Source organism: Schistocerca nitens, chromosome 6 (assembly GCF_023898315.1).
Source record: "Schistocerca nitens isolate TAMUIC-IGC-003100 chromosome 6, iqSchNite1.1, whole genome shotgun sequence".
In the NCBI taxonomy this organism is placed as follows: domain Eukaryota; kingdom Metazoa; phylum Arthropoda; class Insecta; order Orthoptera; family Acrididae; genus Schistocerca; species Schistocerca nitens.
Window position 1 is genome coordinate 73954062 of NC_064619.1, and position 72089 is coordinate 74026150.

Consider the following 72089-nt stretch of genomic DNA (forward strand, 5'->3'; position numbering starts at 1 on the left):
TCAGTGAAAGGGATATAATATACGTCGCACCATTCTCCATGGCAGAGGGCTGTGGAACGCAATTGGTAATGGAGGTAAGTCGAATTTTTGACAGATAGTAGCCCAGGAAACACCGCTGGTGTTGATGATGAATTAGAAATTAAATAATTAATTTTCTATTTTCAGATATATGTTGGATTGGCAGCGTAGTATTTGAATCATGAAACCGTGATGTTGGTCCTGATGCCTGGATTAAGGTGTCAGGTACAGCGTGTAATGTACCCTCTAGCGGAATGGAAAGCTGATGAAACAGAAGAGAATAGCCATACTGAAGGGGGTCACATTTGAAATCAGGTATTTCATAAAAATACGTTAATGGACATCTGGTTGTAGATACTAATATTTCCCTTTTTTCATTTTTCAGATGCATACCGAGTGGACACGAAAAGACTTGTGAAACGAAGAAAAGGCTACTTGTGGTGATTTGATGTTTAAAAGAGCAGCTATATATCCGCAAGTGACAGCTGCAAACTACAAGAGAATGAAAAGTGGAGATCCATCACATCTGAAGGCAAGTCGTACTTTATCTCAAATAGCGTCAATTAGAAAAGCCTGCAGTCGCTTATTTTACAAAAACTAATGCTATTCATCTTTTTTCTTTTAGGTGGTTACAGATTAGACTGCTGATGGTTTGCGTAAGTGAGAACAAGGCCCATCTACTATCTTGTGAGTAAAGACGTATTTAAATAACTTACAGTGGTACCCAGCTTTTTACGAAGAAGACTAATGAGTGAAAATATATTGGACTCGTACGTAAGTCATACTTGAAGTGAAGTGGCGGTCATGTAGTAAAAACAGTGATGCTCATTTTGTATCACCTAATCATTCGCATGCTTGTGTTTCACATGGGAATAAAAAAAGGTCCATGACAGGTGTAAAGTTGAAAATGAAAACTAACTGAGTAATATCGATCAAAAACTCAGTGAAAGGGATATAATATACGTCGCACCATTCTCCATGGCAGAGAGCTGTGGAACGCAATTGGTGTTGGAGGTAAGTCGAATTTTTGACAGATAGTTGCCCAGGAAACACCGCTGGTGTTGATGATGAATTAGAAATTAAATAATTAATTTTCTATTTCCAGATATATGTTGGATTGCCAGCGTAGTATTTGAATCATGAAACCGTGATGTTGGTCCTGATGTCTGGATTAAGGTGTCAGGTACAGCGTGTAATGTACCCTCTAGCGGAATGGAAAGCTGATCAAACAGAAGAGAATAGCCATACTGAAGTGGGTCACATTTGAAATCAGGTATTTCATAGTAATACGTGAATGGACATCTGATTGTAGATACTAATATTTCCCTTTTTTCATTTTTCAGATGCATACCTAGTGGACACGAAAAGACTTGTGAAACGAGGAAAAGGCTACTTGTGGTGGTTTGATGTTTAAAAGAGCAGCTATATGTCCGCAAGTGAGAGCTGCATACTACAAGAAAATGAAAAGTGGAGATCCATCACACCTGAGGGCAAGTCGTACTTTATCTCAATACAGCGTCTGTTAGAAATGCCTGCAGTTGCATATTTTACAAAAACTAATGCTATTCATCTTTTTTCTTTTAGGTGGTTACAGATTAGACTGCTGATGGTTTGCGAAAGTGAGAACAAGTCCCATCTACTATCTTGTGGTTAAAGACGTATTTAAATAACTTACAGTGGTACCCAGCTGTTTACGAAGAAGACTAATGAGTGAAAATATATTGGACTCGTACGTAAGTCATACTTGAAGTGAAGTGGCGGTCATGTAGTAAAAACAGTGATGCTCATTTTGTAACACCTAATCTTTCGCATGCTTGTGTTTCACTTGGGAATAAAATAATGTCCATGACAGGTGTAAAGTTGAAAATGAAAACTAACTGAGTAATATCGATCAATAACTCTGTGACTGGGATGTAATATACGCCGCACCATTCTCCATTGCAGAGAGCTGTGGAATGCAGTTGGTGTTGGAGGTAAGTCGAATGTTTGACAGATAGTAGCCCAGGAAACACCGCTGGTGTTGATGATGAATTAGAAACTAATTAATTAATTTTCTATTTACAGATATATGTTGGATTGGCAGCGTAGTATTTGAGTCATGAAACCGTGATGTTGGTCCTGATGGCTGGATTAAGGTGTCAGGTACAGCGTGTAATGTACCCTCTAGCGGATTGGAAAGCTGATCAGACAGAAGAGAATAGCCATACTCAGGGGCGTCACATTTGAAATCAGGTATTTCATAGAAATACGTTGATGGACATCGGGTTGTAGATACTAATATTTCCCAATTTTCATTTTTCAGGTGCATACTGAGTGGACACCAAAAGACTTGAGAAACGAAGAAAAGGCTACTTGTGGTGGTTTGATTTTTAAAAGAGCAGCTATATATCCGCAAGTGACAGCTGCATACTACAAGAGAATGAGAAGTGGAGATCCATCACATCTGAAGGCAAGTCATACTTTATCTCAATACAGCGTCTATTAGAAATGCCTGCAGTCGCTTACTTTACAAAAACTAATACTATTCATCTTTTTTCTTTTAGGTGGTTACAGATTAGAATGCTGATGGTTTGCGAAAGTGAGAACACGGCCCCTCTACTATCTTGTGATTAAAGACGAATTTAAATAACTTACTGTGGTACCTAGCTTTTTACGAAGAAGACTAATGAGTGAAAATATATTGGACTCGTACGTAAGTCATACTTGAAGTGAAGTGGCGGTCATGTAGTAAAAACAGTGATGCTCATTTCGTAACACCTAATCTTTCACATGCTTGTGTTTCACATGGGAATAAAATAAGGTCCATGACAGGTGTAAAGTTGAAAATGAAAACTAACTGAGTAATATCGATCAAAAACTCATGAAAGGGATATAACTTACGTCGCACCATACTCCATGGCAGAGAGCTGTGGAACACAATTGGTGTTGGAGGTAAGTCGAATTTTTGACAGATAGTAGCCCAGGAAGCACCGCTGGTGTTGATGATGAATTAGGAACTAAATAATTAATTTTCTATTTACAGATATATGTTGGATTGGCAGCGTAGTATTTGAATCATGAAACCGTGATGTTGGTCCTGATGTCTGGATTAAGGTGTCAGGTATAGCATGTAATGTACCCTCTAGCGGAATGGAAAGCAGATCAAACAGAAGAGAATAGCCATACTCAGGGGGGTCACATTTGAAATCAGGTATTTCATAGAAATACGTGAATGGACATCTGATTATAGATACTAATATTTCCCTTTTTTCATTTTTCAGATGCATACCGAGTGGACACCAAAAGATTTGTGAAACGAAGAAAAGGCTACTTGTGGTGGTTTGATGTTTAAAAGAGCAGCTATATATCCGCAAGTGACAGCTGCGTACTACAAGAGAATGAAAAGTGGAGATCCATCACATCTGAAGGCAAGTCGTACTTTATCTCAATACAGCGTCTATTAGAAATGCCTGCAGTCGCTTACTTTACAAAAACTAATACTATTCATCTTTTTTCTTTTAGGTGGTTACAGATTAGACTGCTGATGGTTTGCGATAGTGAGAACCAGGCCCATCTACTATCTTTTGATTAAAGACGTATTTAAATAACTTACAGTTGTACCCAGCTTTTTACGAAGAAGACTAATGAGTGAAAATATATTGGACTCGTACGTAAGTCATACTTGAAGTGAAGTGGCGGTCATGTAGTAAAAACAGTGATGCTCATTTTGTAACACCTAATCTTTCGCATGCTTGTGTTTCCCTTGGGAATAAAATAAGGTCCTTGACAGGTGTAAAGTTGAAAATGAAAGCTAACTGAGGACTGCCGATCAAAAACTCAGTGAAAAGATATAATATACGTCGCACCATTCTGCATGGCAGAGAGCTGTGGAACGCAATTGGTGTTGGAGGTAAGTCGAATGTTTGACAGATAGTAGCCCAGGAAACACCGCTGGTGTTGATGATGGATTAGAAACAAAATAATTAATTTTCTATTTCCAGATATATGTTGGATTGGCAGCGTAGTATTTGAATCATGAAACCGTGATGTTGGTCCTGATGTCTGGATTAAGGTGTCAGGTACAGCATGTAATGTACCCTCTAGCGGAATGGAAAGCAGATCAAACAGAAGAGAATAGCCATACTCAAGGGGGTCACATTTGAAATCAGGTATTTCATAAAAATACGTTAATGGACATCTGGTTGTAGATACTAATATTTCCCTTTTTTCATTTTTCAGATGCATACCGAGTGGACACCAAAAGACTTGTGAAACGAAGAAAAGGCTACTTGTGGTGGTTTGATGTTTAAAAGAGCTGCTATATATCCGCAAGTGACAACTGCATACTACAAGAGAATGAAAAGTGGAGATCCATCACATCTGAAGGCAAGTCGTACTTTATCTCAAAACAGCGTCAATTAGAAAAGCCTGTAGTCGCTTATTTTACAAAAGCTAATGCTATTCATCTTTTTTCTTTTAGGTGGTTACAGATTAGACTGCTGATGGTTTGCGTAAGTGAGAACAAGGCCCATCTACTATCTTGTGAGTAAAGACGTATTTAAATAACTTACAGTGGTACCCAGCTTTTTACGAAGAAGACTAATGAGTGAAAATAAATTGGACTCGTACGTAAGTCATACTTGAAGTGAAGTGGCGGTCATGTAGTAAAAACAGTGATGCTCATTTTGTATCACCTAATCATTCGCATGCTTGTGTTTCACATGGGAATAAAAAAAGGTCCATGACAGGTGTAAAGTTGAAAATGAAAACTAACTGAGTAATATCGATCAAAAACTCAGTGAAAGGGATATAATATACGTCGCACCATTCTCCATGTCAGAGAGCTGTGGAACGCAATTGGTGTTGGAGGTAAGTCGAATTTTTGACAGATAGTTGCCCAGGAAACACCGCTGGTGTTGATGATGAATTAGAAATTAAATAATTAATTTTCTATTTCCAGATATATGTTGGATTGCCAGCGTAGTATTTGAATCATGAAACCGTGATGTTGGTCCTGATGCCTGGATTAAGGTGTCAGGTACAGCGTGTAATGTACCCTCTAGCGGAATGGAAAGCAGATCAAACAGAAGAGAATAGCCATACTGAAGGGGGTCACATTTGAAATCAGGTATTTCATAAAAATACGTTAACGGACATCTGGTTGTAGATACTAATATTTCCCTTTTTTCATTTTTCAGATGCATTCCGAGTGGACACCAAAAGACTTGTGAAACGAAGAAAAGGCTACTTGTGGTGGTTTGATGTTTAAAAGAGCAGCTATATATCCGCAAGTGACAGCTGAATACTACAGGAGAATGAAAAGTGGAGATCCATCACATCTGAAGGCAAGTCGTACTTTATCTCAATACAGCGTCAATTAGAAAAGCCTGTAGTCGCTTATTTTACAAAAGCTAATGCTATTCATCTTTTTTCTTTTAGGTGGTTACAGATTAGACTGCTGATGGTTTGCGAAAGTGAGAACAAGGCCCATCTACTATCTTGTGATTAAAGACGTATTTAAATAACTTACAGTGGTACCCAGCTTTTTACGAAGAAGACTAATGAGTGAAAATATATTGGACTCGTAAGTAAGTCGTACTTGAAGTGAAGTGGCGGTCATGTAGTAAAAACAGAGATGCTCATTTTGTAACACCTAATATTTCGCATGCTTGTGTTTCACATGGGAATAAAATAATGTCCATGACAGGTGTAAAGTTGAAAATGAAAACTAACTGAGGACTATCGATCAAAAACTCAGTGAAAAGGATATGATATACGTCGCTTCATTCTCCATGGCAGAGAGCTGTGGAACGCAATTGGTGTTGGAGGTAAGTCGAATGTTTGACAGATAGTAGCCCAGGAAACACCGCTGGTGTTGATGATGAATTAGAAACTAAATAATTAAATTTCTATTTCCAGATATATGTTGGATTGGCAGCGTAGTATTTGAATCATGAAACCGTGATGTTGGTCCTGATGTCTGGATTAAGGTGTCAGGTACAGCGTGTAATGTACCATCTAGCGGAATGGAAAGCAGATAAAACAGAAGAGAATAGCCATACTGAAGGGGGGTCATATTTGAAATCAGATATTTCATAGTAATACGTGAATGGACATCTGATTGTAGATACTAGTATTTCCCTTTTTTCATTTTTCAGATGCATACCGAGTGGACACGAAAAGACTTGTGAAACGAAGAAAAGGCTACTTGTGGTGGTTTGATGTTTATAAGAGCAGCTATATGTCCGCAAGTGAGAGCTGCATACTACAAGAAAATGAAAAGTGGAGATCCATCACATCTGAGGGCAAGTCGTACTTTATCTCAATACAGCGTCTATTAGAAATGGCTGCAGTCGCTTATTTTACAAAAACTAATGCTATTCATCTTTTTTCTTTTAGGTGGTTACAGATTAGACTGCTGATGGTTTGCGAAAGTGAGAACAAGGCCCATCTACTATCTTGTGATTAAAGACGTATTTAAATAACTTACAGTGGTACCCAGCTGTTTACGAAGAAGACTAATGAGTGAAAATATATTGGACTCGTACGTAAGTCATACTTGAAGTGAAGTGGCGGTCATGTAGTAAAAACAGTGATGCTCATTTTGTAACACCTAATCTTTCGCATGCTTGTGTTTCCCTTGGGAATAAAATAAGGTCCTTGACAGGTGTAAAGTTGAAAATGAAAGCTAACTGAGGACTATCGATCAAAAACTCAGTGAAAAGATATAATATACGTCGCACCATTCTGCTTGGCAGAGAGCTGTGGAACGCAATTGGTGTTGGAGGTAAGTCGAATGTTTGACAGATAGTAGCCCAGGAAACACCGCTGGTGTTGATGATGGATTAGAAACAAAATAATTAATTTTCTATTTCCAGATATATGTTGGATTGGCAGCGTAGTATTTGAATCATGAAACCGTGATGTTGGTCCTGATGTCTGGATTAAGGTGTCAGGTACAGCATGTAATGTACCCTCTAGCGGAATGGAAAGCAGATCAAACAGAAGAGAATAGCCATACTCAAGGGGGTCACATTTGAAATCAGGTATTTCATAAAAATACGTTAATGGACATCTGGTTGTAGATACTAATATTTCCCTTTTTTCATTTTTCAGATGCATACCGAGTGGACACCAAAAGACTTGTGAAACGAAGAAAAGGCTACTTGTGGTGGTTTGATGTTTAAAAGAGCAGCTATATATCCGCAAGTGACAGCTGCATACTACAAGAGAATGAAAAGTGGAGATCCATCACATGTGAAGGCAGGTCGTACTTTATCTCAAAACAGCGTCAATTAGAAAAGCCTGCAGTCGCTTATTTTACAAAAACTAATGCTATTCATCTTTTTTCTTTTAGGTGGTTACAGATTAGACTGCTGATGGTTTGCGAAAGTGAGAACAAGGCCCCTCTACTATCTTGTGATTAAAGACGTATTTAAATAACTTACAGTGGTACCCAGCTTCTTACGAAGAAGCCTAATGAGCGAAAATATATTGGACTCGTACGTAAGTCATACTTGAAGTGAAGTGGCGATCATGTAGTAAAAACAGTGATGCTCATTTTGTAATACCTAATCTTTCGCATGCTTGTGTTTCACATGGGAATAAAATAAGGTCCATGACAGGTGTAAAGTTGAAAATGAAAACTAACTGAGGACTATCGATCAAAAACTCAGTGAAAAGGATATGATATACGTCGCACCATTCTCCATGGCAGAGAGCTGTGGAACGCAATTGGTGTTGGAGGTAAGTCGAATGTTTGACAGATAGTAGCCCAGGAAACACCGCTGGTGTTGATGATGAATTAGAAACTAAATAATTAATTTTCTATTTACAGATATATGTTGGATTGGCAGCGTAGTATTTGAATCATGAAACCGTGATGTTGGTCCTGATGTCTGGATTAAGGTGTCAGGTACAGCGTGTAATGTACCCTCTAGCGGAATGGAAAGCAGATCAAACAGAAGAGAATAGCCATACTGAATGGGGGTCATATTTGAAATCAGGTATTTCATAGTAATACGTGAATGGACATCTGATTGTAGATACTAATATTTCCCTTTTTTCATTTTTCAGATGCATACCGAGTGGACACGAAAAGACTTGTGAAACGAAGAAAAGGCTACTTGTGGTGGTTTGATGTTTAAAAGAGCAGCTATATATCCGCAAGTGACAGCTGCATACTACAAGAGAATGAAAAGTGGAGATCCATCACATCTGAAGGCAGGTCGTACTTTATCTCAAAACAGCGTCAATTAGAAAAGCCTGCAGTCGCTTATTTTACAAAAACTAATGCTATTCATCTTTTTTCTTTTAGGTGGTTACAGATTAGACTGCTGATGGTTTGCGAAAGTGAGAACAAGGCCCATCTACTATCTTGTGATTAATGACGTATTTAAATAACTTACAGTGGTACCCAGCTTCTTACGAAGAAGCCTAATGAGCGAAAATATATTGGACTCGTACGTAAGTCATACTTGAAGTGAAGTGGCGGTCATGTAGTAAAAACAGTGATGCTCATTTTGTAACACCTAATCTTTCGCATGCTTGTGTTTCACATGGGAATAAAATAAGGTCCATGACAGGTGTAAAGTTGAAAATGAAAACTAACTGAATAATATCGATCAAAAACTCAGTGAAAGGGATATAATATACGTCGCACCATTCTCCATGGCAGAGAGCTGTGGAACGCAATTGGTGTTGGAGGTAAGTCGAATTTTTGACAGATAGTAGCCCAGGAAACACCGCTGGTGTTGATGATGAATTAGAAATTAAATAATTAATTTTCTATTTTCAGATATATGTTGGATTGGCAGCGTAGTATTTGAATCATGAAACCGTGATGTTGGTCCTGATGTCTGGATTAAGGTGTCAGGTACAGCGTGTAATGTACCCTCTAGCGGAATGGAAAGCTGATCAAACAGAAGAGAATAGCCATACTCAGGGGGGTCACATTTGAAATCAGGTATTTCATAAAAATACGTTAATGGACATCTGGTTGTAGATTCTAATATTTCCCTTTTTTCATTTTTCAGATGCATACCGAATGGACACCAAAAGACTTGTGAAACGAAGAAAAGGCTACTTGTGGTGGTTTGATGTTTAAAAGAGCAGCTATATATCCGCAAGTGACAGCTGCAAACTACAAGAGAATGAAAAGTCGAGATCCATCACATCTGAAGGCAAGTCGTACTTTATCTCAATACAGCGTCTGTTAGAAATGGCTGCAGTCGCTTATTTTACAAAAACTAATTTTATTCATCTTTTTTTTTTAGGTGGTTACAGATTAGACTGCTGATGGTTTGCGAAAGTGAGAACAAGGCCCATCTACTATCTTGTGATTAAAGACGTATTTAAATAACTTACAGTGGTACCCAGCTTTTTACGAAGAAGACTAATGAGTGAAAATATATTGGACTCGTACGTAAGTCATACTTGAAGTGAAGTGGCGGTCATGTAGTAAAAACAGTGATGCTCATTTTGTAACACCTAATCTTTCGCATGCTTGTGTTTCCCTTGGGAATAAAATAAGGTCCTTGACAGGTGTAAAGTTGAAAATGAAAGCTAACTGAGGACTATCGATCAAAAACTCAGTGAAAAGATATAATATACGTCGCACCATTCTGCTTGGCAGAGAGCTGTGGAACGCAATTGGTGTTGGAGGTAAGTCGAATGTTTGACAGATAGTAGCCCAGGAAACACCGCTGGTGTTGATGATGGATTAGAAACAAAATAATTAATTTTCTATTTCCAGATATATGTTGGATTGGCAGCGTAGTATTTGAATCATGAAACCGTGATGTTGGTCCTGATGTCTGGATTAAGGTGTCAGGTACAGCATGTAATGTACCCTCTAGCGGAATGGAAAGCAGATCAAACAGAAGAGAATAGCCATACTCAAGGGGGTCACATTTGAAATCAGGTATTTCATAAAAATACGTTAATGGACATCTGGTTGTAGATACTAATATTTCCCTTTTTTCATTTTTCAGATGCATACCGAGTGGACACGAAAAGACTTGTGAAACGAAGAAAAGGCTACTTGTGGTGGTTTGATGTTTAAAAGAGCAGCTATATATCCGCAAGTGACAGCTGCATACTACAAGAGAATGAAAAGTGGAGATCCATCACATCTGAAGGCAGGTCGTACTTTATCTCAAAACAGCGTCAATTAGAAAAGCCTGCAGTCGCTTATTTTACAAAAACTAATGCTATTCATCTTTTTTCTTTTAGGTGGTTACAGATTAGACTGCTGATGGTTTGCGAAAGTGAGAACAAGGCCCATCTACTATCTTGTGATTAAAGACGTATTTAAATAACTTACAGTGGTACCCAGCTTCTTACGAAGAAGCCTAATGAGCGAAAATATATTGGACTCGTACGTAAGTCATACTTGAAGTGAAGTGGCGGTCATGTAGTAAAAACAGTGATGCTCACTTTTGTAACACCTAATCTTTCGCATGCTTGTGTTTCACATGGGAATAAAATAAGGTCCATGACAGGTGTAAAGTTGAAAATGAAAACTAACTGAATAATATCGATCAAAAACTCAGTGAAAGGGATATAATATACGTCGCACCATTCTCCATGGCAGAGAGCTGTGGAACGCAATTGGTGTTGGAGGTAAGTCGAATTTTTGACAGATAGTAGCCCAGGAAACACCGCTGGTGTTGATGATGAATTAGAAATTAAATAATTAATTTTCTATTTTCAGATATATGTTGGATTGGCAGCGTAGTATTTGAATCATGAAACCGTGATGTTGGTCCTGATGTCTGGATTAAGGTGTCAGGTACAGCGTGTAATGTACCCTCTAGCGGAATGGAAAGCTGATCAAACAGAAGAGAATAGCCATACTCAGGGGGGTCACATTTGAAATCAGGTATTTCATAAAAATACGTTAATGGACATCTGGTTGTAGATTCTAATATTTCCCTTTTTTCATTTTTCAGATGCATACCGAATGGACACCAAAAGACTTGTGAAACGAAGAAAAGGCTACTTGTGGTGGTTTGATGTTTAAAAGAGCAGCTATATATCCGCAAGTGACAGCTGCAAACTACAAGAGAATGAAAAGTCGAGATCCATCACATCTGAAGGCAAGTCGTACTTTATCTCAATACAGCGTCTGTTAGAAATGGCTGCAGTCGCTTATTTTACAAAAACTAATTTTATTCATCTTTTTTCTTTTACGTGGTTACAGATTAGACTGCTGATGGTTTGCGAAAGTGAGAACAAGGCCCATCTACTATCTTGTGATTAAAGACGTATTTAAATAACTTACAGTGGTACCCAGCTTTTTACGAAGAAGACTAATGAGTGAAAATATATTGGACTCGTACGTAAGTCATACTTGAAGTGAAGTGGCGGTCATGTAGTAAAAACAGTGATGCTCATTTTGTAACACCTAATCTTTCGCATGCTTGTGTTTCCCTTGGGAATAAAATAAGGTCCTTGACAGGTGTAAAGTTGAAAATGAAAGCTAACTGAGGACTATCGATCAAAAACTCAGTGAAAAGATATAATATACGTCGCACCATTCTGCTTGGCAGAGAGCTGTGGAACGCAATTGGTGTTGGAGGTAAGTCGAATGTTTGACAGATAGTAGCCCAGGAAACACCGCTGGTGTTGATGATGGATTAGAAACAAAATAATTAATTTTCTATTTCCAGATATATGTTGGATTGGCAGCGTAGTATTTGAATCATGAAACCGTGATGTTGGTCCTGATGTCTGGATTAAGGTGTCAGGTACAGCATGTAATGTACCCTCTAGCGGAATGGAAAGCAGATCAAACAGAAGAGAATAGCCATACTCAAGGGGGTCACATTTGAAATCAGGTATTTCATAAAAATACGTGAATGGACATCTGGTTGTAGATACTAATATTTCCCTTTTTTCATTTTTCAGATGCATACCGAGTGGACACGAAAAGACTTGTGAAACGAAGAAAAGGCTACTTGTGGTGGTTTGATGTTTAAAAGAGCAGCTATATATCCGCAAGTGACAGCTGCATACTACAAGAGAATGAAAAGTGGAGATCCATCACATCTGAAGGCAGGTCGTACTTTATCTCAAAACAGCGTCAGTTAGAAAAGCCTGCAGTCGCTTATTTTACAAAAACTAATGCTATTCATCTTTTTTCTTTTAGGTGGTTACAGATTAGACTGCTGATGGTTTGCGAAAGTGAGAACAAGGCCCATCTACTATCTTGTGATTAAAGACGTATTTAAATAACTTACAGTGGTACCCAGCTTCTTACGAAGAAGCCTAATGAGCGAAAATATATTGGACTCGTACGTAAGTCATACTTGAAGTGAAGTGGCGGTCATGTAGTAAAAACAGTGATGCTCACTTTTGTAACACCTAATCTTTCGCATGCTTGTGTTTCACATGGGAATAAAATAAGGTCCATGACAGGTGTAAAGTTGAAAATGAAAACTAACTGAATAATATCGATCAAAAACTCAGTGAAAGGGATATAATATACGTCGCACCATTCTCCATGGCAGAGAGCTGTGGAACGCAATTGGTGTTGGAGGTAAGTCGAATTTTTGACAGATAGTAGCCCAGGAAACACCGCTGGTGTTGATGATGAATTAGAAATTAAATAATTAATTTTCTATTTTCAGATATATGTTGGATTGGCAGCGTAGTATTTGAATCATGAAACCGTGATGTTGGTCCTGATGTCTGGATTAAGGTGTCAGGTACAGCGTGTAATGTACCCTCTAGCGGAATGGAAAGCTGATCAAACAGAAGAGAATAGCCATACTCAGGGGGGTCACATTTGAAATCAGGTATTTCATAAAAATACGTTAATGGACATCTGATTGTAGATTCTAATATTTCCCTTTTTTCATTTTTCAGATGCATACCGAATGGACACCAAAAGACTTGTGAAACGAAGAAAAGGCTACTTGTGGTGGTTTGATGTTTAAAAGAGCAGCTATATATCCGCAAGTGACAGCTGCAAACTACAAGAGAATGAAAAGTCGAGATCCATCACATCTGAAGGCAAGTCGTACTTTATCTCAATACAGCGTCTGTTAGAAATGGCTGCAGTCGCTTATTTTACAAAAACTAATTTTATTCATCTTTTTTCTTTTAGGTGGTTACAGATTAGACTGCTGATGGTTTGCGAAAGTGAGAACAAGGCCCATCTTCTATCTTGTGATTAAAGACGTATTTAAATAACTTACAGTGGTACCCAGCTTTTTACGAAGAAGACTAATGAGTGAAAATATATTGGACTCGTACGTAAGTCATACTTGAAGTGAAGTGGCGGTCATGTAGTAAAAACAGTGATGCTCATTTTGTAACACCTAATCTTTCGCATGCTTGTGTTTCACATGGGAATAAAATAAGGTCCATGACAGGTGTAAAGTTGAAAATGAAAACTAACTGAGTAATATCGATCAAAAACTCAATGAAAGGGATCTAACATACGTCGCACCATTCTCCATGGCAGAGAGCTGTGGAACGCAATTGGTGTTGGAGGTAAGTCTAATTTTTGACAGATAGTAGTCCAGGAAACACCACTGGTGTTGATAATGAATTAGAAACTAAATAATTAATTTTCTATTTCCAGATATATGTTGGATTGCCAGCGTGGTATTTGAATCATGAAACCGTGATGTTGGTCCTGATGTCTGAATTAAGGTGTTAGGTACAGCGTGTAATGTACCCTCTAGCGGAATGGAAAGCTGATCAAACAGAAGAGAATAGCCATACTGAAGGGGGTCACATTTGAAATCAGGTATTTCATAGAAATACGTTAATGGACATCTGGTTGTAGATACTAATATTTCCCTTTTTTCATTTTTCAGATGCATACCGAGTGGACACGAAAAGGCTTGTGAAACGAAGAAAAGGCTACTTGTGGTGATTTGATGTTTAAAAGAGCAGCTATATATCCGCAAGTGACAGCTGCAAACTACAAGAGAATGAAAAGTGGAGATCCATCACATCTGAAGGCAAGTAGTACTTTATCTCAAATAGCGTCAATTAGAAAAGCCTGCAGTCGCTTATTTTACAAAAACTAATGCTATTCATCTTTTTTCTTTTAGGTGGTTACAGATTATACTGCTGATGGTTTGCGAAAGTGGGAACAAGGCCCATCTACTATCTTGTGATTAAAGACGTATTTAAATAACTTACAGTGGTACCCAGCTTTTTACGAAGAAGACTAATGAGTGAAAATATATTGGACTCGTACGTAAGTCATACTTGAAGTGAAGTGGCGGTCATGTAGTAAAAACAGTGATGCTCATTTTGTAACACCTAATCTTTCGCATGCTTTAGTTTCACATGGGAATAAAAAAAGGTCCATGACAGGTGTAAAGTTGAAAATGAAAACTAACTGAGTAATATCGATCAAAAACTCAGTGAAAGGGATATAATATACGTCGCACCATTCTCCATGGCAGAGAGCTGTGGAACGCAATTGGTGTTGGAGGTAAGTCGAATTTTTGACAGATAGTTGCCCAGGAAACACCGCTGGTGTTGATGATGAATTAGAAACTAAATAATTAATTTTCTATTTCCAGATATATGTTGGATTGGCAGCGTAGTATTTGAATAATGAAACCTTGATGTTGGTCCTGTTGTCTGGGTTAAGGTGTCAGGTACAGCGTGTAATGTACCCTCTAGCGGAATGGAAAGCAGATCAAACAGAAGAGAATAGCCATACTCAGGGGGGTCACATTTGAAATCAGGTATTTCATAGAAATACGTGAATGGACATCTGATTATAGGTACTAATATTTCCCTTTTTTCATTTTTCAGATGCATACCGAGTGGACACCAAAAGACTTGTGAAACGAAGAAAAGGCTACTTGTGGTGGTTTGATGTTTAAAAGAGCAGCTATATATCCGCAAGTGACAGCTGCATACTACAAGAGAATGAAAAGTGGAGATCCATCACATCTGAAGGCAGGTCGTACTTTATCTCAAAACAGCGTCAATTAGAAAAGCCTGCAGTCGCTTATTTTACAAAAACTAATGCTATTCATCTTTTTTCTTTTAGGTGGTTACAGATTAGACTGCTGATGGTTTGCGAAAGTGAGAACAAGGCCCATCTACTATCTTGTGATTAAAGACGTATTTAAATAACTTACAGTGGTACCCAGCTTCTTACGAAGAAGCCTAATGAGCCAAAATATATTGGACTCGTACGTAAGTCATACTTGAAGTGAAGTGGCGATCATGTAGTAAAAAGAGTGATGCTCATTTTGTAACACCTAATCTTTCGCATGCTTGTGTTTCACATGGGAATAAAATAAGGTCCATGACAGGTGTAAAGTTGAAAATGAAAACTAAATGAGTAATATCGATCAAAAACTCAGTGAAAGGGATATAACATACGTCGCACCATTCTCCATGGCAGAGAGCTGTGGAACGCAATTGGTGTTGGAGGTAAGTCTAATTTTTGACAGATAGTAGCCCAGGAAACACCACTGGTGTTGATGATGAATTAGAAACTAAATAATTAATTTTCTATTTCCAGATATATGTTGGATTGCCAGCGTAGTATTTGAATCATGAAACCGTGATGTTGGTCCTGATGTCTGGATTAAGGTGTCAGGTACAGCGTGTAATGTACCCTCTAGCGGAATGGAAAGCTGATCAAACAGAAGAGAATAGCCATACTCAGGGGGGTCACATTTGAAATCAGGTATTTCATAGAAATACGTGAATGGACATCTGATTGTAGATACTAATATTTCCCTTTTTTCATTTTTCAGGTGCATACCGAGTGGACACCAAAAGACTTGTGAAACGAAGAAAAGGCTACTTGTGGTGGTTTGATGTTTAAAAGAGCAGCTATATATCCGCAAGTGACAGCTGCATACTACAAGAGAATGAAAAGTGGAGATCCATCACATCTGAAGGCAAGTCGTACTTTATCTCAAAACAGCGTCTATTAGAAAAGCCTCTAGTCGCTTATTTTACAAAAACTAATGCTATTCATCTGTTTTCTTCTAGGTGGTTACTGATTAGACTGCTGATGGTTTGCGAAAGTGAGAACAAGTCCCATCTACTATCTTGCGATTAAAGACGTATTTAAATAACTTACAGTGGTACCCAGCTTTTTACGAAGAAGACTAATGAGTGAAAATATATTGGACTCGTACGTAAGTCATACTTGAAGTGAAGTGGCGGTAATGTAGTAAAAACAGTGATGCTCATTTTGTAACACCTAATCATTCACATGCTTGTGTTTCACTTGGGAATAAAATAATGTCCATGACAGGTGTAAAGTTGAAAATGAAAACTAACTGAGGACTATCGATCAAAAACTCAGTTACAAGGATATGATATACGTCGCACCATTCTGCATGGCAGAGAGCTGTGGAACGCAATTGGTGTTGGAGGTAAGTCTAATTTTTGACAGATAGTAGCCCAGGAAACACCGCTGGTGTTGATGATGAATTAGAAACTAAATAATTAATTTTCTATTTACAGATATATGTTGGATTGGCAGCGTAGTATTTGAATCATGAAACCGTGATGTTGGTCCTGATGTCTGGATTAACGTGTCAGGTACAGCGTGTAATGTACCCTCTAGCGGAATGGAAAGCAGATCAAACAGCAGAGATTAGCCATACTCAGGGGGGTCACATTTGAAATCAGGTATTTCATAGAAATACGTGAATGGACATCTGATTATAGATACTAATATTTCCCTTTTTTCATTTTTCAGATGCATACCGAGTGGACACCAAAACACTTGTGAAACGAAGAAAAGGCTACTTGTGGTGGTTTGATGTTTAAAAGAGCAGCTATATATCCGCAAGTGACAGCTGCATACTACAAGAGAATGAAAAGTGGAGATCCATCACATCTGAAGGCAAGTCGTACTTTATCTCAAAACAGCGTCAATTAGAAAAGCCTGCAGTCGCTTATTTTACAAAAACTAATGCTATTCATCTTTTTTCTTTTAGGTGGTTACAGATTAGACTGCTGATGGTTTGCGAAAGTGAGAACAAGGCCCCTCTACTATCTTGTGATTAAAGACGTATTTAAATAACTTACAGTGGTACCCAGCTTTTTACGAAGAAGACTAATGAGTGAAAATATATTGGACTCGTACGTATGTCATACTTGAAGTGAATTGGCGGTCATGTAATAAAACCAGTGATGCTCATTTTGTAACACCTAATCTTTCGCATGCTTGTGTTTCACTTGGGAATAAAATAACGTCCATGACAGGTGTAAAGTTGAAAATGAATACTAACTGAGTAATATCGATCAAAAACTCAGTGAATGGGATATAATATACGTCGCACCATTCTCCATGGCAGAGAGCTGTGGAATGCAATTGGTGTTGGAGGTAAGTCGAATTTTTGACAGATAGTAGCCCAGGAAACACCGCTAGTGTTGATGATGAATTAAAAATTAAATAATTAATTTTCTATTTTCAGATATATGTTGGATTGGCAGCGTAGTGTTTGAATCATGAAACCGTGATGTTGGTCCTGATGCCTGGATTAAGGTGTCAGGTACAGCGTGTAATGTACCCTCTAGCGGAATGGAAAGCTGATCAAACAGAAGAGAATAGCCATACTGAAGGGGGTCACATTTGAAATCAGGTATTTCATAAAAATACGTTAATGGACATCTGGTTGTAGATACTAATATTTCCCTTTTTTCATTTTTCAGATGCATACCGAGTGGACACGAAAAGACTTGTGAAACGAAGAAAAGGCTACTTGTGGTGGTATGATGTTTAAAAGAGCTGCTATATATCCGCAAGTGACAGCTGCATACTACAAGAGAGTGAAATGTGGAGATCCATCACATCTGAAGGCAAGTCGTACTTTATCTCAAAACAACGTCGATTAGAAAAGCCTGCAGTCGCTTATTTTACAAAAACTAATGCTATTCATCTTTTTTCTTTTAGGTGGTTACAGATTAGACTGCTGATGGTTTGCGAAAGTGAGAACAAGGCCCATCTACTATCTTGTGATTAAAGACGTATTTAAATAACTTACAGTGGTACCCAGCTTTTTACGAAGAAGACTAATGAGTGACAATATATTGGACTCGTACGTAAGTCATACTTGAAGTGAAGTGGCGGTCATGTAGTAAAAACAGTGATGCTCATTTTGTAACACCTAATCTTTCGCATGCTTGTGTTTCCCTTGGGAATAAAATAAGATCCATGAGAGGTGTAAAGTTGAAAATGAAAGCTAACTCAGGACTATCGATCAAAAACTCAGTGAAAAGATATAATATACGTCGCACCATTCTCCATGGCAGAGAGCTGTGGAACGCAATTGGTGTTGGAGGTAAGTCGAATTTTTGACAGATATTAGCCCAGGAAACACCGCTGGTGTTGATGAAGAATTAGAAATGAAATAATTAATTTCCTATTTACAGATATGTGTTGGATTGGCGGCGTAGTATTTGAATCATGAAACCGTGATGTTGGTCCTGATGTCTGGATTAAGGTGTCAGGTACAGCGTGTAATGTACCCTCTAGCGGAATGGAAAGCTGATCAAACAGAAGAGAATAGCCATACTGAAGGGGGTCACATTTGAAATCAGGTATTTCATAAAAATTCGTTAACGGACATCTGGTTGTAGATACTAATATTTCCCTTTTTCGTTTTTCAGATGCATACCGAGTAGACACCAAAAGACTTGTGAAACGAAGAAAAGGCTACTTGTGGTGGTTTGATGTTTAAAAGAGCAACTATATATCCGCAAGTGACAGCTGCATACTACAAGAGAATGAAAAGTGGAGATCCATCACATCTGAAGGCAAGTCGTACTTTATCTCAACACAGCGTCTATTAGAAATGCCTGCAGTCGCTTATTTTACAAAAACTAATTTTATTCATCTTTTTTCTTTTAGGTGGTTACAGATTAGACTGCTGATGGTTTGCGAAAGTGAGAACAAGGCCCTTCTACTATCTTGTGATTAAAGACGTATTTAAATAACTTACAGTGGTACCCAGCTTTTTACGAAGAAGACTAATGAGTGAAAATATATTGGACTCGTACGTAAGTCATACTTGAAGTGAAGTGGCGGTCATGTAGTAAAAACAGTGATGCACATTTTGTAACACCTAATCTTTCGCATGCTTGTGTTTCCCTTGGGAATAAAATAAGGTCCATGACAGGTGTAAAGTTGAAAATGAAAGCTAACTGAGGACTATCGATCAAAAACTCAGTGAAAAGATATAATATACGTCGCACCATTCTCCATGGCAGTGAGCTGTGGAACGCAATTGGTGTTGGAGGTAAGGCGAATTTTTGACAGATATTAGCCCAGGAAACACCGCTGGTGTTGATGATGAATTAGAAATTAAATAATTAATTTTCTATTTCCAGACATATGTTGGATTGGCAGCGTAGTATTTGAATCATGAAACCGTGATGTTGGTCCTGATGTCTGGATTAAGGTGTCAGGTACAGCGTGTAATGTACCCTCTAGCGGAATGGAAAGCTGATCAAACAGAAGAGAATAGCCATACTCAGGGGGGTCACATTTGAAATCAGGTATTTCATAAAAATACGTTAATGGACATCTGGTTGTAGATACTAATATTTCCCTTTTTCGTTTTTCAGATGCATACCGAGTAGACACCAAAAGACTTGTGCAACGAAGAAAAGACTACTTGTGGTGGTTTGATGTTTAAAAGAGCAACTATATATCCGCAAGTGACAGCTGCATACTACAAGAGAATGAAATGTGGAGATCCATCACATCTGAGGGCAAGTCGTACTTTATCTCAATACAGCGTCTATTAGAAATGCCTGCAGTCGCTTATTTTACAAAAACTAATTTTATTCATCTTTTTTCTTTTAGGTGGTTACAGATTAGACTGCTGATGGTTTGCGAAAGTGAGATCAAGGCCCTTCTACAATCTTGCGATTAAAGACGTATTTAAATAACTTACAGTGGTACCCAGCTTTTTACGAAGAAGACTAATGAGTGATAATATATTGGACTCGTACGTAAGTCATACTTGAAGTGAAGTGGCGGTCATGTAGTAAAAACAGTGATGCACATTTTGTAACACCTAATCTTTCGCATGCTTGTGTTTCCCTTGGGAATAAAATTAGGTCCTTGACAGGTGTAAAGTTGAAAATGAAAGCTAACTGAATAATATCGATCAAAAACTCAGTGAAAAGATGTAATATACGTCGCACCATTCTCCATGGCAGAGAGCTGTGGAGCGCAATTGGTGTTGGAGGTAAGTCTAATTTTTGACAGATAGTAGCCCAGGAAACACCGCTGGTGTTGATGATGAATTAGAAATTAAATAATTAATTTTCTATTTCCAGATATGTTGGATTGGCAGCGTAGTATTTGAATAATGAAACCTTGATGTTGGTCCTGTTGTCTGGGTTAAGGTGTCAGGTACAGCGTGTAATGTACCCTCTAGCGGAATGGAAAGCTGATCAAACAGAAGAGAATAGCCATACTGAAGGGGGTCACATTTGAAATCAGGTATTTCATAAAAATACGTTAATGGACATCTGGTTGTAGATACTAATATTTCCCTTTTTTCATTTTTCAGATGCATACCGAGTGGACACCAAAAGACTTGTGAAACGAAGAAAAGGCTACTTGTGGTGGTTTGATGTTTATAAGAGCAGCTATATGTCCGCAAGTGAGAGCTGCATACAACAAGAAAATGAAAAGTGGAGATCCATCACACCTGAGGGCAAGTCGTACTTTATCTCAATACAGCGTCTATTAGAAATGCCTGCAGTCGCTTATTTTACAAAAACTAATTTTATTCATCTTTTTTCTTTTAGGTGGTTACAGATTATACTGCTGATGGTTTGCGAAAGTGAGAACAAGGCCCTTCTACTATCTTGTGATTAAAGACGTATTTAAATAACTTACAGTGGTACCCAGCTTTTTACGAAGAAGACTAATGCGTGAAAATATATTGGACTCGTACGTAAGTCATACTTGAAGTGAAGTGGCGGTCATGTAGTAAAAACAGTGATGCTCATTTTGTAACACCTAATCTTTCGCATGCTTGTGTTTCACATGGGTATAAAAAAAGGTCCATGACAGGTGTAAAGTTGAAAATGAAAACTAACTGAGTAATATCGATCAAAAACTCAGTGAAAGGGATATAATATACGTCGCACCATTCTCCATGGCAGAGAGCTGTGGAACGCAATTGGTGTTGGAGGTAAGTCTAATTTTTGACAGATAGTAGCCAAGGAAACACCGCTGGTGTTGATGGTGAATTAGAAATTAAATAATTAATTTTCTATTTCCAGATATATGTTGGATTGGCAGCGTAGTATTTGAATCATGAAACCGTGATGTTGATCCTGATGTCTGGATTAAGGTGTCAGGTACAGCGTGTGATGTACCCTCTAGCGGAATGGAAAGCTGATCAAACAGAAGAGAATAGCCATACTCAAGGGGGTCACATTTGAAATCAGGTATTTCATAAAAATACGTTAATGGACATCTGGTTGTAGATACTAATATTTCCCTTTTTCGTTTTTCAGATGCATACGGAGTAGACACAAAAAGACTTGTGAAACGAAGAAAAGGCTACTTGTGGTGGTTTGATGTTTAAAAGAGCAACTATATATCCGCAAGTGACAGCTGCATACTACAAGAGAATGAAATGTGGAGATCCATCACATCTGAAGGCAAGTCGTACTTTATCTCAATACAGCGTCTATTAGAAATGCCTGCAGTCGCTTACTTTACAAAAACTAATTTTATTCATCTTTTTTCTTTTAGGTGGTTACAGATTAGACTGCTGATGGTTTGCGAAAGTGAGAACAAGGCCCATCTACTATCTTGTGAGTAAGAAGGAATTTAAATAACTTACAGTGGTACCCAGCTTTTTACGAAGAAGACTAATGCGTGAAAATATATTGGACTCGTACGTATGTCATACTTGAAGTGAATTGGTGGTCATGTAATAAAAACAGTGATGCTCATTTTGTAACACCTAATCATTCGCATGCTTGTGTTTCACTTGGGAATAAAATAACGACCATGACAGGTGTAAAGTTGAAAATGAAAACTAACTGAGTAATATCGATCAAAAACTCCGTGAAAGGGATATAATATACGTCGCACCATTCTCCATGGCAGAGAGCTGTGGAACGCAATTGGTGTTGGAGGTAAGTCGAATTTTTGACAGATAGTAGCCCAGGAAACACCGCTGGTGTTGATGAAGAATTAGAAATTAAAAAATTAATTTTCTATTTCCAGATATATGTTGGATTGGCAGCGTAGTATTTGAATCATGAAACCGTGATGTTGGTCCTGATGCCTGGATTAAGGTGTCAGGTACAGCGTGTAATGTACCCTCTAGCGGAATGGAAAGCTGATCAAACAGAAGAGAATAGCCATACTCAGGGGGGTCACATTTGAAATCAGGTATTTCATAGAAATACGTTAGTGGACATCTGGTTGTAGATACTAATATTTCCCTTTTTTCATTTTTCAGGTGCATACCGAGTGGACACCAAAAGACTTGTGAAACGAAGAAATGGCTTCTTTTGGTGGTTTTTATGTTTAAAAGAGCTGCTATATCTCCGCAAGTGACAGCTGCATACGACAAGAGAATGAAAAGTGGAGATCCATCACATCTGAAGGCAAGTCGTACTTTATCTCAATACAGCGTCTATTAGAAATGCCTGCAGTCGCTTATTTTACAAAAACTAATGCTATTGATCTTTTTTCTTTTAGGTGGTTACAGATTAGACTGCTGATGGTTTGCGAAAGTGAGAACAAGGCCCCTCTACTATCTTGTAATTAAAGACGAATTTAAATAACTTACAGTGGTACCTAGCTTTTTACGAAGAAGACTAATGAGTGAAAATATATTGGACTCGTACGTAAGTCATACTTGAAGTGAAGTGGCGGTCATGTAGTAAAAACAGTGATGCTCATTTTGTAACACCTAATCTTTCACATGCTTGTGTTTCACATGGGAATAAAATAAGGTCCATGACAGGTGTAAAGTTGAAAATGAAAACTAACTGAGTAATATCGATCAAAAACTCATGAAAGGGATATAATATACGTCGCACCATACTCCATGGCAGAGAGCTGTGGAACACAATTGGTGTTGGAGGTAAGTCGAATTTTTGACAGATAGTAGCCCAGGAAACACCGCTGGTGTTGATGAAGAATTAGAAATTAAATAATTAATTGCCTATTTCCAGATATATGTTGGATTGGCAGCGTAGTATTTGAATAATGAAACCGTGATGTTGGTCCTGATGTCTGGATTAAGGTGTCAGGTACAGCGTGTAATGTACCCTCTAGCGGAATGGAAAGCAGATCAAACAGCAGAGAATAGCCATAGTCAGGGGGGTCACATTTGAAATCAGGATTTCATAGAAATACGTGAATGGACATCTGATTATAGATACTAATATTTCCCTTTTTTCATTTTTCAGATGCATACCGAGTGGACACCAAAAGACTTGTGAAACGAAGAAAAGGCTACTTGTGGTGGTTTGATGTTTAAAAGCGCAGCTATATATCCGCATGTGACAGCTGCATACTACAAGAGAATGAAAAGTGGAGATCCATCACATCTGAAGGCAAGTCGTACTTTATCTCAAAACAACGTCGATTAGAAAAGCCTGCAGTCGCTTATTTTACAAAAACTAATGCTATTCATCTTTTTTCTTTTAGGTGGTTACAGATTAGACTGCTGATGGTTTGCGAAAGTGAGAACAAGGCCCATCTACTATCTTGTGATTAAAGACGTATTTAAATAACTTACAGTGGTACCCAGCTTTATACGAAGAAGACTAATGAGTGACAATATATTGGACTCGTACGTAAGTCATACTTGAAGTGAAGTGGCGGTCATGTAGTAAAAACAGTGATGCTCATTTTGTAACACCTAATCTTTCGCATGCTTGTGTTTCCCTTGGGAATAAAATAAGGTCCATGACAGGTGTAAAGTTGAAAATGAAAGCTAACTGAGGACTATCGATCAAAAACTCAGTGAAAAGATATAATATACGTCGCACCATTCTCCATGGCAGAGAGCTGTGGAACGCAATTGGTGTTGGAGGTAAGTCGAATTTTTGACAGATAGTAACCCAGGAAACACCGCTGGTTATGATGATGAATTAGAAATTAAATAATTAATTTCCTATTTCCAGATATGATGGATTGGCATCGTAGTATTTGAATAATGAAACCGTGATGTTGGTCCTGTTGTCTGGGTTAAGGTGTCAGGTACAGCGTGTAATGTACGCTCTAGCGGAATGGAAAGCTGATCAAACAGAAGAGAAGAGCCATACTCAAGGGGGTTACATTTGAAATCAGGTATTTCATAAAAATACGTTAATGGACATCTGGTTGTAGATACTAATATTTCCCTTTTTTCATTTTTCAGATGCATACCGAGTGGACACCAAAAGACTTGTGAAACGAAGAAAAGGCTACTTGTGGTGGTTTGATGTTTATCAGAGCAGCTATATGTCCACAAGTGAGAGCTGCATACTACAAGAAAATGAAAAGTGGAGATCCATCACATCTGAGGGCAAGTCGTACTTTATCTCAATACAGCGTCTATTAGAAATGGCTGCAGTCGCTTATTTTACAAAAACTAATGCTATTCATCTTTTTTCTTTTAGGTGGTTACAGATTAGACTGCTGATGGTTTACGAAAGTGAGAACAAGGCCCATCTACTATCTTGTGAGTAAGAAGGAATTTAAATAACTTACAGTGTTACCCAGCTTTTTACGAAGAAGACTAATGCGTGAAAATATATTGGACTCGTACGTATGTCATACTTGAAGTGAATTGGCGGTCATGTAATAAAACCAGTGATGCTCATTTTGTAACACCTAATCTTTCGCATGCTTGTGTTTCACTTGGGAATAAAATAACGTCCATGACAGGTGTAAAGTTGAAAATGAATACTAACTGAGTAATATCGATCAAAAACTCAGTGAAAGGGATATAATATACGTCGCACCATTCTCCATGGCAGAGAGCTGTGGAACGCAATTGGTGTTGGAGGTCAGTCGAATTTTTAATAGATAGTTGCCCAGGAAACACCGCTGGTGTTGATGATGAATTAGAAATTAAATAATTAATTTTCTATTTCCAGATATATGTTGGATTGGCAGCGTAGTATTTGAATCATGAAACCGTGATGTTGGTCCTGATGCCTGGATTAAGGTGTCAGGTACAGCGTGTAATGTGCGCTCTAGCGGAATGGAAAGCTGATCAAACAGAAGAGAATAGCCATACTCAGGGGGGTCACATTTGAAATCAGGTATTTCATAGAAATACGTTAATGGACATCTGGTTGTAGATACTAATATTTCCCTTTTTTCATTTTTCAGGTGCATACCGAGTGGACACCAAAAGACTTGTGAAACGAAGAAAAGGCTACTTGTGGTGGTTTGATGTTTAAAAGAGCAGCTATATATCCGCAAGTGACAGCTGCATACTACAAGAGAATGAAAAGTGGAGATCCATCACATCTGATGGCAAGTCGTACTTTATCTCAATACAGCGTCTATTAGAAACGCCTGCAGTCGCTTATTTTACAAAAAGTAATGCTATTCATCTTTTTTCTTTTAGGTGGTTACAGATTAGACTGCTGATGGTTTGCGAAAGTGAGAACAAGGCCCCTCTACTATCTTGTGATCAAAGACGAATTTAAATAACTTACAGTGGTAACTAGCTTTTTACGAAGAAGACTAATGAGTGAAAATATATTGGACTCGTACGTAACTCATACTCGAAGTGAAGTGGCGGTCATGTAGTAAAAACAGTGATGCTCATTTTGTAACACCTAATCTTTCACATGCTTGTGTTTCACATGGGAATAAAAAAAGGTCCATGACAGGTGTAAAGTTGAAAATGAAAACTAACTGAGTAATATCGATCAAAAACTCAGTGAAAGGGATATAATATACGTCGCACCATTCTCCATGGCAGAGAGCTGTGGAACGCAATTGGTGTTGGAGGTAAGTCGAATTTTTGACAGATAGTAGCCCAGGAAACACCGCTGGTGTTGATGATGAATTAGAAATTAAATAATTAATTTTCTATTTCCAGATATATGTTGGATTGGCAGCGTAGTATTTGAATCATGAAACCGTGATGTTGGTCCTGATGTCTGGATTAAGGTGTCAGGTACAGCGTGTGATGTACCCTCTAGCGGAATGGAAAGCTGATCAAACAGAAGAGAATAGCCATACTGAAGTGGGTCACATTAGAAATCAGGTATTTCATAAAAATACGTTAATGGACATCTGGTTGTAGATACTAATATTTCCCTTTTTTCATTTTTCAGATGCATACCGAGTGGACACGAAAAGACTTGTGAAACGAAGAAAAGGCTACTTGTGGTGGTTTGATGTTTAAAAGAGCAGCTATATATCCGCAAGTGACAGCTGCATACTACAAGAGAATGAAAAGTGGAGATCCATCACATCTGAAGGCAGGTCGTACTTTATCTCAAAACAGCGTCAATTAGAAAAGCCTGCAGTCGCTTATTTTACAAAAACTAATGCTATTCATCTTTTTTCTTTTATGTGGTTACAGATTAGACTGCTGATGGTTTGCGAAAGTGAGAACAAGGCCCATCTACTATCTTGTGATTAAAGACGTATTTAAATAACTTACAGTGGTACCCAGCTTCTTACGAAGAAGCCTAATGAGCGAAAATATATTGGACTCGTACGTAAGTCATACTTGAAGTGAAGTGGCGATCATGTAGTAAAAACAGTGATGCTCATTTTGTAATACCTAATCTTTCGCATGCTTGTGTTTCACATTGGAATAAAATAAGGTCCATGACAGGTGTAAAGTTGAAAATGAAAACTAACTGAGGACTATCGATCAAAAACTCAGTGAAAAGGATATGATATACGTCGCACCATTCTCCATGGCAGAGAGCTGTGGAACGCAATTGGTGTTGGAGGTAAGTCGAATGTTTGACAGATAGTAGCCCAGGAAACACCGCTGGTGTTGATGATGAATTAGAAACTAAATAATTAATTTTCTATTTCCAGATATATGTTGGATTGGCAGCGTAGTATTTGAATAATGAAACCTTGATGTTGGTCCTGATGTCTGGATTAAGGTGTCAGGTACAGCGTGTGATGTACCCTCTAGCGGAATGGAAAGCTGATCAAACAGAAGAGAATAGCCATACTGAAGTGGGTCACATTTGAAATCAGGTATTTCATAAAAATACGTTAATGGACATCTGGTTGTAGATACTAATATTTCCCTTTTTTCATTTTTCAGATGCATTCCGTGTGGACACCAAAAGACTTGTGAAACGAAGAAAAGGCTACTTGTGGTGGTTTGATGTTTAAAAGAGCAGCTATATATCCGCAAGTGACAGCTGCATACTACAAGAGAATGAAATGTGGAGATCCATCACATCTGAAGGCAAGTCGTACTTTATCTCAATACAGCGTCTATTACAAATGCCTGTAGTCGCTTATTTTACAAAAACTAATTTTATTCATCTTTTTTCTTTTAGGTGGTTACAGATTAGACTGCTGATGGTTTGCGAAAGTGAGAACAAGGCCCTTCTACTATCTTGTGATTAAAGACGTATTTAAATAACTTACAGTGGTACCCAGCTTTTTACGAAGAAGACTAATGAGTGAAAATATATTGGACTCGTACGTAAGTCATACTTGAAGTGAAGTGGCGGTCATGTAGTAAAAACAGTGATGCACATTTTGTAACACCTAATCTTTCGCATGCTTGTGTTTCCCTTGGGAATAAAATAAGGTCCATGACAGGTGTAAAGTTGAAAATGAAAGCTAACGGAGGACTATCGATCAAAAACTCAGTGAAAAGATATAATATACGTCGCACCATTCTCCATGGCAGAGAGCTGTGGAACGCAATTGGTGTTGGAGGTAAGTCGAATTTTTGACAGATAGTAGCCCAGCAAACACCGCTGGTGTTGATGATGAATTAGAAATTAAATAATTAATTTCCTATTTCCAGATATGTTGGATTGGCAGCGTAGTATTTGAATAATGAAACCTTGATGTTGGTCCTGTTGTCTGGGTTAAGGTGTCAGGTACAGCGTGTAATGTACCCTCTAGCGGAATGGAAAGCAGATCAAACAGAAGAGAATAGCCATACTCAAGGGGGTCACATTTGAAATCAGGTATTTCATAAAAATACGTTAATGGACATCTGGTTGTAGATACTAATATTTCCCTTTTTTCATTTTTCAGATGCATACCGAGTGGACACGAAAAGACTTGTGAAACGAAGAAAAGGCTACTTGTGGTGGTTTGATGTTTAAAAGAGCAGCTATATATCCGCAAGTGACAGCTGCATACTACAAGAGAATGAAAAGTGGAGGTCCATCACATCTGAAGGCAGGTCGTACTTTATCTCAAAACAGCGTCAATTAGAAAAGCCTGCAGTCGCTTATTTTACAAAAACTAATGCTATTCATCTTTTTTCTTTTAGGTGGTTACAGATTAGACTGCTGATGGTTTGCGAAAGTGAGAACAAGTCCCATCTACTATCTTGCGATTAAAGACGTATTTAAATAACTTACAGTGGTACCCAGCTTTTTACGAAGAAGACTAATGAGTGAAAATATATTGGACTCGTACGTAAGTCATACTTGAAGTGAAGTGGCGGTCATGTAGTAAAAACAGTGATGCTCATTTTGTAACACCTAATCATTCACATGCTTGTGTTTCCCTTGGGAATAAAATAAGGTCCATGACAGGTGTAAAGTTGAAAATGAAAGCTAACTGAGGACTATCGATCAAAAACTCAGTGAAAAGATATAATATACGTCGCACCATTCTCCATGGCAGAGAGCTGTGGAACGCAATTGGTGTTGGAGGTAAGGCGAATTTTTGACAGATATTAGCCCAGGAAACACCGCTGGTGTTGATGATGAATTAGAAATTAAATAATTAATTTTCTATTTCCAGACATATGTTGGATTGGCAGCGTAGTATTTGAATCATGAAACCGTGATGTTGGTCCTGATGTCTGGATTAAGGTGTCAGGTACAGCGTGTAATGTACCCTCTAGCGGAATGGAAAGCTGATCAAACAGAAGAGAATAGCCATACTCAGGGGGGTCACATTTGAAATCAGGTATTTCATAAAAATACGTTAATGGACATCTGGTTGTAGATACTAATATTTCCCTTTTTCGTTTTTCAGATGCATACCGAGTAGACACCAAAAGACTTGTGCAACGAAGAAAAGGCTACTTGTGGTGGTTTGATGTTTAAAAGAGCAACTATATATCCGCAAGTGACAGCTGCATACTACAAGAGAATGAAATGTGGAGATCCATCACATCTGAGGGCAAGTCGTACTTTATCTCAATACAGCGTCTATTAGAAATGCCTGCAGTCGCTTATTTTACAAAAACTAATTTTATTCATCTTTTTTCTTTTAGGTGGTTACAGATTAGACTGCTGATGGTTTGCGAAAGTGAGATCAAGGCCCTTGTACTATCTTGCGATTAAAGACGTATTTAAATAACTTACAGTGGTACCCAGCTTTTTACGAAGAAGACTAATGAGTGAAAATATATTGGACTCGTACGTAAGTCATACTTGAAGTGAAGTGGCGGTCATGTAGTAAAAACAGTGATGCACATTTTGTAACACCTAATCTTTCGCATGCTTGTGTTTCCCTTGGGAATAAAATTAGGTCCTTGACAGGTGTAAAGTTGAAAATGAAAGCTAACTGAATAATATCGATCAAAAACTCAGTGAAAAGATATAATATACGTCGCACCATTCTCCATGGCAGAGAGCTGTGGAGCGCAATTGGTGTTGGAGGTAAGTCTAATTTTTGACAGATAGTAGCCCAGGAAACACCGCTGGTGTTGATGATGAATTAGAAATTAAATAATTAATTTTCTATTTCCAGATATGTTGGATTGGCAGCGTAGTATTTGAATAATGAAACCTTGATGTTGGTCCTGTTGTCTGGGTTAAGGTGTCAGGTACAGCGTGTAATGTACCCTCTAGCGGAATGGAAAGCTGATCAAACAGAAGAGAATAGCCATACTGAAGGGGGTCACATTTGAAATCAGGTATTTCATAAAAATACGTTAATGGACATCTGGTTGTAGATACTAATATTTCCCTTTTTTCATTTTTCAGATGCATACCGAGTGGACACCAAAAGACTTGTGAAACGAAGAAAAGGCTACTTGTGGTGGTTTGATGTTTATAAGAGCAGCTATATGTCCGCAAGTGAGAGCTGCATACAACAAGAAAATGAAAAGTGGAGATCCATCACACCTGAGGGCAAGTCGTACTTTATCTCAATACAGCGTCTATTAGAAATGCCTGCAGTCGCTTATTTTACAAAAACTAATTTTATTCATCTTTTTTCTTTTAGGTGGTTACAGATTATACTGCTGATGGTTTGCGAAAGTGAGAACAAGGCCCTTCTACTATCTTGTGATTAAAGACGTATTTAAATAACTTACAGTGGTACCCAGCTTTTTACGAAGAAGACTAATGAGTGAAAATATATTGGACTCGTACGTAAGTCATACTTGAAGTGAAGTGGCGGTCATGTAGTAAAAACAGTGATGCTCATTTTGAAACACCTAATCTTTCGCATGCTTGTGTTTCACATGGGAATAAAAAAAGGTCCATGACAGGTGTAAAGTTGAAAATGAAAACTAACTGAGTAATATCGATCAAAAACTCAGTGAAAGGGATATAATATACGTCGCACCATTCTCCATGGCAGAGAGCTGTGGAACGCAATTGGTGTTGGAGGTAAGTCGAATTTTTGACAGATAGTAGCCAAGGAAACACCGCTGGTGTTGATGATGAATTAGAAATTTAAATAATTAATTTTCTATTTCCAGATATATGTTGGATTGGCAGCGTAGTATTTGAATCATGAATCCGTGATTTTGATCCTGATGTCTGGATTAAGGTGTCAGGTACAGCGTGTGATGTACCCTCTAGCGGAATGGAAAGCTGATCAAACAGAAGAGAATAGCCATACTCAAGGGGGTCACATTTGAAATCAGGTATTTCATAAAAATACGTTAATGGACATCTGGTTGTAGATACTAATATTTCCCTTTTTCGTTTTTCAGATGCATACGGAGTAGACACAAAAAGACTTGTGAAACGAAGAAAAGGCTACTTGTGGTGGTTTGATGTTTAAAAGAGCAACTATATATCCGCAAGTGACAGCTGCATACTACAAGAGAATGAAATGTGGAGATCCATCACATCTGAAGGCAAGTCGTACTTTATCTCAATACAGCGTCTATTAGAAATGCCTGCAGTCGCTTACTTTACAAAAACTAATTTTATTCATCTTTTTTCTTTTAGGTGGTTACAGATTAGACTGCTGATGGTTTGCGAAAGTGAGAACAAGGCCCATCTACTATCTTGTAATTAAAGACGAATTTAAATAACTTACAGTGGTACCTAGCTTTTTACGAAGAAGACTAATGAGTGAAAATATATTGGACTCGTACGTAAGTCATACTTGAAGTGAAGTGGCGGTCATGTAGTAAAAACAGTGATGCTCATTTTGTAACACCTAATCATTCGCATGCTTGTGTTTCACTTGGGAATAAAATAACGACCATGACAGGTGTAAAGTTGAAAATGAAAACTAACTGAGTAATATCGATCAAAAACTCCGTGAAAGGGATATAATATACGTCGCACCATTCTCCATGGCAGAGAGCTGTGGAACACAATTGGTGTTGGAGGTAAGTCGAATTTTTGACAGATAGTAGCCCAGGAAACACCGCTGGTGTTGATGAAGAATTAGAAATTAAATAATTAATTGCCTATTTCCAGATATATGTTGGATTGGCAGCGTAGTATTTGAATCATGAAACCGTGATGTTGGTCCTGATGTCTGGATTAAGGTGTCAGGTACAGCGTGTAATGTACCCTCTAGCGGAATGGAAAGCAGATCAAACAGCAGAGAATAGCCATAGTCAGGGGGGTCACATTTGAAATCAGGATTTCATAGAAATACGTGAATGGACATCTGATTATAGATACTAATATTTCCCTTTTTTCATTTTTCAGATGCATACCGAGTGGACACCAAAAGACTTGTGAAACGAAGAAAAGGCTACTTGTGGTGGTTTGATGTTTAAAAGCGCAGCTATATATCCGCATGTGACAGCTGCATACTACAAGAGAATGAAAAGTGGAGATCCATCACATCTGAAGGCAAGTCGTACTTTATCTCAAAACAACGTCGATTAGAAAAGCCTGCAGTCGCTTATTTTACAAAAACTAATGCTATTCATCTTTTTTCTTTTAGGTGGTTACAGATTAGACTGCTGATGGTTTGCGAAAGTGAGAACAAGGCCCATCTACTATCTTGTGATTAAAGACGTATTTAAAAAACTTACAGTGGTACCCAGCTTTATACGAAGAAGACTAATGAGTGACAATATATTGGACTCGTACGTAAGTCATACTTGAAGTGAAGTGGCGGTCATGTAGTAAAAACAGTGATGCTCATTTTGTAACACCTAATCTTTCGCATGCTTGTGTTTCCCTTGGGAATAAAATAAGGTCCAGACAGGTGTAAAGTTGAAAATGAAAGCTAACTGAGGACTATCGATCAAAAACTCAGTGAAAAGATATAATATACGTCGCACCATTCTCCATGGCAGAGAGCTGTGGAACGCAATTGGTGTTGGAGGTAAGTCGAATTTTTGACAGATAGTAGCCCAGGAAACACCGCTGGTTATGATGATGAATTAGAAATTAAATAATTAATTTCCTATTTCCAGATATGATGGATTGGCATCGTAGTATTTGAATAATGAAACCGTGATGTTGGTCCTGTTGTCTGGGTTAAGGTGTCAGGTACAGCGTGTAATGTACGCTCTAGCGGAATGGAAAGCTGATCAAACAGAAGAGAAGAGCCATACTCAAGGGGGTTACATTTGAAATCAGGTATTTCATAAAAATACGTTAATGGACATCTGGTTGTAGATACTAATATTTCCCTTTTTTCATTTTTCAGATGCATACCGAGTGGACACCAAAAGACTTGTGAAACGAAGAAAAGGCTACTTGTGGTGGTTTGATGTTTATCAGAGCAGCTATATGTCCACAAGTGAGAGCTGCATACTACAAGAAAATGAAAAGTGGAGATCCATCACATCTGAGGGCAAGTCGTATTTTATCTCAATACAGCGTCTATTAGAAATGGCTGCAGTCGCTTATTTTACAAAAACTAATGCTATTCATCTTTTTTCTTTTAGGTGGTTACAGATTAGACTGCTGATGGTTTACGAAAGTGAGAACAAGGCCCATCTACTATCTTGTGAGTAAGAAGGAATTTAAATAACTTACAGTGTTACCCAGCTTTTTACGAAGAAGACTAATGCGTGAAAATATATTGGACTCGTACGTATGTCATACTTGAAGTGAATTGGCGGTCATGTAATAAAACCAGTGATGCTCATTTTGTAACACCTAATCTTTCGCATGCTTGTGTTTCACTTGGGAATAAAATAACGTCCATGACAGGTGTAAAGTTGAAAATGAATACTAACTGAGTAATATCGATCAAAAACTCAGTGAAAGGGATATAATATACGTCGCACCATTCTCCATGGCAGAGAGCTGTGGAATGCAATTGGTGTTGGAGGTCAGTCGAATTTTTAATAGATAGTTGCCCAGGAAACACCGCTGGTGTTGATGATGAATTAGAAATTAAATAATTAATTTTCTATTTCCAGATATATGTTGGATTGGCAGCGTAGTATTTGAATCATGAAACCGTGATGTTGGTCCTGATGCCTGGATTAAGGTGTCAGGTACAGCGTGTAATGTACGCTCTAGCGGAATGGAAAGCTGATCAAACAGAAGAGAATAGCCATACTCAGGGGGGTCACATTTGAAATCAGGTATTTCATAGAAATACGTTAATGGACATCTGGTTGTAGATACTAATATTTCCCTTTTCTCATTTTTCAGATGCATACCGAGTGGACACCAAAAGACTTGTGAAACGAAGAAAAGGCTACTTGTGGTGGTTTGATGTTTATAATAGCAGCTATATGTCCACAAGTGAGAGCTGCATACTACAAGAAAATGAAAAGTGGAGATCCATCACACCTGAGGGCAAGTCGTACTTTATCTCAATACAGCGTCTATTAGAAATGGCTGCAGTCGCTTATTTTACAAAAACTAATGCTATTCATCTTTTTTCTTTTAGGTGGTTACAGATTAGACTGCTGATGGTTTGCGAAAGTGAGAACAAGGCCCATCTACTATCTTGTGATTAAAGACGAATTTAAATAACTTACAGTGGTACCCAGCTTTTTACGAAGAAGACTGATGCGTGAAAATATATTTGACTCGTACGTATGTCATAATTGAAGTGAAGTGGCGGTCATGTAGTAAAAACAGTGATGCTCATTTTGTAACACCTAATCTTTCGCATGGTTGTGTTTCACTTGGGAAAGAAAAAAGGTCCATGACAGGTGTAAAGTTGAAAATGAAAACTAACTGAGTAATATCGATCAAAAACTCAGTGAAAGGGATATAATATACGTCGCACCATTCTCCATGGCAGAGAGCTGTGGAACGCAGTTGGTGTTGGAGGTAAGTCGAATTTTTGACAGATAGTAGCCCAGGAAACACCGCTGGTGTTGATGAAGAATTAGAAATTAAATAATTAATTTTCTATGTTCAGATATATGTTGGATTGGCAGCGTAGTATTTGAATCATGAAACCATGATGTTGGTCCGGATGCCTGGATTAAGGTGTCAGGTACAGCGTGTAATGTACCCTCTAGCGGAATGGAAAGCTGATCAAACAGAAGAGAATAGCCATACTCAGGGGGGTCACATTTGAAATCAGGTATTTCATAAAAATACGTTAATGGACATCTGGTTGTAGATACTAATATTTCCCTTTTTCGTTTTTCAGATGCATACCGAGTAGACACCAAAAGACTTGTGCAACGAAGAAAAGGCTACTTGTGGTGATTTGATGTTTAAAAGAGCAACTATATATCCGCAAGTGACAGCTGCATACTACAAGAGAATGAAAAGTGGAGATCCATCACATCTGAAGGCAAGTCGTTCTTTATCTCAATTCAGCGTCTATTAGAAATGCCTGCAGTCGCTTATTTTACAAAAACTAATTTTATTCATCTTTTTTCTTTTAGGTGGTTACAGATTAGACTGCTGATGGTTTGCGAAAGTGAGAACAAGGCCCTTCGACTATCTTGCGATTAAAGACGTATTTAAATAACTTACAGTGGTACCCAGCTTTTTACGAAGAAGACTAATGAGTGAAAATATATTGGACTCGTACGTAAGTCATACTTGAAGTGAAGTGGCGGTCATGTAGTAAAAACAGTGATGCACATTTTGTAACACCTAATCTTTCGCATGCTTGTGTTTCCCTTGGGAATAAAATTAGGTCCTTGACAGGTGTAAAGTTGAAAATGAAAGCTAACTGAATAATATCGATCAAAAACTCAGTGAAAAGATATAATATACGTCGCACCATTCTCCATGGCAGAGAGCTGTGGAGCGCAATTGGTGTTGGAGGTAAGTCTAATTTTTGACAGATAGTAGCCCAGGAAACACCGCTGGTGTTGATGATGAATTAGAAATTAAATAGTTAATTTTCTATTTCCAGATATGTTGGATTGGCAGCGTAGTATTTGAATAATGAAACCTTGATGTTGGTCCTGTTGTCTGGGTTAAGGTGTCAGGTACAGCGTGTAATGTACCCTCTAGCGGAATGGAAAGCTGATCAAACAGAAGAGAATAGCCATACTGAAGGGGGTCACATTTGAAATCAGGTATTTCATAAAAATACGTTAATGGACATCTGGTTGTAGATACTAATATTTCCCTTTTTTCATTTTTCAGATGCATACCGAGTGGACACCAAAAGACTTGTGAAACGAAGAAAAGGCTACTTGTGGTGGTTTGATGTTTATAAGAGCAGCTATATGTCCGCAAGTGAGAGCTGCATACAACAAGAAAATGAAAAGTGGAGATCCATCACACCTGAGGGCAAGTCGTACTTTATCTCAATACAGCGTCTATTAGAAATGCCTGCAGTCGCTTATTTTACAAAAACTAATTTTATTCATCTTTTTTCTTTTAGGTGGTTACAGATTATACTGCTGATGGTTTGCGAAAGTGAGAACAAGGCCCTTCTACTATCTTGTGATTAAAGACGTATTTAAATAACTTACAGTGGTACCCAGCTTTTTACGAAGAAGACTAATGCGTGAAAATATATTGGACTCGTACGTAAGTCATACTTGAAGTGAAGTGGCGGTCATGTAGTAAAACCAGTGATGCTCATTTTGTAACACCTAATCTTTCGCATGCTTGTGTTTCACATGGGAATAAAAAAAGGTCCATGACAGGTGTAAAGTTGAAAATGAAAACTAACTGAGTAATATCGATCAAAAACTCAGTGAAAGGGATATAATATACGTCGCACCATTCTCCATGGCAGAGAGCTGTGGAACGCAATTGGTGTTGGAGGTAAGTCGAATTTTTGACAGATAGTAGCCAAGGAAACACCGCTGGTGTTGATGATGAATTAGAAATTAAATAATTAATTTTCTATTTCCAGATATATGTTGGATTGGCAGCGTAGTATTTGAATCATGAAACCGTGATGTTGATCCTGATGTCTGGATTAAGGTGTCAGGTACAGCGTGTGATGTACCCTCTAGCGGAATGGAAAGCTGATCAAACAGAAGAGAATAGCCATACTCAAGGGGGTCACATTTGAAATCAGGTATTTCATAAAAATACGTTAATGGACATCTGGTTGTAGATACTAATATTTCCCTTTTTCGTTTTTCAGATGCATACGGAGTAGACACAAAAAGACTTGTGAAACGAAGAAAAGGCTACTTGTGGTGGTTTGATGTTTAAAAGAGCAACTATATATCCGCAAGTGACAGCTGCATACTACAAGAGAATGAAATGTGGAGATCCATCACATCTGAAGGCAAGTCGTACTTTATCTCAATACAGCGTCTATTAGAAATGCCTGCAGTCGCTTACTTTACAAAAACTAATTTTATTCATCTTTTTTCTTTTAGGTGGTTACAGATTAGACTGCTGATGGTTTGCGAAAGTGAGAACAAGGCCCATCTACTATCTTGTGAGTAAGAAGGAATTTAAATAACTTACAGTGGTACCCAGCTTTTTACGAAGAAGACTAATGCGTGAAAATATATTGGACTCGTACGTATGTCATACTTGAAGTGAATTGGTGGTCATGTAATAAAAACAGTGATGCTCATTTTGTAACACCTAATCATTCGCATGCTTGTGTTTCACTTGGGAATAAAATAACGACCATGACAGGTGTAAAGTTGAAAATGAAAACTAACTGAGTAATATCGATCAAAAACTCCGTGAAAGGGATATAATATACGTCGCACCATTCTCCATGGCAGAGAGCTGTGGAACGCAATTGGTGTTGGAGGTAAGTCGAATTTTTGACAGATAGTAGCCCAGGAAACACCGCTGGTGTTGATGAAGAATTAGAAATTAAAAAATTAATTTTCTATTTCCAGATATATGTTGGATTGGCAGCGTAGTATTTGAATCATGAAACCGTGATGTTGGTCCTGATGTCTGGATTAAGGTGTCAGGTACAGCGTGTAATGTACGCTCTAGCGGAATGGAAAGCTGATCAAACAGAAGAGAATAGCCATACTCAAGGGGGTCACATTTGAAATCAGGTATTTCATAAAAATACGTTAATGGACATCTGGTTGTAGATACTAATATTTCCCTTTTTTCATTTTTCAGATGCATACCGAGTGGACACCAAAAGACTTGTGAAACGAAGAAAAGGCTACTTGTGGTGGTTTGATGTTTATCAGAGCAGCTATATGTCCACAAGTGAGAGCTGCATACTACAAGAAAATGAAAAGTGGAGATCCATCACATCTGAGGGCAAGTCGTACTTTATCTCAATACAGCGTCTATTAGAAATGGCTGCAGTCGCTTATTTTACAAAAACTAATGCTATTCATCTTTTTTCTTTTAGGTGGTTACAGATTAGACTGCTGATGGTTTACGAAAGTGAGAACAAGGCCCATCTACTATCTTGTGAGTAAGAAGGAATTTAAATAACTTACAGTGTTACCCAGCTTTTTACGAAGAAGACTAATGCGTGAAAATATATTGGACTCGTACGTATGTCATACTTGAAGTGAATTGGCGGTCATGTAATAAAACCAGTGATGCTCATTTTGTAACACCTAATCTTTCGCATGCTTGTGTTTCACTTGGGAATAAAATAACGTCCATGAGAGGTGTAAAGTTGAAAATGAATACTAACTGAGTAATATCGATCAAAAACTCAGTGAAAGAGATATAATATACGTCGCACCATTCTCCATGGCAGAGAGCTGTGGAACGCAATTGGTGTTGGAGGTCAGTCGAATTTTTAATAGATAGTTGCCCAGGAAACACCGCTGGTGTTGATGATGAATTAGAAATTAAATAATTAATTTTCTATTTCCAGATATATGTTGGATTGGCAGCGTAGTATTTGAATCATGAAACCGTGATGTTGGTCCTGATGCCTGGATTAAGGTGTCAGGTACAGCGTGTAATGTACTCTCTAGCGGAATGGAAAGCTGATCAAACAGAAGAGAATAGCCATACTCAGGGGGGTCACATTTGAAATCAGGTATTTCATAGAAATACGTTAATGGACATCTGGTTGTAGATACTAATATTTCCCTTTTTTCATTTTTCAGATGCATACCGAGTGGACACCAAAAGACTTGTGAAACGAAGAAAAGGCTACTTGTGGTGGTTTGATGTTTAAAAGAGCAGCTATATATCCGCAAGTGACAGCTGCATACTACAAGAGAATGAAAAGTGGAGATCCATCACATCTGATGGCAAGTCGTACTTTATCTCAATACAGCGTCTATTAGAAACGCCTGCAGTCGCTTATTTTACAAAAAGTAATGCTATTCATCTTTTTTCTTTTAGGTGGTTACAGATTAGACTGCTGATGGTTTGCGAAAGTGAGAACAAGGCCCCTCTACTATCTTGTGATTAAAGACGAATTTAAATAACTTACAGTGGTAACTAGCTTTTTACGAAGAAGACTAATGAGTGAAAATATATTGGACTCGTACGTAACTCATACTCGAAGTGAAGTGGCGGTTATGTAGTAAAAACAGTGATGCTCATTTTGTAACACCTAATCTTTCACATGCTTGTGTTTCACATGGGAATAAAATAAGGTCCATGACAGGTGTAAAGTTGAAAATGAAAACTAACTGAGTAATATCGATCAAAAACTCATGAAAGGGATATAACATACGTCGCACCATACTCCATGGCAGAGAGCTGTGGAACACAATTGGTGTTGGAGGTAAGTCTAATTTTTGACAGATAGTAGCCCAGGAAACACCGCTGGTGATGATGAAGAATTAGAAATTAAATAATTAATTTCCTATTTCCAGATATATGTTGGATTGGCAGCGTAGTATTTGAATCATGAAACCGTGATGTTGGTCCTGTTGTCTGGATTAAGGTGTCAGGTACAGCGTGTAATGTACCCTCTAGCGGAATGGAAAGCTGATCAAACAGAAGAGAATAGCCATACTCAAGGGGGTCACATTTGAAATCAGGTATTTCATAGAAATACGTTAATGGACATCTGGTTGTAGATACTAATATTTCCCTTTTCTCATTTTTCAGATGCATACCGAGTGGACACCAAAAGACTTGTGAAACGAAGAAAAGGCTACTTGTGGTGGTTTGATGTTTATAATAGCAGCTATATGTCCACAAGTGAGAGCTGCATACAACAAGAAAATGAAAAGTGGAGATCCATCACACCTGAGGGCAAGTCGTACTTTATCTCAATACAGCGTCTATTAGAAATGGCTGCAGTCGCTTATTTTACAAAAACTAATGCTATTCATCTTTTTTCTTTTAGGTGGTTACAGATTAGACTGCTGATGGTTTGCGAAAGTGAGAACAAGGCCCATCTACTATCTTGTGATTAAAGACGAATTTAAATAACTTACAGTGGTACCCAGCTTTTTACGAAGAAGACTGATGCGTGAAAATATATTTGACTCGTACGTATGTCATAATTGAAGTGAAGTGGCGGTCATGTAGTAAAAACAGTGATGCTCATTTTGTAACACCTAATCTTTCGCATGGTTGTGTTTCACTTGGGAAAGAAAAAAGGTCCATGACAGGTGTAAAGTTGAAAATGAAAACTAACTGAGTAATATCGATCAAAAACTCAGTGAAAGGGATATAATATACGTCGCACCATTCTCCATGGCAGAGAGCTGTGGAACGCAATTGGTGTTGGAGGTCAGTCGAATTTTTAATAGATAGTTGCCCAGGAAACACCGCTGGTGTTGATGATGAATTAGATATTAAATAATTAATTTTCTATTTCCAGATATATGTTGGATTGGCAGCGTAGTATTTGAATCATGAAACCGTGATGTTGGACCTGATGCCTGGATTAAGGTGTCAGGAACAGCGTGTAATGTACGCTCTAGCGGAATGGAAAGCTGATCAAACAGAAGAGAATAGCCATACTCAGGGGGGTCACATTTGAAATCAGGTATTTCATAGAAATACGTTAATGGACATCTGGTTGTAGATACTAATATTTCCCTTTTTTCATTTTTCAGATGCATACCGAGTGGACACCAAAAGACTTGTGAAACGAAGAAAAGGCTACTTGTGGTGGTTTGATGTTTAAAAGAGCAGCTATATATCCGCAAGTGACAGCTGCATACTACAAGAGAATGAAAAGTGGAGATCCATCACATCTGATGGCAAGTCGTACTTTATCTCAATACAGCGTCTATTAGAAACGCCTGCAGTCGCTTATTTTACAAAAAGTAATGCTATTCATCTTTTTTCTTTTAGGTGGTTACAGATTAGACTGCTGATGGTTTGCGAATGTGAGAACAAGGCCCCTCTACTATCTTGTGATTAAAGACGAATTTAAATAACTTACAGTGGTAACTAGCTTTTTACGAAGAAGACTAATGAGTGAAAATATATTGGACTCGTACGTAACTCATACTCGAAGTGAAGTGGCGGTCATGTAGTAAAAACAGTGATGCTCATTTTGTAACACCTAATCTTTCACATGCTTGTGTTTCACATGGGAATAAAATAAGGTCCATGACAGGTGTAAAGTTGAAAATGAAAACTAACTGAGTAATATCGATCAAAAACTCATGAAAGGGATATAACATACGTCGCACCATACTCCATGGCAGAGAGCTGTGGAACACAATTGGTGTTGGAGGTAAGTCTAATTTTTGACAGATAGTAGCCCAGGAAACACCGCTGGTGATGATGAAGAATTAGAAATTAAATAATTAATTTCCTATTTCCAGATATATGTTGGATTGGCAGCGTAGTATTTGAATCATGAAACCGTGATGTTGGTCCTGTTGTCTGGATTAAGGTGTCAGGTACAGCGTGTAATGTACCCTCTAGCGGAATGGAAAGCTGATCAAACAGAAGAGAATAGCCATACTCAAGGGGGTCACATTTGAAATCAGGTATTTCATAGAAATACGTTAATGGACATCTGGTTGTAGATACTAATATTTCCCTTTTCTCATTTTTCAGATGCATACCGAGTGGACACCGAAAGACTTGTGAAACGAAGAAAAGGCTACTTGTGGTGGTTTGATGTTTATAATAGCAGCTATATGTCCACAAGTGAGAGCTGCATACTACAAGAAAATGAAAAGTGGAGATCCATCACACCTGAGGGCAAGTCGTACTTTATCTCAATACAGCGTCTATTAGAAATGCCTGCAGTCGCTTATTTTACAAAAACTAATGCTATTCATCTTTTTTCTTTTAGGTGGTTACAGATTAGACTGCTGATGGTTTGCGAAAGTGAGAACAAGGCCCATCTACTATCTTGTGATTAAAGACGAATTTAAATAACTTACAGTGGTACCCAGCTTTTTACGAAGAAGACTGATGCGTGAAAATATATTTGACTCGTACGTATGTCATAATTGAAGTGAAGTGGCGGTCATGTAGTAAGAACAGTGATGCTCATTTTGTAACACCTAATCTTTCGCATGGTTGTGTTTCACTTGGGAAAGAAAAAAGGTCCATGACAGGTGTAAAGTTGAAAATGAAAACTAACTGAGTAATATCGATCAAAAACTCAGTGAAAGGGATATAATATACGTCGCACCATTCTCCATGGCAGAGAGCTGTGGAACGCAGTTGGTGTTGGAGGTAAGTCGAATTTTTGACAGATAGTAGCCCAGGAAACACCGCTGGTGTTGATGAAGAATTAGAAATTAAATAATTAATTTTCTATGTTCAGATATATGTTGGATTGGCAGCGTAGTATTTGAATCATGAAACCATGATGTTGGTCCGGATGCCTGGATTAAGGTGTCAGGTACAGCGTGTAATGTACCCTCTAGCGGAATGGAAAGCTGATCAAACAGAAGAGAATAGCCATACTCAGGGGGGTCACATTTGAAATCAGGTATTTCATAAAAATACGTTAATGGACATCTGGTTGTAGATACTAATATTTCCCTTTTTCGTTTTTCAGATGCATACCGAGTAGACACCAAAAGACTTGTGCAACGAAGAAAAGGCTACTTGTGGTGATTTGATGTTTAAAAGAGCAACTATATATCCGCAAGTGACAGCTGCATACTACAAGAGAATGAAATGTGGAGATCCATCACATCTGAAGGCAAGTCGTTCTTTATCTCAATACAGCGTCTATTAGAAATGCCTGCAGTCGCTTATTTTACAAAAACTAATTTTATTCATCTTTTTTCTTTTAGGTGGTTACAGATTAGACTGCTGATGGTTTGCGAAAGTGAGAACAAGGCCCTTCTACTATCTTGCGATTAAAGACGTATTTAAATAACTTACAGTGGTACCCAGCTTTTTACGAAGAAGACTAATGAGTGAAAATATATTGGACTCGTACGTAAGTCATACTTGAAGTGAAGTGGCGGTCATGTAGTAAAAACAGTGATGCACATTTTGTAACACCTAATCTTTCGCATGCTTGTGTTTCCCTTGGGAATAAAATAAGGTCCTTGACAGGTGTAAAGTTGAAAATTAAAGCTAACTGAGGACTATCGATCAAAAACTCAGTGAAAAGATATAATATACGTCGCACCATTCTCCATGGCAGAGAGCTGTGGAGCGCAATTGGTGTTGGAGGTAAGTCTAATTTTTGACAGATAGTAGCCCAGGAAACACCGCTGGTGTTGATGATGAATTAGAAATTAAATAGTTAATTTTCTATTTCCAGATATGTTGGATTGGCAGCGTAGTATTTGAATAATGAAACCTTGATGTTGGTCCTGTTGTCTGGGTTAAGGTGTCAGGTACAGCGTGTAATGTACCCTCTAGCGGAATGGAAAGCTGATCAAACAGAAGAGAATAGCCATACTGAAGGGGGTCACATTTGAAATCAGGTATTTCATAAAAATACGTTAATGGACATCTGGTTGTAGATACTAATATTTCCCTTTTTTCATTTTTCAGATGCATACCGAGTGGACACCAAAAGACTTGTGAAACGAAGAAAAGGCTACTTGTGGTGGTTTGATGTTTATAAGAGCAGCTATATGTCCGCAAGTGAGAGCTGCATACAACAAGAAAATGAAAAGTGGAGATCCATCACACCTGAGGGCAAGTCGTACTTTATCTCAATACAGCGTCTATTAGAAATGCCTGCAGTCGCTTATTTTACAAAAACTAATTTTATTCATCTTTTTTCTTTTAGGTGGTTACAGATTAAACTGCTGATGGTTTGCGAAAGTGAGATCAAGGCCCTTCTACTATCTTGCGATTAAAGACGTATTTAAATAACTTACAGTGGTACCCAGCTTTTTACGAAGAAGACTAATGAGTGAAAATATATTGGACTCGTACGTAAGTCATACTTGAAGTGAAGTGGCGGTCATGTAGTAAAAACAGTGATGCACATTTTGTAACACCTAATCTTTCGCATGCTTGTGTTTCCCTTGGGAATAAAATTAGGTCCTTGACAGGTGTAAAGTTGAAAATGAAAGCTAACTGAATAATATCGATCAAAAACTCAGTGAAAAGATATAATATACGTCGCACCATTCTCCATGGCAGAGAGCTGTGGAGCGCAATTGGTGTTGGAGGTAAGTCTAATTTTTGACAGATAGTAGCCCAGGAAACACCGCTGGTGTTGATGATGAATTAGAAATTAAATAATTAATTTTCTATTTCCAGATATGTTGGATTGGCAGCGTAGTATTTGAATAATGAAACCTTGATGTTGGTCCTGTTGTCTGGGTTAAGGTGTCAGGTACAGCGTGTAATGTACCCTCTAGCGGAATGGAAAGCTGATCAAACAGAAGAGAATAGCCATACTCAAAAGGGTCACTTTTGAAATCAGGTATTTCATAAAAATACGTTAATGGACATCTGGTTGTAGATACTAATATTTCCCTTTTTTCATTTTTCAGATGCATACCGAGTGGACACCAAAAGACTTGTGAAACGAAGAAAAGGCTACTTGTGGTGGTTTGATGTTTATAAGAGCAGCTATATGTCCGCAAGTGAGAGCTGCATACAACAAGAAAATGAAAAGTGGAGATCCATCACACCTGAGGGCAAGTCGTACTTTATCTCAATACAGCGTCTATTAGAAATGCCTGCAGTCGCTTATTTTACAAAAACTAATTTTATTCATCTTTTTTCTTTTAGGTGGTTACAGATTATACTGCTGATGGTTTGCGAAAGTGAGAACAAGGCCCTTCTACTATCTTGTGATTAAAGACGTATTTAAATAACTTACAATGGTACCCAGCTTTTTACGAAGAAGACTAATGCGTGAAAATATATTGGACTCGTACGTAAGTCATACTTGAAGTGAAGTGGCGGTCATGTAGTAAAAACAGTGATGCTCATTTTGTAACACCTAATCTTTCGCATGCTTGTGTTTCACATGGGAATAAAAAAAGGTCCATGACAGGTGTAAAGTTGAAAATGAAAACTAACTGAGTAATATCGATCAAAAACTCAGTGAAAGGGATATAATATACGTCGCACCATTCTCCATGGCAGAGAGCTGTGGAACGCAATTGGTGTTGGAGGTAAGTCGAATTTTTGACAGATAGTAGCCAAGGAAACACCGCTGGTGTTGATGATGAATTAGAAATTAAATAATTAATTTTCTATTTCCAGATATATGTTGGATTGGCAGCGTAGTATTTGAATCATGAAACCGTGATGTTGATCCTGATGTCTGGATTAAGGTGTCAGGTACAGCGTGTGATGTACCCTCTAGCGGAATGGAAAGCTGATCAAACAGAAGAGAATAGCCATACTCAAGGGGGTCACATTTGAAATCAGGTATTTCATAAAAATACGTTAATGGACATCTGGTTGTAGATACTAATATTTCCCTTTTTCGTTTTTCAGATGCATACGGAGTAGACACAAAAAGACTTGTGAAACGAAGAAAAGGCTACTTGTGGTGGTTTGATGTTTAAAAGAGCAACTATATATCCGCAAGTGACAGCTGCATACTACAAGAGAATGAAATGTGGAGATCCATCACATCTGAAGGCAAGTCGTACTTTATCTCAATACAGCGTCTATTAGAAATGCCTGCAGTCGCTTACTTTACAAAAACTAATTTTATTCATCTTTTTTCTTTTAGGTGGTTACAGATTAGACTGCTGATGGTTTGCGAAAGTGAGAACAAGGCCCATCTACTATCTTGTGAGTAAGAAGGAATTTAAATAACTTACAGTGGTACCCAGCTTTTTACGAAGAAGACTAATGCGTGAAAATATATTGGACTCGTACGTATGTCATACTTGAAGTGAATTGGTGGTCATGTAATAAAAACAGTGATGCTCATTTTGTAACACCTAATCATTCGCATGCTTGTGTTTCACTTGGGAATAAAATAACGACCATGACAGGTGTAAAGTTGAAAATGAAAACTAACTGAGTAATATCGATCAAAAACTCAGTGAAAGGGATATAATATACGTCGCACCATTCTCCATGGCAGAGAGCTGTGGAACGCAATTGGTGTTGGAGGTAAGTCGAATTTTTGACAGATAGTAGCCCAGGAAACACCGCTGGTGTTGATGATGAATTAGAAATTAAAAAATTAATTTTCTATTTCCAGATATATGTTGGATTGGCAGCGTAGTATTTGAATCATGAAACCGTGATGTTGGTCCTGATGTCTGGATTAAGGTGTCAGGTACAGCGTGTAATGTACGCTCTAGCGGAATGGAAAGCTGATCAAACAGAAGAGAATAGCCATACTCAAGGGGGTCACATTTGAAATCAGGTATTTCATAAAAATACGTTAATGGACATCTGGTTGTAGATACTAATATTTCCCTTTTTTCATTTTTCAGATGCATACCGAGTGGACACCAAAAGACTTGTGAAACGAAGAAAAGGCTACTTGTGGTGGTTTGATGTTTAAAAGCGCAGCTATATATCCGCATGTGACAGCTGCATACTACAAGAGAATGAAAAGTGGAGATCCATCACATCTGAAGGCAAGTCGTACTTTATCTCAAAACAACGTCGATTAGAAAAGCCTGCAGTCGCTTATTTTACAAAAACTAATGCTATTCATCTTTTTTCTTTTAGGTGGTTACAGATTAGACTGCTGATGGTTTGCGAAAGTGAGAACAAGGCCCATCTACTATCTTGTGATTAAAGACGTATTTAAATAACTTACAGTGGTACCCAGCTTTATACGAAGAAGACTAATGAGTGACAATATATTGGACTCGTACGTAAGTCATACTTGAAGTGAAGTAGCGGTCATGTAGTAAAAACAGTGATGCTCATTTTGTAACACCTAATCTTTCGCATGCTTGTGTTTCCCTTGGGAATAAAATAAGGTCCATGACAGGTGTAAAGTTGAAAATGAAAGCTAACTGAGGACTATCGATCAAAAACTCAGTGAAAAGATATAATATACGTCGCACCATTCTCCACGGCAGAGAGCTGTGGAACGCAATTGGTGTTGGAGGTAAGTCGAATTTTTGACAGATAGTAGCCCAGGAAACACCGCTGGTTATGATGATGAATTAGAAATTAAATAATTAATTTCCTATTTCCAGATATGATGGATTGGCATCGTAGTATTTGAATAATGAAACCGTGATGTTGGTCCTGTTGTCTGGGTTAAGGTGTCAGGTACAGCGTGTAATGTACGCTCTAGCGGAATGGAAAGCTGATCAAACAGAAGAGAAGAGCCATACTCAAGGGGGTTACATTTGAAATCAGGTATTTCATAAAAATACGTTAATGGACATCTGGTTGTAGATACTAATATTTCCCTTTTTTCATTTTTCAGATGCATACCGAGTGGACACCAAAAGACTTGTGAAACGAAGAAAAGGCTACTTGTGGTGGTTTGATGTTTATCAGAGCAGCTATATGTCCACAAGTGAGAGCTGCATACTACAAGAAAATGAAAAGTGGAGATCCATCACATCTGAGGGCAAGTCGTACTTTATCTCAATACAGCGTCTATTAGAAATGGCTGCAGTCGCTTATTTTACAAAAACTAATGCTATTCATCTTTTTTCTTTTAGGTGGTTACAGATTAGACTGCTGATGGTTTACGAAAGTGAGAACAAGGCCCATCTACTATCTTGTGAGTAAGAAGGAATTTAAATAACTTACAGTGTTACCCAGCTTTTTACGAAGAAGACTAATGCGTGAAAATATATTGGACTCGTACGTATGTCATACTTGAAGTGAATTGGCGGTCACGTAATAAAACCAGTGATGCTCATTTTGTAACACCTAATCTTTCGCATGCTTGTGTTTCACTTGGGAATAAAATAACGTCCATGACAGGTGTAAAGTTGAAAATGAATACTAACTGAGTAATATCGATCAAAAACTCAGTGAAAGGGATATAATATACGTCGCACCATTCTCCATGGCAGAGAGCTGTGGAACGCAATTGGTGTTGGAGGTCAGTCGAATTTTTAATAGATAGTTGCCCAGGAAACACCGCTGGTGTTGATGATGAATTAGAAATTAAATAATTAATTTTCTATTTCCAGATATATGTTGGATTGGCAGCGTAGTATTTGAATCATGAAACCGTGATGTTGGTCCTGATGCCTGGATTAAGGTGTCAGGTACAGCGTGTAATGTACGCTCTAGCGGAATGGAAAGCTGATCAAACAGAAGAGAATAGCCATACTCAGGGGGGTCACATTTGAAATCAGGTATTTCATAGAAATACGTTAATGGACATCTGGTTGTAGATACTAATATTTCCCTTTTTTCATTTTTCAGATGCATACCGAGTGGACACCAAAAGACTTGTGAAACGAAGAAAAGGCTACTTGTGGTGGTTTGATGTTTAAAAGAGCAGCTATATATCCGCAAGTGACAGCTGCATACTACAAGAGAATGAAAAGTGGAGATCCATCACATCTGATGGCAAGTCGTACTTTATCTCAATACAGCGTCTATTAGAAACGCCTGCAGTCGCTTATTTTACAAAAAGTAATGCTATTCATCTTTTTTCTTTTAGGTGGTTACAGATTAGACTGCTGATGGTTTGCGAAAGTGAGAACAAGGCCCCTCTACTATCTTGTGATTAAAGACGAATTTAAATAACTTACAGTGGTAACTAGCTTTTTACGAAGAAGACTAATGAGTGAAAATATATTGGACTCGTACGTAACTCATACTCGAAGTGAAGTGGCGGTCATGTAGTAAAAACAGTGATGCTCATTTTGTAACACCTAATCTTTCACATGCTTGTGTTTCACATGGGAATAAAATAAGGTCCATGACAGGTGTAAAGTTGAAAATGAAAACTAACTGAGTAATATCGATCAAAAACTCATGAAAGGGATATAACATACGTCGCACCATACTCCATGGCAGAGAGCTGTGGAACACAATTGGTGTTGGAGGTAAGTCTAATTTTTGACAGATAGTAGCCCAGGAAACACCGCTGGTGATGATGAAGAATTAGAAATTAAATAATTAATTTCCTATTTCCAGATATATGTTGGATTGGCAGCGTAGTATTTGAATCATGAAACCGTGATGTTGGTCCTGTTGTCTGGATTAAGGTGTCAGGTACAGCGTGTAATGTACCCTCTAGCGGAATGGAAAGCTGATCAAACAGAAGAGAATAGCCATACTCAAGGGGGTCACATTTGAAATCAGGTATTTCATAGAAATACGTTAATGGACATCTGGTTGTAGATACTAATATTTCCCTTTTCTCATTTTTCAGATGCATACCGAGTGGACACCAAAAGACTTGTGAAACGAAGAAAAGGCTACTTGTGGTGGTTTGATGTTTATAATAGCAGCTATATGTCCACAAGTGAGAGCTGCATACTACAAGAAAATGAAAAGTGGAGATCCATCACACCTGAGGGCAAGTCGTACTTTATCTCAATACAGCGTCTATTAGAAATGGCTGCAGTCGCTTATTTTACAAAAACTAATGCTATTCATCTTTTTTCTTTTAGGTGGTTACAGATTAGACTGCTGATGGTTTGCGAAAGTGAGAACAAGGCCCATCTACTATCTTGTGATTAAAGACGAATTTAAATAACTTACAGTGGTACCCAGCTTTTTACGAAGAAGACTGATGCGTGAAAATATATTTGACTCGTACGTATGTCATAATTGAAGTGAAGTGGCGGTCATGTAGTAAAAACAGTGATGCTCATTTTGTAACACCTAATCTTTCGCATGGTTGTGTTTCACTTGGGAAAGAAAAAAGGTCCATGACAGGTGTAAAGTTGAAAATGAAAACTAACTGAGTAATATCGATCAAAAACTCAGTGAAAGGGATATAATATACGTCGCACCATTCTCCATGGCAGAGAGCTGTGGAACGCAGTTGGTGTTGGAGGTAAGTCGAATTTTTGACAGATAGTAGCCCAGGAAACACCGCTGGTGTTGATGAAGAATTAGAAATTAAATAATTAATTTTCTATGTTCAGATATATGTTGGATTGGCAGCGTAGTATTTGAATCATGAAACCATGATGTTGGTCCGGATGCCTGGATTAAGGTGTCAGGTACAGCGTGTAATGTACCCTCTAGCGGAATGGAAAGCTGATCAAACAGAAGAGAATAGCCATACTCAGGGGGGTCACATTTGAAATCAGGTATTTCATAAAAATACGTTAATGGACATCTGGTTGTAGATACTAATATTTCCCTTTTTCGTTTTTCAGATGCATACCGAGTAGACACCAAAAGACTTGTGCAACGAAGAAAAGGCTACTTGTGGTGATTTGATGTTTAAAAGAGCAACTATATATCCGCAAGTGACAGCTGCATACAACAAGAAAATGAAAAGTGGAGATCCATCACACCTGAGGGCAAGTCGTACTTTATCTCAATACAGCGTCTATTAGAAATGCCTGCAGTCGCTTATTTCACCAAAACTAATGCTATTCATCTTTTTTCTTTTAGGTGGTTACAGATTAAACTGCTGATGGTTTGCGAAAGTGAGATCAAGGCCCTTCTACTATCTTGCGATTAAAGACGTATTTAAATAACTTACAGTGGTACCCAGCTTTTTACGAAGAAGACTAATGAGTGAAAATATATTGGACTCGTACGTAAGTCATACTTGAAGTGAAGTGGCGGTCATGTAGTAAAAACAGTGATGCACATTTTGTAACACCTAATCTTTCGCATGCTTGTGTTTCCCTTGGGAATAAAATTAGGTCCTTGACAGGTGTAAAGTTGAAAATGAAAGCTAACTGAATAATATCGATCAAAAACTCAGTGAAAAGATATAATATACGTCGCACCATTCTCCATGGCAGAGAGCTGTGGAGCGCAATTGGTGTTGGAGGTAAGTCTAATTTTTGACAGATAGTAGCCCAGGAAACACCGCTGGTGTTGATGATGAATTAGAAATTAAATAGTTAATTTTCTATTTCCAGATATGTTGGATTGGCAGCGTAGTATTTGAATAATGAAACCTTGATGTTGGTCCTGTTGTCTGGGTTAAGGTGTCAGGTACAGCGTGTAATGTACCCTCTAGCGGAATGGAAAGCTGATCAAACAGAAGAGAATAGCCATACTGAAGGGGGTCACATTTGAAATCAGGTATTTCATAAAAATACGTTAATGGACATCTGGTTGTAGATACTAATATTTCCCTTTTTTCATTTTTCAGATGCATACCGAGTGGACACCAAAAGACTTGTGAAACGAAGAAAAGGCTACTTGTGGTGGTTTGATGTTTATAAGAGCAGCTATATGTCCGCAAGTGAGAGCTGCATACAACAAGAAAATGAAAAGTGGAGATCCATCACACCTGAGGGCAAGTCGTACTTTATCTCAATACAGCGTCTATTAGAAATGCCTGCAGTCGCTTATTTCACCAAAACTAATGCTATTCATCTTTTTTCTTTTAGGTGGTTACAGATTAAACTGCTGATGGTTTGCGAAAGTGAGATCAAGGCCCTTCTACTATCTTGCGATTAAAGACGTATTTAAATAACTTACAGTATTACCCAGCTTTTTACGAAGAAGACTAATGAGTGAAAATATATTGGACTCGTACGTAAGTCATACTTGAAGTGAAGTGGCGGTCATGTAGTAAAAATAGTGATGCACATTTTGTAACACCTAATCTTTCGCATGCTTGTGTTTCCCTTGGGAATAAAATTAGGTCCTTGACAGGTGTAAAGTTGAAAATGAAAGCTAACTGAATAATATCGATCAAAAACTCAGTGAAAAGATATAATATACGTCGCACCATTCTCCATGGCAGAGAGCTGTGGAGCGCAATTGGTGTTGGAGGTAAGTCTAATTTTTGACAGATAGTAGCCCAGGAAACACCGCTGGTGTTGATGATGAATTAGAAATTAAATAATTAATTTTCTATTTCCAGATATGTTGGATTGGCAGCGTAGTATTTGAATAATGAAACCTTGATGTTGGTCCTGTTGTCTGGGTTAAGGTGTCAGGTACAGCGTGTAATGTACCCTCTAGCGGAATGGAAAGCTGATCAAACAGAAGAGAATAGCCATACTGAAGGGGGTCACATTTGAAATCAGGTATTTCATAAAAATACGTTAATGGACATCTGGTTGTAGATACTAATATTTCCCTTTTTTCATTTTTCAGATGCATACCGAGTGGACACCAAAAGACTTGTGAAACGAAGAAAAGGCTACTTGTGGTGGTTTGATGTTTATAAGAGCAGCTATATGTCCGCAAGTGAGAGCTGCATACAACAAGAAAATGAAAAGTGGAGATCCATCACACCTGAGGGCAAGTCGTACTTTATCTCAATACAGCGTCTATTAGAAATGCCTGCAGTCGCTTATTTTACAAAAACTAATTTTATTCATCTTTTTTCTTTTAGGTGGTTACAGATTATACTGCTGATGGTTTGCGAAAGTGAGAACAAGGCCCTTCTACTATCTTGTGATTAAAGACGTATTTAAATAACTTACAGTGGTACCCAGCTTTTTACGAAGAAGACTAATGCGTGAAAATATATTGGACTCGTACGTAAGTCATACTTGAAGTGAAGTGGCGGTCATGTAGTAAAAACAGTGATGCTCATTTTGTAACACCTAATCTTTCGCATGCTTGTGTTTCACATGGGAATAAAAAAAGGTCCATGACAGGTGTAAAGTTGAAAATGAAAACTAACTGAGTAATATCGATCAAAAACTCAGTGAAAGGGATATAATATACGTCGCACCATTCTCCATGGCAGAGAGCTGTGGAACGCAATTGGTGTTGGAGGTAAGTCGAATTTTTGACAGATAGTAGCCAAGGAAACACCGCCGGTGTTGATGATGAATTAGAAATTAAATAATTAATTTTCTATTTCCAGATATATGTTGGATTGGCAGCGTAGTATTTGAATCATGAAACCGTGATGTTGATCCTGATGTCTGGATTAAGGTGTCAGGTACAGCGTGTGATGTACCCTCTAGCGGAATGGAAAGCTGATCAAACAGAAGAGAATAGCCATACTCAAGGGGGTCACATTTGAAATCAGGTATTTCATAAAAATACGTTAATGGACATCTGGTTGTAGATACTAATATTTCCCTTTTTCGTTTTTCAGATGCATACGGAGTAGACACAAAAAGACTTGTGAAACGAAGAAAAGGCTACTTGTGGTGGTTTGATGTTTAAAAGAGCAACTATATATCCGCAAGTGACAGCTGCATACTACAAGAGAATGAAATGTGGAGATCCATCACATCTGAAGGCAAGTCGTACTTTATCTCAATACAGCGTCTATTAGAAATGCCTGCAGTCGCTTACTTTACAAAAACTAATTTTATTCATCTTTTTTCTTTTAGGTGGTTACAGATTAGACTGCTGATGGTTTGCGAAAGTGAGAACAAGGCCCATCTACTATCTTGTGAGTAAGAAGGAATTTAAATAACTTACAGTGGTACCCAGCTTTTTACGAAGAAGACTAATGCGTGAAAATATATTGGACTCGTACGTATGTCATACTTGAAGTGAATTGGTGGTCATGTAATAAAAACAGTGATGCTCATTTTGTAACACCTAATCATTCGCATGCTTGTGTTTCACTTGGGAATAAAATAACGACCATGACAGGTGTAAAGTTGAAAATGAAAACTAACTGAGTAATATCGATCAAAAACTCCGTGAAAGGGATATAATATACGTCGCACCATTCTCCATGGCAGAGAGCTGTGGAACGCAATTGGTGTTGGAGGTAAGTCGAATTTTTGACAGATAGTAGCCCAGGAAACACCGCTGGTGTTGATGAAGAATTAGAAATTAAAAAATTAATTTTCTATTTCCAGATATATGTTGGATTGGCAGCGTAGTATTTGAATCATGAAACCGTGATGTTGGTCCTGATGCCTGGATTAAGGTGTCAGGTACAGCGTGTAATGTACCCTCTAGCGGAATGGAAAGCTGATCAAACAGAAGAGAATAGCCATACTCAGGGGGGTCACATTTGAAATCAGGTATTTCATAGAAATACGTTAGTGGACATCTGGTTGTAGATACTAATATTTCCCTTTTTTCATTTTTCAGGTGCATACCGAGTGGACACCAAAAGACTTGTGAAACGAAGAAATGGCTTCTTTTGGTGGTTTTTATGTTTAAAAGAGCTGCTATATATCCGCAAGTGACAGCTGCATACGACAAGAGAATGAAAAGTGGAGATCCATCACATCTGAAGGCAAGTCGTACTTTATCTCAATACAGCGTCTATTAGAAATGCCTGCAGTCGCTTATTTTACAAAAACTAATGCTATTGATCTTTTTTCTTTTAGGTGGTTACAGATTAGACTGCTGATGGTTTGCGAAAGTGAGAACAAGGCCCCTCTACTATCTTGTAATTAAAGACGAATTTAAATAACTTACAGTGGTACCTAGCTTTTTACGAAGAAGACTAATGAGTGAAAATATATTGGACTCGTACGTAAGTCATACTTGAAGTGAAGTGGCGGTCATGTAGTAAAAACAGTGATGCTCATTTTGTAACACCTAATCTTTCACATGCTTGTGTTTCACATGGGAATAAAATAAGGTCCATGACAGGTGTAAAGTTGAAAATGAAAACTAACTGAGTAATATCGATCAAAAACTCATGAAAGGGATATAATATACGTCGCACCATACTCCATGGCAGAGAGCTGTGGAACACAATTGGTGTTGGAGGTAAGTTGAATTTTTGACAGATAGTAGCCCAGGATACACCGCTGGTGTTGATGAAGAATTAGAAATTAAATAATTAATTGCCTATTTCCAGATATATGTTGGATTGGCAGCGTAGTATTTGAATCATGAAACCGTGATGTTGGTCCTGATGTCTGGATTAAGGTGTCAGGTACAGCGTGTAATGTACCCTCTAGCGGAATGGAAAGCAGATCAAACAGCAGAGAATAGCCATAGTCAGGGGGGTCACATTTGAAATCAGGATTTCATAGAAATACGTGAATGGACATCTGATTATAGATACTAATATTTCCCTTTTTTCATTTTTCAGATGCATACCGAGTGGACACCAAAAGACTTGTGAAACGAAGAAAAGGCTACTTGTGGTGGTTTGATGTTTAAAAGCGCAGCTATATATCCGCATGTGACAGCTGCATACTACAAGAGAATGAAAAGTGGAGATCCATCACATCTGAAGGCAAGTCGTACTTTATCTCAAAACAACGTCGATTAGAAAAGCCTGCAGTCGCTTATTTTACAAAAACTAATGCTATTCATCTTTTTTCTTTTAGGTGGTTACAGATTAGACTGCTGATGGTTTGCGAAAGTGAGAACAAGGCCCATCTACTATCTTGTGATTAAAGACGTATTTAAATAACTTACAGTGGTACCCAGCTTTATACGAAGAAGACTAATGAGTGACAATATATTGGACTCGTACGTAAGTCATACTTGAAGTGAAGTGGCGGTCATGTAGTAAAAACAGTGATGCTCATTTTGTAACACCTAATCTTTCGCATGCTTGTGTTTCCCTTGGGAATAAAATAAGGTCCATGACAGGTGTAAAGTTGAAAATGAAAGCTAACTGAGGACTATCGATCAAAAACTCAGTGAAAAGATATAATATACGTCGCACCATTCTCCATGGCAGAGAGCTGTGGAACGCAATTGGTGTTGGAGGTAAGTCGAATTTTTGACAGATAGTAGCCCAGGAAACACCGCTGGTTATGATGATGAATTAGAAATTAAATAATTAATTTCCTATTTCCAGATATGATGGATTGGCAGCGTAGTATTTGAATAATGAAACCGTGATGTTGGTCCTGTTGTCTGGGTTAAGGTGTCAGGTACAGCGTGTAATGTACGCTCTAGCGGAATGGAAAGCTGATCAAACAGAAGAGAAGAGCCATACTCAAGGGGGTTACATTTGAAATCAGGTATTTCATAAAAATACGTTAATGGACATCTGGTTGTAGATACTAATATTTCCCTTTTTTCATTTTTCAGATGCATACCGAGTGGACACCAAAAGACTTGTGAAACGAAGAAAAGGCTACTTGTGGTGGTTTGATGTTTATCAGAGCAGCTATATGTCCACAAGTGAGAGCTGCATACTACAAGAAAATGAAAAGTGGAGATCCATCACATCTGAGGGCAAGTCGTACTTTATCTCAATACAGCGTCTATTAGAAATGGCTGCAGTCGCTTATTTTACAAAAACTAATGCTATTCATCTTTTTTCTTTTAGGTGGTTACAGATTAGACTGCTGATGGTTTACGAAAGTGAGAACAAGGCCCATCTACTATCTTGTGAGTAAGAAGGAATTTAAATAACTTACAGTGTTACCCAGCTTTTTACGAAGAAGACTAATGCGTGAAAATATATTGGAGTCTTACGTATGTCATACTTGAAGTGAATTGGCGGTCATGTAATAAAACCAGTGATGCTCATTTTGTAACACCTAATCTTTCGCATGCTTGTGTTTCACTTGGGAATGAAATAACGTCCATGACAGGTGTAAAGTTGAAAATGAATACTAACTGAGTAATATCGATCAAAAACTCAGTGAAAGGGATATAATATACGTCGCACCATTCTCCATGGCAGAGAGCTGTGGAACGCAATTGGTGTTGGAGGTCAGTCGAATTTTTAATAGATAGTTGCCCAGGAAACACCGCTGGTGTTGATGATGAATTAGAAATTAAATAATTAATTTTCTATTTCCAGATATATGTTGGATTGGCAGCTTAGTATTTGAATCATGAAACCGTGATGTTGGTCCTGATGCCTGGATTAACGTGTCAGGTACAGCGTGTAATGTACGCTCTAGCGGAATGGAAAGCTGATCAAACAGAAGAGAATAGCCATACTCAGGGGGGTCACATTTGAAATCAGGTATTTCATAGAAATACGTTAATGGACATCTGGTTGTACATACTAATATTTCCCTTTTTTCATTTTTCAGGTGCATACCGAGTGGACACCAAAAGACTTGTGAAACGAAGAAAAGGCTACTTGTGGTGGTTTGATGTTTAAAAGAGCAGCTATATATCCGCAAGTGACAGCTGCATACTACAAGAGAATGAAAAGTGGAGATCCATCACATCTGATGGCAAGTCGTACTTTATCTCAATACAGCGTCTATTAGAAACGCCTGCAGTCGCTTATTTTACAAAAAGTAATGCTATTCATCTTTTTTCTTTTAGGTGGTTACAGATTAGACTGCTGATGGTTTGCGAAAGTGAGAACAAGGCCCCTCTACTATCTTGTGATTAAAGACGAATTTAAATAACTTACAGTGGTAACTAGCTTTTTACGAAGAAGACTAATGAGTGAAAATATATTGGACTCGTACGTAACTCATACTCGAAGTGAAGTGGCGGTCATGTAGTAAAAACAGTGATGCTCATTTTGTAACACCTAATCTTTCACATGCTTGTGTTTCACATGGGAATAAAATAAGGTCCATGACAGGTGTAAAGTTGAAAATGAAAACTAACTGAGTAATATCGATCAAAAACTCATGAAAGGGATATAACATACGTCGCACCATACTCCATGGCAGAGAGCTGTGGAACACAATTGGTGTTGGAGGTAAGTCTAATTTTTGACAGATAGTAGCCCAGCAAACACCGCTGGTGATGATGAAGAATTAGAAATTAAATAATTAATTTCCTATTTCCAGATATATGTTGGATTGGCAGCTGTAGTATTTGAATCATGAAACCGTGATGTTGGTCCTGTTGTCTGGATTAAGGTGTCAGGTACAGCGTGTAATGTACCCTCTAGCGGAATGGAAAGCTGATCAAACAGAAGAGAATAGCCATACTCAAGGGGGTCACATTTGAAATCAGGTATTTCATAGAAATACGTTAATGGACATATGGTTGTAGATACTAATATTTCCCTTTTCTCATTTTTCAGATGCATACCGAGTGGACACCAAAAGACTTGTGAAACGAAGAAAAGGCTACTTGTGGTGGTTTGATGTTTATAATAGCAGCTATATGTCCACAAGTGAGAGCTGCATACTACAAGAAAATGAAAAGTGGAGATCCATCACACCTGAGGGCAAGTCGTACTTTATCTCAATACAGCGTCTATTAGAAATGGCTGCAGTCGTTTATTTTACAAAAACTAATGCTATTCATCTTTTTTCTTTTAGGTGGTTACAGATTAGACTGCTGATGGTTTGCGAAAGTGAGAACAAGGCCCATCTACTATCTTGTGAGTAAGAAGGAATTTAAATAACTTACAGTGGTACCCAGCTTTTTACGAAGAAGACTGATGCGTGAAAATATATTTGACTCGTACGTATGTCATAATTGAAGTGAAGTGGCGGTCATGTAGTAAAAACAGTGATGCTCATTTTGTAACACCTAATCTTTCGCATGGTTGTGTTTCACTTGGGAAAGAAAAAAGGTCCATGACAGGTGTAAAGTTGAAAATGAAAACTAACTGAGTAATATCGATCAAAAACTCAGTGAAAGGGATATAATATACGTCGCACCATTCTCCATGGCAGAGAGCTGTGGAACGCAGTTGGTGTTGGAGGTAAGTCGAATTTTTGACAGATAGTAGCCCAGGAAACACCGCTGGTGTTGATGAAGAATTAGAAATTAAATAATTAATTTTCTATGTTCAGATATATGTTGGATTGGCAGCGTAGTATTTGAATCATGAAACCATGATGTTGGTCCGGATGCCTGGATTAAGGTGTCAGGTACAGCGTGTAATGTACCCTCTAGCGGAATGGAAAGCTGATCAAACAGAAGAGAATAGCCATACTCAGGGGGGTCACATTTGAAATCAGGTATTTCATAAAAATACGTTAATGGACATCTGGTTGCAGATACTAATATTTCCCTTTTTCGTTTTTCAGATGCATACCGAGTAGACACCAAAAGACTTGTGCAACGAAGAAAAGGCTACTTGTGGTGATTTGATGTTTAAAAGAGCAACTATATATCCGCAAGTGACAGCTGCATACTACAAAGGAATGAAAAGTGGAGATCCATCACATCTGAAGGCAAGTCGTTCTTTATCTCAATACAGCGTCTATTAGAAATGCCTGCAGTCGCTTATTTTACAAAAACTAATTTTATTCATCTTTTTTCTTTTAGGTGGTTACAGATTAGACTGCTGATGGTTTGCGAAAGTGAGAACAAGGCCCTTCTACTATCTTGCGATTAAAGACGTATTTAAATAACTTACAGTGGTACCCAGCTTTTTACGAAGAAGACTAATGAGTGAAAATATATTGGACTCGTACGTAAGTCATACTTGAAGTGAAGTGGCGGTCATGTAGTAAAAACAGTGATGCACATTTTGTAACACCTAATCTTTCGCATGCTTGTGTTTCCCTTGGGAATAAAATAAGGTCCTTGACAGGTGTAAAGTTGAAAATGAAAGCTAACTGAGGACTATCGATCAAAAACTCAGTGAAAAGATATAATATACGTCGCACCATTCTCCATGGCAGAGAGCTGTGGAGCGCAATTGGTGTTGGAGGTAAGTCTAATTTTTGACAGATAGTAGCCCAGGAAACACCGCTGGTGTTGATGATGAATTAGAAATTAAATAATTAATTTTCTATTTCCAGATATGTTGGATTGGCAGCGTAGTATTTGAATAATGAAACCTTGATGTTGGTCCTGTTGTCTGGGTTAAGGTGTCAGGTACAGCGTGTAATGTACCCTCTAGCGGAATGGAAAGCTGATCAAACAGAAGAGAATAGCCATACTGAAGGGGGTCACATTTGAAATCAGGTATTTCATAAAAATACGTTAATGGACATCTGGTTGTAGATACTAATATTTCCCTTTTTTCATTTTTCAGATGCATACCGAGTGGACACCAAAAGACTTGTGAAACGAAGAAAAGGCTACTTGTGGTGGTTTGATGTTTATAAGAGCAGCTATATGTCCGCAAGTGAGAGCTGCATACAACAAGAAAATGAAAAGTGGAGATCCATCACACCTGAGGGCAAGTCGTACTTTATCTCAATACAGCGTCTATTAGAAATGCCTGCAGTCGCTTATTTCACCAAAACTAATGCTATTCATCTTTTTTCTTTTAGGTGGTTACAGATTAAACTGCTGATGGTTTGCGAAAGTGAGAACAAGGCCCATCTACTATCTTGTCATTAAAGACGTATTTAAATAACTTACAGTGGTACCCAGCGTTTTACGAAGAAGACTAATGCGTGAAAATATATTGGACTCGTACGTATGTCATACTTGAAGTGAATTGGCGGTCATGTAATAAAAAGAGTGATGCTCATTTTGTAACACCTAATCATTCGCATGCTTGTGTTTAACTTGGGAATAAAATAACGTCCATGACAGGTGTAAAGTTGAATATGAATACTAACTGAGTAATATCGATCAAAAACTCAGTGAAAGGGATATAATATACGTCGCACCATTCTCCATGGCAGAGAGCTGTGGAACGCAATTGGTGTTGGAGGTAAGTCGAATTTTTGACAGATAGTTGCCCAGGAAACACCGCTGGTGTTGATGAAGAATTAGAAATTAAATAATTAATGTCCTATTTCCAGATATATGTTGGATTGGCAGCGTAGTATTTGAATCATGAAACCGCGATGTTGGTCCTGATGCCAGGATTAAGGTGTCAGGTACAGCGTGTAATGTACCCTCTAGCGGAATGGAAAGCTGATCAAACAGAAGAGAATAGCCATACTCAAAAGGGTCACATTTGAAATCAGGTATTTCATAGAAATACGTTAATGGACATCTGGTTGTAGATACTAATATTTCCCTTTTTTCATTTTTCAGGTGCATACCGAGTGGACACCAAAAGACTTGTGAAACGAAGAAAAGGCTACTTGTGGTGGTTTGATGTTTAAAAGAGCAGCTATATATCCGCAAGTGACAGCTGCATACTACAAGAGAATGAAAAGTGGAGATCCATCACATCTGATGGCAAGTCGTACGTTATCTCAATACAGCGTCTGTTAGAAATGGCTGCAGTCGCTTATTTTACAAAAACTAATTTTATTCATCTTTTTTCTTTTAGGTGGTTACAGATTAGACTGCTGATGGTTTGCGAAAGTGAGAACAAGGCCCCTCTACTATCTTCTGATTAAAGACGAATTTAAATAACTTACAGTGGTACCTAGCTTTTTACGAAGAAGACTAATGAGTGAAAATATATTGGACTCGTACGTAACTCATACTTGAAGTGAAGTGGCGGTCATGTAGTAAAAACAGTGATGCTCATTTTGTAACACCTAATCATTCGCATGCTTGTGTTTAACTTGGGAATATAATAACGTCCATGACAGGTGTAAAGTTGAATATGAATACTAACTGAGTAATATCGATCAAAAACTCAGTGAAAGGGATATAATATACGTCGCACCATTCTCCATGGCAGAGAGCTGTGGAACGCAATTGGTGTTGGAGGTAAGTCGAATTTTTGACAGATAGTTGCCCAGGAAACACCGCTGGTGTTGATGAAGAATTAGAAATTAAATAATTAATTTCCTATTTCCAGATATATGTTGGATTGGCAGCGTAGTATTTGAATCATGAAACCGTGATGTTGGTCCTGATGCCAGGATTAAGGTGTCAGGTACAGCGTGTAATGTACCCTCTAGCGGAATGGAAAGCTGATCAAACAGATGAGAATAGCCATACTCAAAAGGGTCACATTTGAAATCAGGTATTTCATAGAAATACGTTAATGGACATCTGGTTGTAGATACTAATATTTCCCTTTTTTCATTTTTCAGATGCATACCGAGTGGACACCAAAAGACTTGTGAAACGAAGAAAAGGCTACTTGTGGTGGTTTGATGTTTAAAAGAGCAGCTATATATACGCAAGCGACAGCTGCATACTACAAGGGATTGAAAAGTGGAGATCCATCACACCTGAGGGCAAGTCGTACTTTATCTCAAAACAGCGTCTATTAGAAATGCCTGCAGTCGCTTATTTTACAAAAACTAATGCTATTCATCTTTTTTCTTTCAGGTGGTTACTGATTAGACTGCTGATGGTTTGCGAAAGTGAGAACAAAGCCCATCTTCTATCTTGTGATTAAAGACGTATTAAAATAACTTACAGTGGTACCCAGCTTTTTACGAAGAAGACTAATGAGTGAAAATATATTGGACTCGTACGTAAGTCACACTTGGAGGGAAGTGGCGGTCATGTAGTAAAAACAGTGATGCTCATTTTGTAACACCTAATCTTTCGCATGCTTGTGTTTCACATGGGAATAAAATAAGGTCCATGACAGGTGTAAAGTTGAACATGAAAACTAACTGAGTAATATCGATCAAAAACTCAGTGAAAGGGATATAATATACGTCGCACCATTCTCCATGGCAGAGAGCTGTGGAACGCAATTGGTGTTGGAGGTAAGTCGAATTTTTGACAGATAGTAGCCCAGGAAACACCGCTGGTGTTGATGAAGAATTAGAAATTAAATAATTAATTTTCTATTTCCAGATATATGTTGGATTGGCAGCGTAGTATTTGAATCATGAAACCGTGATGTTGGTCCTGATGCCTGGATTAAGGTGTCAGGTACAGCGTGTAATGTACCCTCTAGCGGAATGGAAAGCTGATCAAACAGAAGAGAATAGCCATACTGAAGGGGGTCACATTTGAAATCGGGTATTTCATATAAATACGTTACTGGACATCTGGTTGTAGATACTAATATTTCCCTTTTTTCATTTTTCAGGTGCATACCGAGTGGACACCAAAAGACTTGTGAAACGAAGAAAAGGCTACTTGTGGTGGTTTGATGTTTAACAGAGCAGCTATATATCCGCAAGTGACAGCTGCATACTACAAGAGAATGAAAAGTGGAGATCCATCACACCTGAAGGCAAGTCGTTCTATATCCCATTACAGCGTCTATTAGAAATGCCTGCAGTCGCTTATTTTACAAAAACTAGTGCTATTCATCTTTTTTCTTTTAGGTGGTTACAGATTAGACTGCTGATGGTTTGCGAAAGTGAGAACAAGGCCCATCTACTATCTTGTGATTAAAGACGTATTTAAATAACTTACAGTGGTACCCAGCTTTTTACGAAGAAGACTAATGAGTGAAAATATATTGGACTCGTACGTAAGTCATACTTGAAGTGAAGTGGCGGTCATGTAGTAAAAACAGTGATGCTGATTTTGTAACACCTGATCTTTCGCATGCTTGTGTTTCACATGGGAATAAAATAAGGTCCATGACAGGTGTAAAGTTGAAAATGAAAACTAACTGAGTAATATCGATCAAAAACTCAGTGTAGGGGATATAATATACGTCGCACCATTCTCCATGGCAGAGAGCTGTGGAACGCAATTGGTGTTGGAGGTAAGTCTAATTTTTGACAGATAGTAGCCCAGGAAACACCGCTGGTGTTGATGATGAATTAGAAATTAAATAATTAATTTTCTATTTCCAGATATATGTTGGATTGGCAGCGTAGTATTTGAATCATGAAACCGTGATGTTGGTCCTGATGTCTGGATTAAGGTGTCAGGTACAGCGTGTAATGTACCCTCTAGCGGAATCGAAAGCTGATCAAACAGAAGAGAATAGCCATACTGAAGGGGGTCACATTTGAAATCAGGTATTTCATAAAAATACGTTAATGGACATCTGGTTGTAGATACTAATATTTCCCTTTATTCATTTTTCAGATGCATACCGAGTGGACACCAAAAGACTTGTGAAACGAAGAAAAGGCTACTTGTGGTGGTTTGATGTTTATAAGAGCAGCTATATGTCCGCAAGTGAGAGCTGCATACTACAAGAAAATGAAAAGTGGAGATCCATCACATCTGAGGGCAAGTCGTACTTTATCTCAATACAGCGTCTATTAGAAATGCCTGCAGTCGCTTATTTTACAAAAACTAATGCTATTCATCTTTTTTCTTTTAGGTGGTTACAGATTAGACTGCTGATGGTTTGCGAAAGTGAGAACAAGGCCCATCTACTATCTTGTGAGTAAGAAGGAATTTAAATAACTTACAGTGGTACCCAGCTTTTTACGAAGAAGACTAATGCGTGAAAATACACTCCTGGAAATTGAAATAAGAACACCGTGAATTCATGGTCCCAGGAAGGGGAAACTTTATTGACACATTCCTGGGGTCAGATACATCACATGATCACACTGACAGAACCACAGGCACATAGACACTGGCAACAGAGCATGCACAATGTCGGCACTAGTACAGTGTATATCCACCTTTCGCAGCAATGCAGGCTGCTATTCTCCCATGGAGACGATCGTAGAGATGCTGGATGTAGCCCTGTGGAACGGCTTGCCATGCCATTTCCACCTGGCGCCTCAGTTGGACCAGCGTTCGTGCTGGACGTGCAGACCGCGAGAGACGACGCTTCATCCAGTCCCAAACATGCTCAATGGGGGACAGATCCGGAGATCTTGCTGGCCAGGGTAGTTGACTTACACCTTCTAGAGCACGTTGGGTGGCACGGGATACATGCGGACGTGCATTGTCCTGTTGGAACAGCAAGTTCCCTTGCCGGTCTAGGAATGGTAGAACGATGGGTTCGATGACGGTTTGGATGTACCGTGCACTATTCAGTGTCCCCTCGACGATCACCAGTGGTGTACGGCCAGTGTAGGAGATCGCTCCCCACACCATGATGCCGGGTGTTGGCCCTGTGTGCCTCGGTCGTATGCAGTCCTGATTGTGGTGCTCACCTGCACGGCGCCAAACACGCATACGACCACCATTGGCACCAAGGCAGAAGCGACTCTCATCGCTGAAGACGACACGTCTCCATTCGTCCCTCCATTCACGCCTGTCGCGACACCACTGGAGGCGGGCTGCACGATGTTGGGGCGTGAGCGGAAGACGGCCTAACGGTGTGCGGGACCGTAGCCCAGCTTCATGGAGACGGTTGCGAATGGTCCTCGCCGATACCCCAGGAGCAACAGTGTCCCTAATTTGCTGGGAAGTGGCGGTGCGGTCCCCTACGGCACTGCGTAGGATCCTACGGTCTTGGCGTGCATCCGTGCGTCGCTGCGGTCCCGTCCCAGGTCGACGGGCACGTGCACCTTCCGCCGACCACTGGCGACAACATCGATGTACTGTGGAGACCTCACGCCCCACGTGTTGAACAATTCGGCGGTACGTCCACCCGGCCTCCCGCATGCCCACTATTCGCCCTCGCTCAAAGTCCGTCAACTGCACATACGGTTCACGTCCACGCTGTCGCGGCATGCTACCAGTGTTAAAGACTGCGATGGAGTTCCGTATGCCACGACAAACTGACTGACACTGACGGCGGCGGTGCACAAAAGCTGCGCAGCTAGCGCCATTCGACGGCCAACACCGCGGTTCCTGGTGTGTCCGCTGTGCCGTGCGTGTGATCATTGCTTGTACAGCCCTCTCGCAGTGTCCGGAGACAGTATGGTGGGTCTGACACACCGGTGTCAATGAGTTCCTTTTTTCCATTTCCAGGAGTGTATATTGGACTCGTACGTATGTCATACTTGAAGTGAATTGGCGGTCATGTAATAAAAACAGTGATGCTCATTTTGTAACACCTAATCATTCGCATGCTTGTGTTTCACTTGGGAATAAAATAACGTCCATGACAGGTGTAAAGTTGAATATGAATACTAACTGAGTAATATCGATCAAAAACTCAGTGAAAGGGATATAATATACGTCGCACCATTCTCCATGGCAGAGAGCTGTGGAACGCAATTGGTGTTGGAGGTAAGTCGAATTTTTGATAGATAGTTGCCCAGGAAACACCGCTGGTGTTGATGATGAATTAGAAATTAAATAATTAATTTTCTATTTCCAGATATATGTTGGATTGGCAGCGTAGTATTTGAATCATGAAACCGTGATGTTGGTCCTGATGCCAGGATTAAGGTGTCAGGTACAGCGTGTAATGTACCCTCTAGCGGAATGGAAAGCTGATCAAACAGAAGAGAATAGCCATACTCAGGGGGGTCACATTTGAAATCAGGTATTTCATAGAAATACGTTAATGGACATCTGGTTGTAGATACTAATATTTCCCTTTTTTCATTTTTCAGGTGCATACCGAGTGGACACGAAAAGACTTGTGAAACGAAGAAAAGGCTACTTGTGGTGGTTTGATGTTTAAAAGAGCAGTTATATATCCGCAAGTGACAGCTGCATACTACAAGGGAATGAAAAGTGGAAATCCATCAAATCTGAAGGCAAGTCGTACTTTATCTCAAAACAGCGTCAATTAGAAAAGCCTGCAGTCGCTTATTTTACAAAAACTAATACTATTCATCTTTTTTCTTTTAGGTGGTTACAGATTAGACTGCTGATGGTTTGCGAAAGTGAGAACAAGGCCCATCTACTATCTTGTGATTAAAGACGTATTTAAATAACTTACAGTGGTACCCAGCTTTTTACGAAGAAGACTAATGAGTGAAAATATATTGGACTCGTACGTAAGTCATACTTGAAGTGAAGTGGCGGTCATGTAGTAAAAACAGTGATGCTCATTTTGTAACACCTGATCTTTCGCATGCTTGTGTTTCACATGGGAATAAAATAAGGTCCATGACAGGTGTAAAGTTGAAAATGAAAACTGAGTAATATCGATCAAAAACTCAGTGTAAGGGATATAATATACGTCGCACCATTCTCAATGGCAGAGAGCTGTGGAACGCAATTGGTGTTGGAGGTAAGTCTAATTTTTGACAGATAGTAGCCCAGGAAACACCGCTGGTGTTGATGATGAATTAGAAATTAAACAATTAATTTTCTATTTCCAGATATATGTTGGATTGGCAGCGTAGTATTTGAATCATGAAACCGTGATGTTGGTCCAGATGTCTGGATTAAGGTGTCAGGTACAGCGTGTAATGTACCCTCTAGCGGAATGGAAAGCTGATCAAACAGAAGAGAATAGCCATACTGAAGGGGGTCACATTTGAAATCAGGTATTTCATAAAAATACGTTAATGGACATCTGGTTGTAGATACTAATATTTCCCTTTTTCGTTTTTCAGATGCATACCGAGTAGACACCAAAAGACATGTGAAACGGAGAAAAGGCTACTTGTGGTGGTTTGATGTTTAAAAGAGCAACTATATATCCGCAAGTGACAGCTGCATACTACAAGAGAATGAAAAGTGGAGATCCATCACATCTGATGGCAAGTCGTACTTTATCTCAATACAGCGTCTATTAGAAATGCCTGCAGTCGCTTATTTTACAAAAACTAATGCTATTCATCTTTTTTCTTTTAGGTGGTTACAGATTAGACTGCTGATGGTTTGCGAAAGTGAGAACAAGGCCCTTCTACTATCTTGTGATTAAAGACGTATTTAAATAACTTACAGTGGTACCTAGCTTTTTACGAAGAAGACTAATGAGTGAAAATATATTGGACTCGTACGTAAGTCATACTTGAAGTGAAATGGCGGTCATGTAGTAAAAACAGTGATGCACATTTTGTAACACCTAATCTTTCGCATGCTTGTGTTTCCCTTGGGAATAAAATAAGGTCCATGACAGGTGTAAAGTTGAAAATGAAAGCTAACTGAGGACTATCGATCAAAAACTCAGTGAAAAGATATAATATACGTCGCACCATTCTCCATGGCAGAGAGTTGTGGAACGCAATTGGTGTTGGAGCTAAGTCTAATTTTTGACAGATAGTAGCCCAGGAAACACCGCTGGTGTTGATGATGAATTAGAATATAATAATTAATTTCCTATTTCCAGATATGTTGGATTGGCAGCGTAGTATTTGAATAATGAAACCTTGATGTTGGTCCTGTTGTCTGGGTTAAGGTGTCAGGTACACCGTGTAATGTACCCTCTAGCGGAATCGAAAGCTGATCAAACAGAAGAGAATAGCCATACTCAAGGGGGTCACATTTGAAATCAGGTATTTCATAAAAATACGTTAATGGACATCTGGTTGTAGATACTAATATTTCCCTTTTTTCATTTTTCAGATGCATACCGAGTGGACACCAAAAGACTTGTGAAACGAAGAAAAGGCTACTTGTGGTGGTTTGATGTTTATAAGAGCAGCTATATGTCCGCAAGTGAGAGCTGCATACAACAAGAAAATGAAAAGTGGAGATCCATCACATCTGAGGGCAAGTCGTACTTTATCTCAATACAGCGTCTATTAGAAATGCCTGCAGTCGCTTATTTTACAAAAACTAATGCTATTCATCTTTTTTCTTTTAGGTGGTTACAGATTAGACTGCTGATGGTTTGCGAAAGTGAGAACAAGGCTCATCTACTATCTTGTGAGTAAGAAGGAATTTAAATAACTTACAGTGGTACCCAGCTTTTTACGAAGAAGACTAATGCGTGAAAATACACTCCTGGAAATTGAAATAAGAACACCGTGAATTCATGGTCCCAGGAAGGGGAAACTTTATTGACACATTCCTGGGGTCAGATACATCACATGATCACACTGACAGAACCACAGGCACATAGACACAGGCAACAGAGCATGCACAATGTCGGCACTAGTACAGTGTATATCCACCTTTCGCAGCAATGCAGGCTGCTATTCTCCCATGGAGACGATCGTAGAGATGCTGGATGTAGTCCTGTGGAACGGCTTGCCATGCCATTTCCACCTGGCGCCTCAGTTGGACCAGCGTTCGTGCTGGACGTGCAGACCGCGTGAGACGACGCTTCATCCAGTCCCAAACATGCTCAATGGGGGACAGATCCGGAGATCTTGCTGGCCAGGGTAGTTGACTTACACCTTCTAGAGCACGTTGGGTGGCACGGGATACATGCGGACGTGCATTGTCCCGTTAGAACAGCAAGTTCCCTTGCCGGTCTAGGAATGGTAGAACGATGGGTTCGATGACGGTTTGGATGTACCGTGCACTATTCAGTGTCCCCTCGACGATCACCAGTGGTGTACGGCCAGTGTAGGAGATCGCTCCCCACACCATGATGCCGGGTGTTGGCCCTGTGTGCCTCGGTCGTATGCAGTCCTGATTGTGGTGCTCACCTGCACGGCGCCAAACACGCATACGACCATCATTGGCACCAAGGCAGAAGCGACTCTCATCGCTGAAGACGACACGTCTCCATTCGTCCCTCCATTCACGCCTGTCGCGACACCACTGGAGGCGGGCTGCACGATATTGGGGCGTGAGCGAAAGACGGCCTAACGGTGTGCGGGACCGTAGCCCAGCTTCATGGAGATGGTTGCGAATGGTCCTCGCCGATACCCCAGGAGCAATAGTGTCCCTAATTTCCTGGGAAGTGGCGGTGCGGTCCCCTACGGCACTGCGTAGGATCCTACGGTCTTGGCGTGCATCCGTGCGTCGCTGCGGTCCCGTCCCAGGTCGACGGGCACGTGCACCTTCCGCCGACCACTGGCGACAACATCGATGTACTGTGGTGACCTCACGCCCCACGTGTTGAGCAATTCGGCGGTACGTCCACACGGCCTCCCGCATGCCCACTATTCGCCCTCGCTCAAAGTCCGTCAACTGCACATACGGTTCACGTCCACGCTGTCGCGGCATGCTACCAGTGTTAAAGACTGCGATGGAGCTCCGTATGCCACGGCAAACTGACTGACACTGACGGCGGCGGTGCACAAATGCTGCGCAGCTAGCGCCATTCGACGGCCAACACCGCGGTTCCTGGTGTGTCCGCTGTGCCGTGCGTGTGATCATTGCTTGTACAGCCCTCTCGCAGTGTCCGGAGACAGTATGGTGGGTCTGACACACCGGTGTCAATGTGTTCATTTTTCCATTTCCAGGAGTGTATATTGGACTCGTACGTATGTCATACTTGAAGTGAATTGGCGGTCATGTAATATAGACAGTGATGCTCATTTTGTAACACCTAATCATTCGCATGCTTGTGTTTCACTTGGGAATAAAATAACGTCCATGACAGGTGTAAAGTTGAATATGAATACTAACTGAGTAATATCGATCAAAAACTCAGTGAAAGGGATATAATATACGTCGCACCATTCTCCATGGCAGAGAGCTGTGGAACGCAATTGGTGTTGGAGGTAAGTCGAATTTTTGATAGATAGTTGCCCAGGAAACACCGCTGGTGTTGATGATGAATTAGAAATTAAATAATTAATTTTCTATTTCCAGATATATGTTGGATTGGCAGCGTAGTATTTGAATCATGAAACCGTGATGTTGGTCCTGATGTCTGGATTAAGGTGTCAGGTACAGCGTGTAATGTACCCTCTAGCGGAATGGAAAGCTGATCAAACAGAAGAGAATAGCCATACTCAGGGGGGCCACATTTGAAATCAGGAATTTCATAGAAATACGTTAATGGACATCTGGTTGTAGATACTAATATTTCCCTTTTTTCATTTTTCAGATGCATACCGAGTGGACACCAAAAGACTTGTGAAACGAAGAAAAGGCTACTTGTGGTGGTTTGATGTTTATAAGAGCAGCTATATGTCCGCAAGTGAGAGCTGCATACTACAAGAAAATGAAAACTGGAGATCCATCACATCTTAGGGCAAGTCGTACTTTATCTCAATACAGCGTCTATTAGAAATGCCTGCAGTCTGTTATTTTACAGAAAGTAATGCCATTCAGCTTTTTTCTTTCAGGTGGTTACAGATTAGACTGCTGATGGTTTGCGAAAGTGAGAACAAGGCCCATCTACTATCTCGTGATTAAAGACGACTTTAAATAACTTACAGTGGTACCCAGCTTTTTACGAAGAAGACTGATGCGTGAAAATATATTGGACTCGTACGTATGTCATAATTGAAGTGAATTGGCGGTCATGTAATAAAAACAGTCATGCTCATTTTGTAACACCTAATCTTTCGCATGCTTGTGTTTCACTTGGGAATAAAATATCGTCCATGACAGGTGTAAAGTTGAAAATGAAAACTAACTGAGGACTATCGATCAAAAACTCAGTGAAAAGGATATAATATACGTCGCACGATTCTCCATGGCAGAGAGCTGTGGAACGCAATTGGTGTTGGAGGTAAGTCGAATTTTTTACAGATAGTTGCCCAGGAAACACCGCTGGTGTTGATAATGAATTAGAAATTAAAAAATTAATTTTCTATTTCAAGATATATGTTGGATTGGCAGCGTAGTATTTGAATCATGAAACCGTGATGTTGGTCCTGATGTCTGGATTAAGGTGTCAGGTACAGCGTGTAATGTACCCTCTAGCGGAATGGAAAGCTGATCAAACAGAAGAGAATAGCCATACTCAAGGGGGTCACATTTGAAATTAGGTATTTCATAAAAATACGTTAATGGACATCTGGTTGTAGATACTAATGTTTCCCTTTCTTCATTTTCCAGATGCATACCGAGTGTACACCAAAAGACTTGAGAAACGAAGAAAAGGCTACTTGTGGTGGTTTGATGTTTAAAAGAGCAGCTATATATCCGCAAGTGACAGCTGCATACTACAAGAAAATGTAAAGTGGAGATCCATAACACCTGAGGGCAAGTCGTACTTTATCTCAATACAGCGTCTATTAGAAATGCCTGCAGTCGCTTATTTTACAAAAACTAATGCTATTCATCTTTTTTCTTTTAGGTGGTTACAGATTAGACTGCTGATGGTTTGCGAAAGTGAGAAAAAGTCCCATCTAGTATCTCCTGATTAAAGACGACTTTAAATAACTTACAGTGGTACCCATCTTTTTACGAAGAAGACTAATGAGTGAAAATATATTGAACTCGTACGTACGTCATACTTGAAGTGAAGTGGCGGTCATGTAGTAAAAACAGTGATGCTCATTTTGTAACACCTAATCTTTCGCATGCTTGTGTTTCACTTGGGAATAAAATAAGATCCATGACAGGTGTAAATTTGAAAATGAAAACTAACTGAGGACTATCGATCAAAAACTCAGTGAAAAGGATATAATATACGTCGCACCATTCTCCATGGCAGAGAGCCGTGGAACGCAATTGGTGTTGGAGGTAAGTCTAATTTTTGACAGATAGTAGCCCAGGAAACACCGCTGGTGTTGATGATGAATTAGAAATTAAATAATTAATTTCCTATTTCCAGATATATGTTGGATTGGCAGTGTAGTATTTGAATCATGAAACCGAGATGTTTGGATTAAGGTGTCAGGTACAGCGTGTCATGTACGCTCTAGCGGAATGGA